Genomic DNA, 72089 nt, shown 5'->3' on the forward strand with positions numbered 1-72089 from the left:
TGATGAAATGCAGAGAAAAACACGCTGATAAAAGGCCTTCAAACAATGGAGAAGATAATAACCAAATGAATACATAGCAATTCACAATTCACAATTTTCAACAGCTAAAAAAAAATCAATTGGACAAACAACAAAACAAAAGAAAAGGGAAATTAATTTATAGACAGCAAGAGATAGTGAACAATTCAATGTCAGCAAAGATATCAATTTTGTAATATCAAAATAGACATTTTTGTATCATAAAATAATGGAGGAAAAAAAACCTTTGCAATGAGGATGATGTTTTAAACAGATTTAGACAACATATCAAAGGATAACAATGGTTGATTTTTGTTTAATTCAAGTGTTTTGTTTCAGGAGGTGAAGGTGTATTGTTTTGAGTAGACCATGACCTCTAGATGGAAGTGACCTAATTCCAGTTTTCAATCAATTAACAGGGCGATTGTTTGAGCAGGCGCTCCAGGACTATCTCCATAACCTTCATGACCATTTACTACACAATTACAAATATAACATAATTAAGGATTATAATTACTGATAGCTAGAAAACTGATTTTCTGAACAATAAGCAAAAACAATTACTGCAGCAAGGGGATTGTACATGTAGTATACCATAATCCATCCAGCCATGTTTGACATTGAATATATCAATGAACTCATTTAAGTTTACATCCAAATTAAAGGGTAACGACAGCAACATAAAACGCCAATCATCAATCATTGATTATGTACTCAATTTTCACAGAAAATAAGTAATTAGCACACTTAGACAACAGGCAACAGCAAGCTTTGGGAATACTTTGAGAAAAACAAGAATAAAATTCAGCTTACTGGCGACATAATGTTGTCCTTGTTGCGGCTGTAAGTAAAAGGGCAAACAATTGATCACTGAAGTATCTCCGTGTTTTTCTTTTTTCTCAACGACACAACGCCACTGTGCAGAGTTGGCGCAGTTAACTTTGCAGAGCAGTTAAAGACCGTAGTCCAAGCTAGAGCGAACGTCTACTATAATAGTACTCATGTGACCTTGCTGTGGTGTTTCATAGGCTTTGCATAAGAGTAGAGAGAGCGACAGAGCGAGGGAGGCAGACTTTACTCATGCAGGAGAGTCCTAGTAATCCAGAGTAGAGGGCCTGTGAAGGGTGGGCGGGGCTTTCATTGACCCAGGGAAGTCTGATGACATCATCACCTACCCAGCCAATCAGGGGGCGGTTGCCATCAGGGGGCGTGCAGTGACCTCAGCTTACTTAGCACCCATTGGCTGAGCCCTGCTGAGGATAACAACACTGCTGGCATGAGCGGACTAACCAGATTTGCCGCTTGACTGATTTGCATGTCATTTGCATGTGATTACCATCTACTTTGCATGTGGGCATACCCTGGGAAGCTGGCAGTCATTCAGTATTGACACCCACGCATGTTTATGAGCTGCTGCTCCGAGCTGGAGTAACCACCCAACTGCACTAGTCTCCAAACCAGTCTTTTCAACCATATGAGAGCTGTCTACTTGTAAAAGATACAGATAGGTGGGGAGAGGTCACAGCTCCTCATAAATGAAGAAAAGTTCATACATGGAACATACTGTAGATTATTTTGAGGCATCATTGCTACAGAATTGCTACAGAATAGCTTCACATTCAATAACCACTAAATAGCTAATAATAGATCATTCCTGCTTTCTTTATCCTTGTTATTACAAGAAAGTGTAAATAAATAACCCACCAGCAATACAAGGAAAATATGATATATAATCAGAAAAGTAGGACAAAATTGTACACACTGGTAAATTTAAATAAATTCTTGGACATTGATTCGGAAATATGGATATCTCCCTGAAAAATGATAAAAATATGCGGATTAGAGATCTGCAAATGCCTTTATAAATTGCAAACATCTCTGCATTTTACAACAAGCTTTTGTGATGCATTGGTAGTTACACATACGATGACGTTTGATAAAATCGTGCAGAGCTCCTGGACCGAACACAGCTCTCAAGTGATGATTGATGAAGAGTGTAGGAGGGTGTCTGAAGGAAAGAGCTCTGCAATGGCTCTAGCTAGGACCACAGGGTCAAGGAGTGAAGCATGTTCACACTGGATATCACTGGCACATTTTTAAGTCCAAATGTTAATTTCTTTATTTGATGGCTCTTGGTATACAGGGTAAAGGGGTGAAGCATGTTCATACTGCAGTTCTAGAATATTTGAGGTCCTAATAACTTTATTTCATGGCTCTTGGACTACATGGTATGAAAGGAGTGAAGCGTGTTCACACTAAAAGTTCTAGCATATTTTTGAGTCCTAATATTCTTAAACTTCTTTATTTCATGGCTCTGTGACTACAGGGTCAAAGAGTGAAGTGTGTTCACAATGGAGCTCTAGCATATTTTTAGTCCCAATTTTAATTTCTTTATTTCATGACTGTGGGACTACATGGTAAAGAGGTGAAGCATGTTCACACTGGAGTTATAGCATACATGTACATGTATGTAAGTCCCAATATTAACTTCTTTATTCCATGGCTCTGGGACTACAGGATAAAAAGAATGAAACATGTTCATGCTGGAGTAGTACTGCCACATGTTTGCATAGTGTAAAACAGGCTTAATAATCAATGGTTGTTCAATACCGGTAACTGCAATTGATTTCATTATTTTAAAGCAGTATAAGTACTGTATACAATGTACATGTACATGTACATTATAAGGAAATATAGTTTTAAGATTTGATGAATGTTGATTAATCTGTAGTCTGTTCACTATTAAAGGTAATACAAAGTGTTGGGAATTTTGAAAATTGGGTGGATAGCGATTCTTTACCATTTTGAAATATTTGGATGCCCCTGTGGATGTATTAGAAGCACTAGAAAATTTATCCCCTAAAACACTTCTGCTTTTGAGAAAATTTGAATATAAAAATTTACCGGTGCTCCCGTTAAATTTTGATAAAATTTCGAATAGCAACTACGGACGTACAATAGTAGCTGTGACCATGAAAATCTCATAACATGTAGTTGTGATAGATAATTTCCAAACAGGAATAGCTAATTGTTCGATTTCAGTCAAGAAACATTGTTTTATAGCTTAATTTATATCTTGACCTTGAGAGGGAGCTACACAACATAAAGAGTTTCATTATCTAAAATTTCACAACTTTAGACTCGATTTCAACTGCGCCAACGATAACTGAATATTGTAGGATCGCATATGCTTCCAATATGTTCATTTGACCCCATGACCCCATACCAAAACTTTGTATTACCTTTAAGTTTCTTAAAATGCATTTTGAATAAATTCCCAATAGTCTGAGGTGGCTATAATATGTCAAGCTCAGCCTGTTTAGGCTAATTATTAAAAGTGCATCTAATATCAGCGTAAACCCTATTTTGAAGGACAGCTAATATATTTTTGTTCAACCTGTCTATAGATACAAACAAGAGGGAGAGACTGGTAGCAAGTCTATTTACTGAGAGAGGCCTGGTTGGGTTGCATCATCAAGCCCGTTTGCAGGCATAAACCCTGGTTTCTACTGGTGTCTGATCTGTATAGACTATACAGACTGCCCATTCCACCGCACACCATAGGCTCTGCATTCTAGCTGTTCTGACACAGCAGCAAAAACTAAGTTGTACAGTAAGGCTTGTCTCAAGGCTTTATGGAATTGTATTTACTTGTCACATTAGAGTCTGTTCCTGCAGACTATCATGAAGCTAGTCAGCACACCAAGTGGTCAAAATCATCCTACAAGTACAAGTAGCCTTCATAGCAAGCTTCTCAAATATTTTATACAAGAATGCCACATAGCAAGAAGGACAAAATCATCCTACAAGTACATGTAGCCTTCATAGCAAGCTTCTCAAATATTTTATTTAAGAATGACACGTTAAAGTTTACCATTGTGATAGCAAGAAAGACAAAATCATCATACAAATAGCCTTTCTAGCAGGCTTCTCACATATTTGATTCAAGAATGACACGTTAAAATTTAGCATAGTGATAGCAAGTTGCATATACCGGTAAATATCTATCACCATCTTATTTTAGTAGTAATTTGAGATATTGCATGTTTAGAGCCAAAGGGGTGTTAAATGATATACAGAGTTAACACCGCTCTTGCTCTCAACAGACAATATTTGCCCCTACATGTACAGTATGTACCATTTAGGCCATTTAAAAAATATATACATGTTTAGCGTCCCCGCCCGCTTCCTTTTTGGGGGCCGCCTCCTATTTTTTTTTGGGGGGGGGAATTGTTTAATTTTTATTTTTTTTATTTTATTTTTTTTTAATTTTTTTATTTGAAAGAAAAAAACACATGAAAAACACTGCTAAAATGGCTCTTTTTCTGATAATTTTTTTTTTTTAATTGTTGACGGCCATCTTGAAAAAAAATAGCCCCGACTGTCAGGGGAAATGTACCTAGCGGCCATTTTGAAACAAAAAATAAAAAATAAAAAGGGCTTCCTCCTTCCTATTTTTCAAAAAAACAGGACGCTTAACATTTTTTTTTTTTTTTTTTTTGCCTTATGAATTGAAATCTCAAATTTGGAAGTCCCCTACTCAAAGCCAGTTTGTAGGCGAAGGGAGATGTGTGTGTGTTTTTACAGACGTTTATCAATCAGATATGATAATTTACGTCTGGGGACCGTCCTTTAACGTCACCATCCGAAAGACGTGACTCAGTTTCGAACCTGCGTCCTCGGCTGAATCAGTTTGTAACTTCCATTTTTAGCTGGATTACAGGCGCACGCCAGAACGCCTAGAGAACTGATATACATGTACATATATTAGCCTGGTATCCAGGCAAAACAAGTTTGTTTTCTCCCATGAATGCTTTCAATGATGGCTGGATGGTTTAGACTAGATGCAATCTAGGAACTATCTGTTGGAGTTGAGAAGGGTAGAGTAAAGTGTGCCAGTCAATACATTTGTTAGTATAGAGACCGGGTCAATACCCAATTCTGCCCGAGAATTAGGTTACTGGTACCCACATCCTTTATTCCATTATGTACATTCACAATGAAATACCTCATTCAACATTTCTTTCTCTGTCTCTTGTCTGTCTGGTTCTAACAGTCTGGCAATCTTTAATTGGTGCACCCTCTCTTGCTCTCTCTCTCTCTCTCTCTTTCTCTTTGCTTTCTCTCTCTCTCTCTCTCATTAGGGGCTTTTAGATTTGCACGTCGACATAGTGGACTGCTAAGTGTGACGTATTTGCATGTCGACACAGTGGACTGCTACGTGTGACGTCACACGTAGCAGTCCACTATGTCGACGTGCAAATCTAAAAGTCCCCTCTCTCTCTCTCTCACATTCTGTCCTCCTCCTTCTCCTTACCCTTCCCCTTCCCCTTCCCCTTCCCCTTCTTCTTCTCCTTCTCCTTCTCCTTCTCCTGGTCCCAAGTCTTTTCCATATCAAAAGGACTCTTGCTCATTCAAATTGTCTGTTCAGGCTGTTCAGAGCCAAAAGAGCATTAATAATCATACAAGTTTAAATAATAAAGCCCTTCTGGAACTCAGCAGATGACATCACACACACAGAATTGAAGTCAAATATGGGTTGGGATATGTACATGTATATCAACACAGCATAGGGATTTGAGTTCGCACTACCTTGCTCTCTTAGCAGGTGATATTATGCACATGGCCTTTAAGTCCAATATGGGTTGGGGTAAATTAAAGAGCAGCACCTGGAAGGGAGAATAAATTACATTTGGCTGTCAATTCTGACCTTTGCTGCTGGATTGGAGTAGTCTCAGCAAACAGATCCTATCCATGTTGAAAAGACCAGACAGAACATTCTCTATGTTTTGATATTAAGGGGTTTAAAGAAGAAAATTGACTTTTTAAATCTGTTACAATCTCCCTTACATGGAATTTCATCTCTCAGGAACTCTTTGGATAATTGAAAAAATACAAAAGTTTGCATGCCTTTCAGAGTTTCAGCACACCTCTGCTTAAATTCATGATAGTCTACGATTTCAGACCCTTTGCAGGACTTTATCTCCTAAAAAAAAAAGAGACTGATCAAAAGGTAAAGTAAAAACTGAGTAAAACAATACCGGTATAAAGTGGGGGTATCATACCGATCTGAATCTGCATGAATGAGAATGTGACAATGTTTCAGGCAAACATGAATGAACTTATAAATGTGTACCTTGGATCTTTCGGCAGATTAGCCCTGTGCTAAATAAGTTATCCAATAAAGTCTACTACTACTACTACTAGCAGTAGAAATGATAAGAGGTAAAGGCCGAACAATGTGATCACTTCAGAGTTGACCCTCCAGGCCTCCACTCTGCAGTTCTGGGAAATTATAAGAATGAAAATACAGTTGATGTATAGGAACAGAAAATGTAGACCCTAGTTATTGATTTTCGATTTTAGGAGAGGTCTTTAAATATGCACGGCAGTCAAAATAAGCTAAAAGGCTATGAATAAATAATGTCACTTCTTCGTGGACCAGTAGTGGTAGAGTAATGCTAGTTTGCAGACACAAACCTTGTCAGTCATTGCGCGTAACAGTGTCTGCACTACAAGACTACAGCAGGCTCTGTTGACACAGTCGGAAAGTGACAATTCTAGGGTCTGCTCAAGGCTCTAGAAATTGTGATAAAGTGTCAAATTATAGTCTGAGCTGGTAGACTACAGTAATGGTACAGTGCAAAGCTTCAATCAATTATCTGTATTGGACTAGTCTTACTTCATGGCAGAATATCATTTTCTCCTCTAGCTGAAATATCAGTGTCTAAAAAGGAAAAAAATAGTTACCTATTGGGCAAAAGTTTTTAAAAAAAACATGTTTAGCGTCCTCACCCTTTGAGGCCCTTTTTAGGCCCTTTTTTAGGCCCTTTTTTAGGCCCCTTTTTTAGGTCTTTTTTTTAATTGAAAAAACATGAAAAAATATACGGCTTACAGTAAATGATCTTTTTCAGAAAAAATTGCTGAGGTTGGCAAAAAGCTAAACATAGATGACAAAAGTTATTGCAAAATGTAGTTGTGGGGAAGTCCCTTAACTACCAGTGTGCAATTTCCAAATGTTGCAATTTTCCATTCACTCTTGGGTTATGCTAGCTTGCAGACACAAACCCTTGCCAGGTTATGTGCATAACAGGGTCTGCTACATGAGACCAGGGAGATTGGTGGGATCTCCCTGATGAGACTACAATAGGCACTAATTAAGCCAGTTCATATATGAAATAAATGTGTTTTAAGGGCAGACTTTAAATAATAAACTTATCTATTTCAGAACAAAAGTAAACAATATCCCGATTTAATATTCTCTGTCTCTCTCCCTCCTTCTTTCTCCTGCCCTCTCTCTCTCTCTCTCTCTTTCTCTGTTTTTCTCTCTCCTCCCTCTTGTTTTCGCATACCATATAATTATGAAATCAGTTATTTGTCTAGTGAGAAGTGAGCTCGCCCTGACCCCGCCCACCCCTATTGTTATGCAGCTTCATCTTCAGCTGGTTCAGTGTACACAGTAGTCTCACCGTTCAAACTTTGCATTCGAATCTGCCCAGCCAATAAAAGTACAAATGATACAATGATAAAGCTACAATGTACACTGTACAATGTAGGCTGACATCTTGTTCTATAATAAAAAACAAAGTCTACATTTCTAGAAAAATGAGACAACTATTCATGTACCCAATAGCACACAAGTGTACACATACATGTACATGTAGTTAGCAGGCATACAGTAAACCATTCCCAGTCATGAAAAGCTTATTTGTTGCTTACTTATTTTTTGCATTATATTTGTGGAAGACTAAAAGTGCATTATATTGAATCACACAGTATTATTCTATTTGACCCTTGCACAAAAAAGGACTGAGTTCCCAGACTGCTAGTAACAGGTACTTCCAGGTACTGTAGGCTTGTATGACTAGTGCTTGTAGTTTTGGAAGAAAAAATTGAATGGATGCTACTTGGCAAAATATTCCATATTTTTTATTGGGCCGTCGTAATCAGACATTAAAGAAACTGCTATGTTTAATATTATACTCAGCTGTAGAAAGATTGCCAATCAATTTTACACTCATCCCCTACGGGCTCCCGTGCCTCGGCAAGCTACAAAGATCACGAAGCAACTAGTATGCAGGCACGAACCATTGTGAGTCATTGTGCATATTAAAACAGTGTCTGCAATATGAGACTACAAATCGACACACCCAGAAACTGACAGATTTAGGCTCTGCTCAAGGCCTTAGGAATTATAAAAGAAAAGTGTCAAATTAGAGTCTGTGTTTGAAGACCATGAAGCCACTTGCATTATCATTATCAGCTCAAATTTAATCAATTATTTTAATTCTGCGAAGGCTGCTAAATGAATCGACGAATGTATTATCAATTAATTTCCTAAGAATCTTTATTGAAATTGATCAATGTAATAAAGGCTGGACCAAACAATAACGAGACTACATAGACCCCAGTCGATAGACCATGTACTCCTGGCACTGCAGCAGACTAATAGATTTAGCCTCAGCTCAAGACTTCATGGTATCATGTTTAAAATGTCAAATTAAAGTCTGTGGTTGCAGACTACACATTGTGCCTGTCTGAAGTCCAAAACAACACACCTACACACAAGGTACAATGTATACTGCATGGGTGCATACAATGACAGATAGAAGGACTCGCCCATTATTGAGAATCCGTCAATGGATTTCAGGCTATTGTTATGGGAGACTAAAAGCTACTGGTAGTCTGCTCCTCAGACAAAAACAATTAATTGGTAATTATGCAAGGAGGAACAAATTATGTATTGTTAATTATCCACCTACACATGTATCCTGCATGATGGCAATGTAAAAGACACAAAACAGTGAAATCTTCATGTAGTACCGGTAGTTCAGACTGCTTGGATTTACAATGTATAGAACGCACACACAAAATGTATGTGAACATGGGCCGAGGGCAAGTTGCCCCGAAAGTCTACAAAGGACCGAACAAATGAAACAGTCTGAAAGCCAAAAGGGCGTTGCATCATATTTTGCATAAAACTAATGCCTTTCTTGGTCTCAGCCGATGAATTTCAAATTTCCAAATTCCAGATGAGAAGAGCAGTTTTACATTAAATTGAGCCCTAAAAGCTCAATTGTATTTCAAAGCTAAATGCTGACCATTGTCGGCAAGTACACGGCAATACATGCAGATTAGTAATTAGATTTGGCCAAGTCTCACAAACTGTATGTCAAAGTATGAAGATGGACTGAAATAAAGTCTGTAATACAGACTATAACTCTTGCCCCTATTAAAGGTGCGTAGCCTACCTCTTGTGTACCCCATAAGGTCAGAAATTTGGGAGGGGCTCTAGTATACACCTTGGTTCCAAATCAAAAATCTTCTAAGACAGGGATTTATCTTCAGGGCCATTAAAATTGATCACTTGTTCTTCAAATTGGCAACACTTTCTTTTCCTTTACTGCTACACATTGTTAAATAAAATGTAATGTTTCTGAAAACAAGACAAAATGTAATGTCTCTGAAAACAAGACAAAATGTAATGTCTCTCTGAAAACAATACAAGAGTGAGAAAGTTGTCAAAAGTTGAAAAATTATTGCACATTTTTTATTAAAAAAAGTATTTAAAAAATTAAGTCTTTCAACATGTTACCAATTTTAGGATTTTTTAAGCTAATTTTTCCCAATAAAAATTACTGGCATCAAACGCAATGAAACAATAATGGATGCAGTGTGTGTGTAGAAATGTTTGCCTGTTTTTCTCATGCATGTGGCATATTTTTTAGGGCTTTGATTCAAAATGTATTGAGCCTGAAAACGAAATGTCGTGAAAGTGGTGGCATGCATGAGATTGATGTTTAGTAATATTCATTTTTGGTGAAATCAATAGAAATTATATCACACAATACACTGAGATGTTCATCCTGTAGGGCATAGACTTGTCCACCAAATTTCCATGTATTTTATCAGAAATTATGAATCTCTTTCCAAGTATTACCAATTGATGATCAAGATGGATCTCTGAAAGCGCTTCACGATTCTCCAGGTAAAATTTTCATTCATTATTGTTAGTAATGTAGGATAGAGAATGTGGTGAAAATGTCCGACTGATACAAAATAAATTGCCCAAACGCAGACAGACGTTCTGTTTATACACATATCGTCATATCCAAACCGAGTCTGAGAGATATCATACTGCGATCATCAGAGATGGGCTGTGACTAATATTCTTCTTCTTCCTCAAAGTTCTTTGCTCCTACCCTCCCTTCAGACTATCAGAATTAATCGTATAGCTATACAAAAAGAAAATTACCTTTTTCCTCGTAACGACATATAGAAAAATGTTGTGTAACAAAACGGATAGGGAAACGCCGGTATGAGCATCATTTCAAGCAAAAACTCATTCAAGAACGAGGGTCCTGTTTCACAAAACTTCTAAAAGTTTATACAATAATTGTAGCTACTGAAATCCTTGCATTTGATTGGCTGTGAGCAGATTTATTGTAGATGTGTGGCAGTTGTTATTGATAAAAAAAGCTTTGTGAAACAGGGGCCTGGTTCTCGCCCTACTAGTCTGTACAACGTATCATACAACAAATATTGTATTACTGGGCGGGTCTTATTGTGCAACCTAATGAATGGCCAGCTGACATGACGACTGACCAACAGCCTTTTCACACACAGCTAAAATTCATCGTTTTCAGAGATGACTAGAATCACTCAACAGTTTTAAACATGTTTATAGAAAAATTTTCCCAGTGTGAACATCGTTTATATGATGTTGGGATAGATACGAAGTCGCGATGCATACGCCCCTAAAAGCAGGCTGCCGATACGAAGTTCGTATCTAAAGAGCTTGATATTTTGTGTGTGAAAGGTTTTTCGTGTTTAAACGTGTTTAAACTGGATGGAGCGACCGCTCTGTTTGATATGACCTGACCTTCAATGCGCAATGGCACTACTGCGCATTTTACGAGCAGTAGTTAATCACGAAACGATTAACGATCGCAACAAAATTTCTGTGTGTGAAAGGCTTGTGATTAGTTTAAACACGTTTCAAACACGTTTATAATACTAATCATGTTTATAGAATTTTAGCTGTGTGTGAAAAGGCTGCTTGTCAAAGTTAGTTTCTTTAAACAACGTTTCATTATAAAAAGTATTTTCTAGTCTGCATGCTCCTTTTGTCTTACAATGATCCTTAATACGTTTCTTTTTAAAAGTTTCGTATTAATTTCATTTGTCGGAACACACTTTTATTCATTCTTATACCGCACTATTTTTTCGGAACCATGGAGGGAAATAGCAACACCTGAAGGAAATTCAAGTCCAAACATGTGGGCATGTTTAGACCGCACGAAGAACACACTTTTATTCATTCTTATACCGCACTATTTTTTCGGAACCATGGAGGGAAATGGCAACACTTGAAGGAAATTCAAGTCCAAACATGTGGGCATGTTTAGACCGCACGAAGACCCTCAATACAATAGGTTTATAGTTGTAAGCAGTATAGTTGTAAGCAGAATAACAATGCCACACACACAATGCCTCACCATACAAGGGTTGTTTACTGGAAAAGGACTAGTTATTACTAGCCTCCAGACGAAAAAAACTTCAGCTTAATACTCAAAAGGGTACCTATTTACAGTACTTCCAATTCCCTATCAATTTTCAATAATGGAGTATAAATATAATATGCACATGTATGTAAATGTACACACTGAAGTAATGAATACTCAATCATTCATGTCAAATTCACAGTAGATCCAAGTATATAATCTACATAATGAGTATACATGTACCATGCATTTAATTTTCATAACAATGCAGTATTTGAATTGTTCCGATTGTCCTGAATTGCAATTGGGCAATACTGTAATATTGTACCATTCTTTACAGACCACAATACTGACTACCCCTTCATATTAAAACCTTGCCACATACTGTAGTATGTAAGGGGTTGGGAAATCTAGTGTAAGTTGATTTCAGGGTATGATTTTGAAGACTAAAGTGTAGAGCAAAGTTCTCTCTTCCATTCTGTGCGATATGTATTTCTCTAGCCCTTGAACTCTTACAAAGTTTTCTGGAAACCAACGAAATGTCAAAATCCGGTTTGACAGGGACATGGCAGTAGCCTCATTCAAGGAGTATAAGGTCTTTTCCGGGACTTGACATTTGAAAGGCTCAAATTTCCACATTCTGAAATATTAAAGTCCCCCTGCTGCAAGTTCAATCTCATCCTCTCTCAATTTATACCATTAAATTGGTACTTAATTTTTTGTTCTCTTCTTTCTCTCTCCTTTATTTTATGCGAGAAAAAAAAACATTTGAGACTGGACTGAGGCCAAGTGTAAGTAGGTCGTCAGCTGTATCATTCAATAGCATATCAAATACGCTCCAATGTCATCTCTTCCTACACATTATATGGGTACTGAAGGGTTATCAGATAAATGGAAATGTTTCTCCGAAGTGGAAATTACATGCAAATTACATGTATAATGAAGGGGTAGCCAGTTTTGTGGTTTGGAAATCCTGCCAATCTTGATATAAGATTTTTCTCCATCATGCAGACTAATTTCGCCAGGGAAATGAATAAATCAGACATGTAATTAGGATTCAGATCTGTTTTTAAATCCTTTCTCAGAACTAGCATTGCTCTCTTCCTACGCTCCTTCCTTTTAATTATTTAATTTTCCTATATCAAAATTTACTTCTTTCCATCTTAATTACATTATTTTCCCTTTCTGTTCTTTCCCCCTCCTTCCTTCTCTCTCCAATGCACTTCTCGCCCAAACTCTCCCTTCCTGAAAATTTAATCATCCAATCCTCCTTCCCCTCCTCTCCTTCTCCCCCTCCCCATTTAACTCAATGTCTCTCTCTTGCTATCTACACATACAGTGTACATGTACATGTATCTCTCTTTCTCTTTCTTTCTCTCATTCTCTCCCTTTCTCTCTCTCTCTCTCTCTCTCTCTCTCTCTCTCTCTCGCTATCTACACTGTACATTACATATCTTTCTCTTTCTATCTCTCTTTCTCTCTCTTTCTCTCTCTTTCTCTCTCTCTCTCTCTCTCTCTCTCTCTCCCACTCCCCCATTCAACTCACTCTCTCTATCTCTCTCCCCCTCTCCTATTCTCTTCCAACTCTACATCCTCCATCCTCCTGTCAATGGAAGCAAACATTCATTTCCTCTTACGCACGGCTATTGCCAAAAAGCAGACAAATTTTAGAGCTTGGCCCATGCAAAGTCGACTGTTTGTTGTGAAATGTGATTATAAAATGATGACATCAATGCTGGTGGGTGTGAATGAACTTGGCTGAGTAATTTTTTTCCCATATTTCACAATTTAAGGGACAGGTACTGTACATGTTCATACTGTACATATTATTTGGAATGGTTAATGCAATATTAGCTACAAATGGAAAACATATGTAAATTGGTGTACACTGTACAATTACTGTATATACACTTACCTTTTTATATAATCAATGAAAATGTATTTCTACATTAAAAAGTTATTATCAATTTGCTACCATAAGGAAGAAAAATTTATGTTCATTTACTACAGATTTTATAATTACTGTTGCTACACGTAAAGATGCACAATTGCACACCGGTGTGTTTTTTCTCACTAATCTTCACAAGCCTACCAGTATTTAATTTCTTCTAGGTTTGCGATCTAAAACCTTCCTGTATAAACTAATGTTTTAGATTGGGGGGGGGGGGGGCATTATAAAGAACACATTTTCAGTCTTTGCTTGAGGATTTTAAAGGTAAAGACCAGTTATGGTCATGAGATTGCATTGTGAAAGAAACGTTTTGGAATCGATCAGAAAAGGTTGATCATCTAGCATCTAGCTTCGGCAAGGTACTGGAATCGTCTAAATGATAATATATTTGGCCCATTCTTCGTAAAGTTACAAGCACTATACACAGAAAGATGTATATGGGACTACCCTATATCTCTCACAGACCATGAGAGAAACAAATTTACCAAATATATGAATTAGTAGGCGGTTTCCCGGCAAATTTTTTATCATCATGTATTAGTCAAAACATATTCTTTCACATGATTGGTAATGAGAGCTTCCATTTCATTTTTTGAAATTGGGGCGTTTCCAATACTGGTCTTTACCTTTAACAAAGTAAGAGTGCAGTACGTTACTTGTTTTTTAACCACACCCCTTGTTGTTTTTCAGAGCTTTGAATGGCTCACTACTCCTACAGTGTACGTACATGTATTCTTTTGTTGGTACTATTACAGTATATCCCAGACGTGACAGGGTTATGACTGACTTGTTATCATTGAAGCTTTTCACAAAGCTGTGATGTACATTGTACTATTTGTAGATGGCCATGTTGCAATCGCAATCACAAGGACCACAAATGTGAATGAAGTCATGTTTAGCTTTCATTCAAGCCTTTCATACATTTGTACCAATTCATGTTTCTTGAGAATGCGACATACATGAATTAAACCTTACATCTGAAAGCATTCCACAAGTCCGCCTTTCATTTTTGAGTTACGAGAAACACAAACAAAATCTAATTTCCAAGGGGTATGAATAATTTAATTGTTAATTACACATGTACACTGTAGGATGTTAAACCCTAAAATTGGATGAGTGAGTGAGAGGTTTAAATTGGCTAACCACTCTTCCATCCAAATTCAACTGGCTGGATCAAAAAGTAATATTGCTGTTTTTAAAAATACAATAAACTACATTCAATTTGTACAGTACATACAGAGAAGACATTAAATACACAGAATGCATAAACTTACTATTTGTACATGTACATTGCATGCAATGAGGGTTGGCTTTAATTAATTATGCAATGAGGGTTGGTTTTAATAGATTATTTAATTCTCTATTCTTTAAAGAAACATCTAATAATGTACAAAGCCAAATAATAAATGGTCTGGTGCTAGAGGGAAACGCGGAACTAAGCCAAGAGTTTGGTCATCCTAAACCGCGAGCCACGTCGACGAAATATGATCGGAATGAATGAGTAATACACACTGTAAGAAGGGAATCCCCTTTTTCTCATGAGCTAGCTGTATGTAGTGTACATACACGGACAATCTTCCAATAGTCCGAAATGTACTGTACAATGTATGTATTATAAAGGCATGCTGCCCAGTACCTGGATCACCAAAGGCCTGTTCAGACTATTGCAACTTTATATACAAAACTCATAGAAAAATATTGTACAAAGAATCATTGTGTTAACATGTACATGTAGCTGTAGACTAATTTTCGCACCCTGCGATGCAGCCTTCTACAACGTTAATCTTCGCAAGGGGTCGCACTCAGAGCGAAAATATCGCGTAGTGTCCAAACCTAGGACGGTATTTAGCTGTATTAGCATCGGGAGTCGAGCTCGTCCGGGGTGGCGAGCTCATTTAAATACACCATGGTCAGCACTTGCGTCGCCGTGCAAAAACTCACTAGTAACAACACCATCAACATCTGCCATTAACTAGAACTTTACTTGCTAAATCCATATTCACTTACGCAGGCCTGAAGGCTGAAGCTATGGACCATTCTTGATGTTAGCATCAAGAAGTTTAAATTCTTTTAAATTCAAATTAAAAAAAATCTTTTTTGCGTAATTGTCAAGCGTTAGCTCTCCCTCTTTAAATTTATTTAACTCAATAAAATACATTTGGATATTTTGATTCATTTTGTACTGGCCATCCCTATTCCAGTCGGCCCGTGTTGTGTTGTGTGTGTTATATACAGGTGTAGGTAAGAGCCCTGCCCTCTCTCGTTGTCTCCCTTCTTTCCCTGCCCCTTTCACTCCTTCCATGTTATGTTTAATTGGTTTATGTATTTGTGCGTTCCTTTATTATTGATATACTATTTTTGCAACTATAAGTTAGAGGGGGCTGCAATCTACAAGCCCAGCTTTTCAGCAGTCCCCTCCATGACCAACCTGTTTTATATGCCTGTTGTACACTTTGGACCAATTACAAATATATTGTTAAGTTTCATTGTTTTACTATGTACAATGCAATCCCATGTACTTTATTTATTTTGTTGGAAATGGAAATAAACGAAATCAAATCAACAGAAACGTCCTCTGAAGAAACCCGTTTTGATGACGTCAGTTGACATGACAGACAGCCAAGTTTTCATTGCATACAGTACATTACATTGTTTGTCACATGCATGACTACATTTTACAACGTTCCCAACATGTAGTTTTAATAGGGTCTAGTTTTGGAGACTTTGAAACACTATTCACAGCCATGTGTATTGTACTTGAGCAATTACATAATCAATGATATCCTGTCAACAAAGGGAAGAGAGACGGAGAGAAGCTATCATTTACATTGTGAGTATATGGGCAAGTGCTTCTCACCCCCCCCCCCCCTTCTTTTCTTTTCTCTCTCTCTCTCTCTCTCTCTCTTTCTCTTTCTCTTTCTCTCTCTCGTTTTCTATCTCTTGTTTTCTCTCTCTGTCTCTCTGTCTCAGTGTCACTTTCCCTATCCTTGCCTGATGTGTGTGTGTGTGTGTGTGTGTGTGTCTCTCTCTCTCTCTCTCTCTCTCTCTCTCTCTCTCAATCCCTCTCCCTCACTCTCCACTCTCTCTCCTTCCCTTTCTCACTGACAAGCTATTGTCTGCTTGTGATTTTCTACAAAACTTATATATTAATAATACAATCCTTTTTCAAGCCAATATTATCCCGAAACGAATGATATAGTGTACACGTAGTATTAGTGTAGAGGGGGAGGAAGTCTTCAGTCCGCAAGCTTCCTTTTTCAAACAAAAACCGGTCTTTCAATTGAAGTTTTTAAAAGTTACAAGCAAACTAACGGAAAAGACGGGGAGGCGAGTGTATGGCTATGTATTTGCATTCCAGGAAGGTGGACACAATTTTAAACTACATGTTTATTGAGGATAAATCATAACTTTCTGGATAGTTCAGTTTGCATTGATACATTATTATAGCTTGTACACTTGCAACCAACATTTTCTACCTCTCTCTCTCTCTCTCACACCAATCACTTGCACAATGTCTGCCGAGGACCTGAAGAGTGCTAACTTTACGTCTTTCTGACAACCCGCATATACAAGTATTTTGATATATTCCGGGAATTTCTATGAAGATAAAAAGAATCTGTCATCTTAACCTTGGTTAAATCAAGCTGTCCCTGAATTGGGCACAGGATTTGATCTGAATAGAAATAACAGCCATCTTACCTGTACGGACCGTCCTAGCACTTGAGCACCTTGAGTCACTATCCCAGTCCTGCTCCTGGCCAGAGGATGCTTCCCCAGTCATGTCCTTGCCCTGCATGGACAGATGCCTGGAGCAGTAGCCGCGCCTCTGGGACTCCTTATTGCACCCTTCCCTGGAGCAAAGGCGTCGCCACTGCTTCCCGTTGAACTTCTTGCGGACTCCATTGGCATTGCAGATGACCTCGCCCTTCTTGTACTTGGGAGGTGGTGTCAGGGAGTGGGCGCTACCCATGGAGATGGTTGACGCATTGCTGGCACTACTGATGTGTCTTTTGCGATTGGAGTAGTTGTTAGGTAACCGAGCCAGGTTGCCCTCGAAAGGAGAGTAGAGGGAGCCGGGGGTGGACGTGCCGGTTGTTCCTGGAGTAAGAGTTGGGCGACCGCGAAATTCCAGAGGCCTGTCAAAATTCTTGAGCTCATCATCCGAGCCAATGTCCTCCAGAGGCAACTGAACTCTCCTGTCACCGCTCAGGTGCCTGTCGCGAATGAAGACAGCCCTGTCTTGGACAAGCCGATCTGAGAGTGTTTTCTGTTCTGGAGGTGTCACCTTCTGCATGTCAAGATGCATGCTAGGCAGTGGAATTGTGTGTGATTCACGTTTAGGTTCAAAAGGACTGTACGTCAGCTGCCTGGCAATTGCTCCAGGTGTCTGCACAGGCCCAGAGGGAGGAATCTGCCAAGGAGGCCGTAACATCCTCAGCTTCCAAAGAGGGACTGTCATATCCTCCGTGCTGCTACTAGACCCTTCTCGTGTCGGTGAGGCTATGATGATCTGATACAAAGAATTTGGTCTCATCTCCCTAACGAAGGCCTCATAATACTGTCCTTTGCCATCTCTCTGGACACAGACTTTGGAGCCTGCGCTTAGAGTGTTCACAGGAGGCACTTTATCGCCAACGATGGAAATCTGGTCCGAGTCAATAACATCATTAAACATAGTGATCTCCTTGTCCCCTTCAAACAACACCCCAACACTTTTCTTCTTTACATGTTTGATTATTCCCAGGGAGAATCCTTCGCCCCTCAGAGCCAACACCCTCTGGCCCTTCAATTCTTTGGAATCAACAGCTATCTTCTTCTGGGGTGTAGCAGACTCCGGGAACTCTCCCGGCCTCTTCACACCAGTTCTAACAGGAGTCAATGCTGGTACTGGCTCATTCAACGACTCTCCTTGTATCGCTTCATCGTCCCCAGAGAGGGCACTGTCCGTTTCCTCATCATCTTCACTGTCCTGGATGACCTCTGCTGCTGCACTCTTTGCTTCACCAACCGCTGCTGTCATACAGCCTGATTCTGTAGTCCTAGCATTGATTGTATCACTCAATACCAACCTCTTTGGCTCTGACTGTTCTCTCGCTTGCTGTAGTTCTGCGACACCTTCTGCAGGAGATGATCCTGTACTCGTTTCCCTCATTGGGATTTCGAGCGACCCCGGCCTTGGAGTGCTTGCCCCAGATGACGAAGGCTCACTTGTCCCAGAGTCACTAGAAACTGCCATTTTGTTTCCATTTCTGTTGGCATTCCGCAACTTTTTATGCCTCACCAAGTCATCCGCTGTATCCTCCTCTTTAGGGAGTTTAGTTCTTCGAGTTCTTCCAGAGTTAGAGTCTGGTGTAGCCGGAGACTCTGATTTCTTGTTACGTCTGCTACGTTCTTTCTTGCTATTCATTTTGTGACCTGCAAGAAACAATGAGAAAAGAGGAGGTTAGAGATTATTTGAGCTTCTTTTAGTCCTGTAAGAAAATTTAAGCTATGGTAATACCAGGGCTCGATACCAAAAGGTGCCCGGGACACAAGGGCGCCCAAAGTCTATGTCTGGACCCCCAAAATGTCAGAATTTCTACATACCGGTACTGTACATGTGATGTATGCTCAATGCATACCAGTACACTGTATACACCTAAAAAATAAGTCCAGACCCCTATTTAACAACAAAAAATTTGTGTCCTTTTTTAACCATGGTTCAAATTAACCCCCCTTCATGAATTCAAACCATAAATGATGGCCAATGAATGTCAGCTTCTTTTCAGATGTGTATACTGCACATACAAAAACCACAACCCAGTACTTTCCCCTAGATTAACAAATGCACTCTCTCTCTCTCTGTACCTCTAATTCATTTCAGTCTTTTGGTCTATATCAGTATCATTTTGCTCTCTCTCTCTCTCTCTTTCCCATCATCTCCCTCTCTTTTTCCCCATCATCTCTCTCTCTCTATCACTCTCTCTTATCCCTACCCCCCCCCCCTCCTTTCTCTCTCTCTCTCTTCTCCATTTCTCTATTTCTCTCTCTCTCTCTCTCTTTCTTATCCCTTTCTCTCTATCACTCTCTTATCCCTACCCCTCTCTCTCTCTCTCTCTCTCTCTCTCCCTTTCTCCCTTGATCAGAATGTGGTCAACTGGTGGTGGGTGTACATGTTTGTGACTCACTTCCATCGGCTTAACTGAGAAGCCTGGCCTATTAAATCCATTCAAAATTGCTATACAATGTATATCCACACAACCACAATACCGTCAAGAAAGCAAGAATGAAATAGTTTGTTAATAGTTAGCTAGCAAACGTAACAAATTTTCAAGCAATTATTAACAAAAAGAGGTATTATGACTCCTTTTATTTACTTATTTTCCTTTTTATAATACCCATCAAAATAGAACAATACCAGCCACATGAATATTAAATATTGTGTGTGTATCCCTCCAAAAGGACGATCAAGGCGCATACAAAGTCATGTTATTACTCTAGCGGACCCAGCTGCCTTCAGGCGCTAAAAGTGATCAAGGAGTATATTCCTTCCAGTACCAATTTCCCATTGACTACACCTGTGTGGAGAGTGGCAAATGGAGTTTAATGCCTTGCCAAAGAAAATTAGTGCCACGGTGGAACTTGAACTGAGCCCATTGACTACACCTGGGTGGTGAGAGGCAAATGTAGTTCAATGTGTTGCCAAAGGAAATTAGTGCCACGGTGGAACTTGAACCATGTGCTCCATAGTCCAGTGACATATCCACTAGACCATGACACCTCTGTATAAACAATAAAAAACAAGGAAGTGTTTACTATTGCTGGTACTATGAACTTTCAATCTTTGGTCAAATGTTGAATCTACATTGTATTGACTCAATGTGAAGGGAAAAAATGTAGTCATTAATTACTTCCCAACTCTTTCATCAGACGGTGTATAATCAAAGAGACAACAAAATATATATTGTATGTTTCTTTATAGAATGATGTCACCATGAGGTTTCTTAACCTTTGTTTTAGCTACACCTGTAGTTGTCAACATAACATGGCAGGTACTACTGTCTCAAGTGTTCCCTGCATGTTTGTAAACAGTCTTTGGTTCAATCTTAGTGCAGGGGCACTGCACATGAGATGAGTTGATGTTGAATATTATGCATATTTTTTAATCAAAGACTTCATTGAAGACAAAAATATTTTTTTACTGAATGTAATCTTTAATGCCTCACCTACTGTACAGTACCTCTTTCTCTCCCCAATCTTTCCATCACTCTCTCTCTCTGACACATAAAGAGGCTTCCTTCCCTCTCCTTCTCATCCCCCTCTCTCTCTCTCTCTCTCTCTCTCTCACACACACACACACACACACACACACACACACACAGACTTCCTTCCCTCTCCTTCTCATCCCTCTTCTCATCGGCCCCCCCCCCCCTCTCTCTCTCTCTCTCTCTCACACTCAAACCCACACATACACTTCCTTCCCTCTCCTTCTCATCCCTTCCCCCCCCCCCCCACCTCTCCCTCTCCCCCCCCCCCCCCCCCCTCCCTCCCTCTCTCTCTCTCTCTCTCTCTCTCCCTCTCTCTCTTTACTCCTTCCTCCATGGCAAAAAACAGCATTTCTGAGGTAAAAGTGACCCGATGAGGACACATCCTTTGTTTGTGTATGAATTATCAGACTCAAAATCATGTTTACCCTAGTATCCACGATGCCCCACTCACACTAGAAATTCAAGGACTCATTCTCATTTGACACTACTGTACATGTACGTATAAACCACTGCAAAAAACACTGCTTTATTAAACATGTAAATGAATGCTACTCGACTTAGAGCGATATTATTTCACCAGTGTGGACACACCCTATCGTGACCTGGCACTGACCCGCACTGTTTTATTATCAGCAAATCCTCTTGGAGATAGTTGCCCAAAACAAAGAAATAACACTTCCCAAAATACAACCACGTATGACTGCATGACAAGGCTTAATAAGACCGACATTGTGGTTTTTTGGAAGCAAACTATGGACCCTTTCATTTATATTTTAATAATAATAATATTGTTTAATAATAGTATTGTTTTATAAAGAGCGATTCAAATCAGAATGGGTTTTTTATGATATGATATGATTTTAGGATAAATGGGTATGGACACAAAATGTCTATCATTTCAGTTATTCATGAGGTCCAACAAGTATAAAGTTGTAATAATTATTTTGTCCTGATTACCACTTTTCTTTTAATATGGAATGACTTGTTTCATATATATTCGTAAAGAAATTTCAGCTTGCAACCAGTAAATTTCCTTTCCAAATTGAAAGTACTTTCAGGAAGCCTAATAATCTTTCGGAAAACAAATACGGTAAATGAAATGATGAAATCTGATAGCCAAGGGCCAGTTTCTCAAAACCGACTTGAGTCTACATTCGTAGACAACCCATAGAAATGGGTTTCATTGGGATGTCCAAGAAGTTATACTTGTGACGGTTTCATGAAACAGCCCCTTGAACACTGTTAATGTGTATATAACACAGGATGTCTTGTAAGTAATATTGCCAATCCACAACTGTGTTCATGTACTTTCTGAATGAGATTACTTTATAGGCCCAGCGTTCGTGCGGAGCAGCAAGTCCCAACGTGTTCTCAGATGATCTAAAGGCCTATACATACATACTCAAAGAACAAATAAAAATGAGTGGGCACCGAGCAGTGACACTCTAGTGAATCAATCCAATCAAGTGGGTTAAAGGACAATCCAAATTTTATAATGAGTTCTTTAATTTGTATAGAAGCAAACAAAATAAGAGAAACAAAACATACGGCTAATGTTTCAAATAATTGGATGAATTATAGGAAAGTTTTTAGCGTTTGAAAAACGAAATCACTCAATCTACGAGAATCTCTAATAGGCAATTTGGTCGGTGGATTGTGACGTAGGCACAGAAAACTCTCCCTTTTGTCATACATGAATTGATAGCATAAAGGTCCTTTAAAATTAAAAGGCCCTCCCGAGTACAGAGTAGTACATTTTTGTTAAAATGACATTCTAGTCATTTGTGTGCTGGAACAAATGGGAAATTTGTCCGGTTCTAATGTACGTCACAGTGATATTACCGATTCAGTCAGTGAATTAGAAATTCCCATCCATATCTAGTGATTACACTTTTCACAAATTCACTTCCGTTTTCGTTCAAACTTTACACAAGTCTGCTTCTCTGACATTTCTTCTATTATTAGAATAATTTGCTATTAATTTAAGGTTGACATTTCCATTAAATCCAGACAAAAACCCATCAGATTCAGCAAGCCTCTACACATGCAGACAAGCTACTTTTGTATTATTTTAACCGCACATCACTATAGATCTACAATGTACCTGTACATATCTGCGTACTATTGACTGTGCGCGCATCAACCCGCATAGACCGAAAACTTCAGTCTCTCTAATCGTCGGTTGTTCCGCTGAGACTACGTCTGGCTCCACTAGACCTCCGATTATAGAGACTGAAGGATGGGGACCTCTTACTGTGAGGGACTGTACAGAACAAATGGTTCGGTTCGACCGGACCGCGATGAATGAGATATGCAACGAGATTTTCACTCTTTACATCCTCATAACTGCTGCAATTATAATACAAATTAAAAATAACATATATATAGCTTATTTGACTTACGATAGCTTTGCTCATTTAGATCCTAAATTAATGATTAATCCGAGAAAGTCTCGTCGTCAACATTATCCGTCTTGGTTTTAGTTGATGAATATTCATTTTTTCTTTTCGAACGTCCAATAGCTACCGTAGCTACGTACGAGTCGGCCCAGCTTGACCAACGAACTCCCACGAAACGAGTGCTCTGATTGGCCATTGGCGTAGGTTGACCCGGAAATATACCGGCCGCCGGGTCATATAGCTCTATTTTCGAGTGCATGAACGTACTGTTTCACAGGACTAAGATACAAATTGGATAATTCATATAAGTAAGTCCGTAAATTATACATTTAATATTGAGTTATCAATTTTGATAACTGTAATTAGGACAAATGACATATCGACCTAATTTACATCTGATTTAGAAATCAGGAAATTAGATCTAAATAAAGAAAATCGGGGGAGAAATGTCGGTAACGAAAAGCTGTTACGCTGTGGCTCTAATTTACCCCCACGGTACGAGATCTCTGGGTTGCCATCTGTATTGGGGAATGACAACAAATGTCAGTTTTATTAAAGAAATGACCCAAATCAGATGGTTATTGCTGTCTACAACCCGCATTGCGTTAATCTTCATTTCATGAAGCCTGCACTTTTCAGGAAGAAGAAGAAGAAGTGATACGTTGACGGAGGACGGAGGATTAATTGAACAAAGGCTGACGTTTACTCTCTTTTTAATTAATGACAAAGTAGACCTATTCTTTTTTAGTTTAAACGGCATTCACTTGCGACTAGAACATGTTTCATTTTGTAGCGGAAAAAAATAAAACACTGACAAAACAACAACATGAACTTGACAACATATCAAATCAAGTTGGAAAAAACTGCAGTCTAGATCTAGTATCCTCTCCACTTGTATTAATTGTAACTTTTCTCATCAGTGTAGGTATAACTTGAACTTGAAGATGTAGGACTAGGACTAGAATCTAGACAATTAAAGCCAAAACAACACATATTTCACCTCGTCATTCTCATACCACTAAATTCAGCATAACCTCAATAGGATCGTGTACACATTAGCTACAGTTGTCCAGCATCGATTGGCAACGTACTCTTTGCAATGCAATATCACTAGGCTAGCTAGGGTTGTGTGCTACATCAGCTAGCCGACCTATCAGCTGGGCGGCGAATTGTACACGCTAGCTCTACGTGTGTACTAGAGAGTAGAGGACCGGCGTAGTAACATTCGAACACTATACTACACCGACATACTCGCAATCAAACAGCTTAAACTTCATCTTAATAAAACTAACTTTGAATTCTACCAACATTTTATAAATCTTGATATATTAATCTTACAGTACGTTACCTTTATGAAAGAATATGGGCTTGGAAAATGAAGAAAATCCAACGTAATCTGTGATCCAATATTGTAGCTTCTACACAGACCCCGCACTCTAAAAATGGTGAATGAGAGCGAAGGTTTCGGCGAACAGGGTTCTGATTGGTCAAAATATTTTAATGAATATTCATCATCTACGCCATTGGATCGCTCTTGATGTATTACCTCATGATTATTCATATTTACTTGCGACACAAACATGATTTGCATAATTACTTATTATTGTGACCTTTAAATCCCACCGCCATGAATATTTTACTCCCGCGCTGGACAATCTCCCATTCACTCGTATACACTTTTCCAGTGGCATTATGTTGCATCTTACCAGTAAATCGTTGGGACATACATTTTTGCCTATAACACCTCACTTTAAAATACACGCTCTGTATTTTTTATTCCGTATTCTACGGTTTTTACCAAAACCGATACAAAGAGAAGATATATGTACACGTAAAACCGAGCGGTAAAGGTACATTGGTCGAGTAAAAATAGAATTTGTTGCCTAGTGTCTGCGCGCGCCGATATCCTCGTAGGTAATTTTACTACAATGAGCAAAGTAACCAATGGGAGAAGCGGTATTCTGATTAGCCACGTCCAGTCTCCGCCTCTTTCGCATACTAATGAGTTCGACTGTCCAATCACGGCGGACTTGTGTGACATCACAAGCATCGTGCCATGTTGTTTTGCAATGGCAAGCGAAAGAGTTCACCCGGGGACCTTTGTGTTGTGAAGCTAACTCTCGTAATGAATGGTGATTATATCGCGCCTATTTTTTCTTTCTTGAGCAGAAGTAGGTAGATAGAAACACTGTATAGTGTATGGGACACATTATGATGGAAATTAGACAAATAAAAAGAGAAAGCGTCGGTGGAAGCTGGTCGATTAGTTATCCATCAATTACCGACTGGTTCGCCATGCAGGTGTGGTCAACTAGTTTTCAGCTGAATCCAGGGTTGCGTTTTATCTGTTGTGACGTAGCGCTCAGGTCAGTCAGTCTACACACGCTAATATAATCTCCTATCTTCGTAAATATAATAAGCCCAACTGTTTCTACGAAAAGCAGAGTTGTGAGATAACACTTTTTCATGGCTTCAGAAAAAAAAAGCACGGTAATCATAAAAAAAGGGCTTATAAGAGGCAAAGTTATCAAGCATTTATTAAAAAAAAGGTACGACTAAATTGTTTTTCATTTGGCCAACAAACCGTGTGTAGTAATGCCTTGTAACGAGGGTGATTTATCGTGGTCTGATAGTAGAAGACTACTCGGTGAGGGCAGATGTCTACTATTAGCAGCAGCAGGTTCGCGATATTTTATGCGTCCCTGGGTAAATATAGTTCAACTGTAATGATCCTTCCCTCCCATCTCCGCTCGTCTCTCTCTCCCTCTCTCTCTCTCTCTCTCTCTCTCTCTCTCCCTCTTCTGACTCTTTCTCTCTCTCTCCCTCTCTCTCTCTTCTGACTCTTTCTCTCACTCTCTCTTTCTCTCTCTCTCTCTTTCTCTCTCTTTCTTTCTCTCTCTCTCTCTCTCTCTCTTTTCTCTCTCTTTCTTCTGACTCTTTCTCTCTCTCTCTCTCTCTCTCTCTCTCTCTCTTCTGACTCTTTCTCTCTCTCTCTCTCTCTCTCTCTCTCTCTCTCTTCTGACTCTTTCTTTCTCTCTCTTTCTTTCTCTCTCTTTCTCTCTCTTTCTTTCTCTATATTTTCTCACTCTTGTATCTCTCTTTCTCAGTCTCACTCAATGTTGTAGTCCTCAAAGCTGGAGAAAAGTCATGACAAAAAATGTTATCTAAATCAATTTTAGAAGAGAGGAGGGGGGGGACCGGGGGTGCCCGAAGTCCGGTGGGTGGTTAACACAACACCCCCACACCGGACCACCATGGACCCTACCGTGGTACCGTGGTAGCAGGGGCGGCGATTTCTTTCATGACACGGCGGACGAAATGCGAGGGGAAATTCCTCTGGTATCACGGTCAGGCGCGTAGCCAGGGGGGGGGGGGGGGGGGGGGGGGGGGCGGTGGGGGCGGTCGCCCCCCCCCCCCCAAAACGCCGGCCAAAAAAAAAAGAGAGAGAAAGAGAAGAAAAAAAAAGAAAGAGGACGTAGGAAGAAAAAGGGAAAAGGAGTCGAGAAAGGTACAACGAATCATCTTCTTTCAAAGCTTCCGCGCTTCGCGCGGGAAGGGGGAAACTGAGTTCAAATTAAGAAATATGAGTCGGGAAAGGTACAACGAATTGTCTTCTTTCTCTAATAATTTAATGAAACGTCAAGAGAGGGGGGGGAACAGAATTCAGACAAGGATTAAGAGTCGAGAAAGGTACAACGAATCGTCTTCTTTCTCTAATAATTAAATGAACGTCAAAGCTTCGCGCGAGAGAGGGGAGGGACCGAATTCAGACAAGGATTATGAGTCGAGAAAGGTACAACGAATCGTCTTCTTTCAAAGCTTCCGCGCTTCGCGCGGGAGGGGGGAAACTCCCCCCTCCCTGCACCCACCCCCCTAGGGAGCGCACTTCGCGCTCTTTAAGTGATTCGCACGCTTCGCGTGCTCACTACCGCCCCCCCCCCCCCTAAAATGAAATCCTGGCTACGCGCTTGATCACGGTAATACCAACGGAGTACAGATTTTCTACAATATTTACTTGTACATTTTGAAGGATATTATTCGGGGGGGGGGGGTACTCACATATCAAGACAAACGGGGGGTGCCACTCTATTGGGTCACTTTTTCACACAAAAATCCCTAAACATTGGTCCCATTTTTAACAAAAATACCATTAAAAATGGGTCTTTTTTCAAATTTCCAAAATCCCCCCCCCCCCAAACAACAACAAAAAATTGTGAAAGATGGGCCTTATTTCAAAAAATCCTCCAAAATGACCCTTCAAAATGGGTAGGGGTTTCGAGGCTTGAGCGGCAAACCCCCGTCCAAACCAAATCTGAGTATTCCTCCCCCTTGCCGGGATATTATTCAAAGGAGCGTAGGCCTATAGCGACAGAGCATGATTTGTGCATCTTATTTTTTAGTCTAAACGCTGCACTTTTGGGCCCTCCGAGCCTGAAAGTGTGTTGCAGTCTTCAGTCATTATTTGCTATACATTTTTTGTGTGCACTTTTTCAAAATTTCCGGAACGGATGATCCCCCCCCCTCTAGAAAAATTGAGGGGGACATGTCCCACTTGATACCCAACCCCAATCCCCCTCCCCCCCCCCCCCCCCCCCTGGATCGCCGCCCCTGCGTGGAAGGTTCGTGGCACAAGAAATCGTCCATTCATTAGATATTTGATGACATTACCGGAGTGTTGGCTCAGTCAGTAGAGCGTCCGCCGCACAACCGGAGGTCGTGGGTTCGAACCCCGGCCGCGTCATACCAAAAGACGTTAAAAGATGGGAGTTGTTGCTACCTTGTTAGGCGTTCAACAGTAAGGGATAGAGCAACGTCGATCTGGCGCTGCTCAGTGGCTGCCGGGCTCACGATCAATTGGGCAAAAAGAATTTCCGTTTCGGTTTAATAAAATTTGGAGTGGACTATTAGGCTATCATTATTATCATCATTATTAATTTTGATCCGTGAGTAAGTGTACAGACAGGCCCGGACGCCCCCTCCCCCTTTCCCCTCCCCAAGCCACAGCACGAAATATCTGACGACGTAATTTTCCAATTTTCCAACAAACAAAAAAAAAATGTGCTCTTACCCCCCCCCCCCCCCCCCCCCCCCCATGATTAACTCTAACAATAATGTAATACGAGATAAAAGAATCAAACAATTTAATGTTAAACTTTTGCATATGTTTTTACCGTCGAAATATAACTTATATAAATGGAAAATTAAAATTGATTATGTTTGTGACGATTGACATTTCTTTGCATATTTGCTAGAGTGTAAAAAGATAATTGTATTTTGGAAAATTGTAACACGTTGGATATATAAACAAAAAATTTGGATTAGATATTAACATAAATGAAAAGACTTTAGTAGTTGGATATAATGTAGGCAAGTTAGAAAATTACTTGGTAAACATTTTGATTAATTTTGCTGAATATGTTATTTATAAGAACTACGTTAAACATTTGAGAACATAGAGCAAAATGAATGGTAGAAATCTTTTAACTGAAGTATGAATTGATGTCACACCTAAATTCTAAATCATTTGGGGGAGAAATCTTTGCAGAAGTGTGTCTTAAATGACATTCTCTTTCACATCATGATACAATGTAAGTGAAAATTTTGCGAATTCGGGGTTCCCAACACTTTTGAGGGGCTTTAACAAGAAGTGACTCTGAAGACAAAGAGCTGACCGTACCACCGACATTACCCCCCCCCCCCCCCCGGGGGGGGGATGGGGGGTGGGGGGAGGGCGGGGCGGGGGGGGGCGGGGGTACTCAGGTTTGTTTTGGACGGGGTAGTGCCGCTCAAGCTCTGAAACCCCTATTTTAAGGGTCATTTGGTGGAATTTTTCTCGAAATAAGGCCCATTTTTTTTTACAATATTCGGGACCCATTTTAATGGTATTTTTTTTTTAATGAGACCCATTTTAGGAGTTTTTTTGCGAAAAAGTTACCAATTAGAGCGGCACACCCCATATGACTTGATATGTGAGTACCCCTCCCCCCCCCCCCCTCCCCCTCCCGGGTGGGGCTAAACCAGCTCTCATTATCTCTAATTAATTGATTTTTAGTTAACCTAAAAGTTTGATGTGCTTTCAGTTTAACTAAAAAATAAACATATTTTGAAGGGAGAGAGTGACTTGCTCTCAGTTGGTTTGAGACCAAAAACCGAAAATTAGTTCATCATATTTGAAAAGTATTATTGTAATTAGGAATGTGAAAGAGGGAAGTTCACTTTTTTTGAGAGAAAGGAAATGTCATTCACCTACCGTCCCTTTTGTACAGGGCTGAATTGGCTGCCATCATTCTTGCTCTCAGATGGGTAGAAGAATTAGATATTTATGTGGAAGTTGTTATTTGATTCACTGAGTGCTCTTATTGCATTATACCAACAAAAGGACGAATCTTTTATTCTGGAAATGCTCACCATGACTACTCACTTAAAGAGTAAAGGAGTTGATGTATACGTGGAGTGGATACCTGGACATTGTGGAATAAAAGGGAACGAGATGGCGGGTTTCCACGCAAAGGCCGCATAACTAAGAAAATAGAAGTCAATAATAATCTAAATTATGTCAGAAATGAAAAGCTTACAAGTTCCAAACTCCTTTGGCAAGAAAGGTGGAATAAAACCAACTCGTATTTGAAAACATTTCAAAAAGATGTTAATAAACAATCATTATAGAGAGACAGCATCATTCATCGACTCCGCTGGAGTCATTGGACTAGATCAGGATCTCCTCAGATTGAAAATTCATGCTACTGGTTTTTGTAATAGATGCCATGAAATAGAGACAGTAAAACACTTTTTAGTACATTGCCCTAACTATATTATAGAAAGGGCTATGTTTTAACAGATATAAACGAATCTAAACCGGGAAAAATTATGGAATACTTAAACAAGATCGAGTCTAGTATACAAAAAGCTGTTGTACGGTTCGTTCTCAGAACGAAACGGTTTCCTATCAGGAAGTACATACATACATACATATTGGTATTTATTTAGCGCCTTTATATACATGAACATGCTCAAGGCGCTTTACATTTTAAAATACAAACATAATAGTAATAGTAATAGTAATAGTAATACCTCCCTATAGAGAATAATAAATACTAAGTACATTAAAACATAACAACATAATGTAATAAGAAAAATAAAATAAGAAAAAGCAACTACAATGATGAATAGTAATAATAATGGTAGTAATGACGAGTATAACAATAATAACAATAATAATAATGAATAAAATATATAAAAGTAAGTAATGTAACAATAGTCACAGCTGACTAATCGCCATTGCCAAACCTGAAGAAGAAGGTGTTGTTGTTGTTGTTGTTGTTGTTGTTGTTGTTGTTGTTGAGTTCGTTGGCGCTATCCATCGATTCCGATGATTTCCGCCAGGCTGTGTGTGAGGGCGTCTTGCTCTCACTTCTGCTGCTCTACGTTTCTGTGATTCTGATACTTGCCCGGTGTGTGAGATAAAGATTTACCTTGACCTTTGTTTGGCGAAGTGCAAGGTTATGGAGTTCTTGGAGGATTAATGTGCTCGTTAGTCATTTAATGTTAGAGCTGGTTGGAATTAATATCACGAAGTTTTGGTGTCAATTTATAGAGTTAAAGGTAATACAAAGTTTTGGTATGGGGTCAAGAATGTGGTTCAAATCAACATATTGGAAGCATATGCGTTCCTACAATATTCATTGATCGTTGTCCCGGTTGAAATCGAGTCTAAAGTTATGAAATTATAAATAATAAACTCTTTATGTTGTATAGCTCCCTCTCAAGGTCAATATATCAATTTAGCTATGAAACAATGTTTCTTGACTAAAATCGACCGTTTAGCTATTCCCGTTTGAAAATTATATATCACAACTACATATTCTGAGATTTTCATGGTCGCAGCTACCATTATACGGCCGTAGTCGCTATTTGAAATTTATCAAAATTTACCGGGAGCACCGGTAATTTTTTATATTCAATTTTTCTCAAAAACAGAAGTGTTTTAGGGGTTAATTTTTTAGTGCTTATAATACATCCACAGTGGCATCCAAATATATCAAAATTGTAAAGATTTACTATCCACCCAATTTTCAAAATTTCCCAAAACTTTGTATTACCTTAATGATAAATAATGTGTCTTATATTTAATAAGTATGCGCATTTAATAATCGGCTGCCATCATTTATTCAGGCTTCTCCGTCACTCTGTTACTTTTATGCCTTAAGGCATGAAAAGCACAAGAATGCATGATAACAACACAATGCTATAATACACTTTACAATTATCTATATCTTCCAGTACCTTTTATAAAGGCTAAAATGATTGAGCAGTTTTCTGCTTTTCCAAGTAGGTTTTTTAGGTTTGGATTCGTCACATGGATTCGTCACATGAAGTCTGCGATATACGATTCCTCTGTCTTTCACATTTAGGGCATAATAACATAAAAATTAATGTTCGATAGTTTCGAAAATGTGACAATCGTCGCAAAGGCCGGTATCATGCCTGTCTATTGATATTGTAATAATTAAATCTACACTTACCAAGACGGAATTGGTGTAAAATTCTTTCATCCTTACGACAAAACCTTTAATCATACACGTAATTTTATATTTTACATCTCGTTGTATAGAGATTATCTGCCTTTCTCGGCAGTTTCCCATAAGAAGAAGTTGACTGTTCCTTTTATATATAAATTGCATTTTACTAGCGTCTTCTACGTTTTCAGTAGAACGCCCCCATGGAGGATCAATTATAGATCGATGACGCCTGTACAAATGGGTGTTAAAACTGATTTTGATATTCAAGTAAATTAAAGTTTTGATGAGTTGCTCATTTGGCGCCTTTTGAATGTATTATTATTATTATTAAACAATTGAAGGCACCAAATTTCTGGATGCTCTGGCAATTAAAAATAGAATTCTTCCTTATTAATAATCACAGTGTGTTTTGGCAGAAAATGGTTGGGATAAAGGATTTGTATGGGGGAGAGGGCTTAGAATTTTGTTATTTTCCCTTGCGTCCCTCGCTGGAATTGATTAATAAGCAAGAAAAATGGGGCGCTTGAGTATCCCCCCCCCCCCTTCTAGAGCTGATACTGCTGTATTTTCGATGTCAAGGAGAAGTACCCACTGTTGTATTGCAATAAAGCATGCCTTTCAAAAAGACTTTTCAGCAGTAGACTCCAGTCTCCACGACAGATGTATAGGGGGTAGAAAATGTATTACTATATCGTCTCGATCAAAAAAAAAAAATCAGCTGCATTAGAGGGCGCTGTTGCAGATATTGCAAAGCTTGTACAGAAAACATGTCTCAGATTTGACGTTTCATTAAATTATGAGAAAAGCAGACGGTTCGGTGTACTGTTCTCGACTCTTAATCCTAGTTTGTCTCAATGAAGTTCCCCCCCCCCTCCCGCGCGAAGCGCAGAAGTTTTGACGTTTCATTAAATTATTAGAGAAAGAAGACGATTCGTTGAACAGTTTTCGACTCTTACTCCTTGTAGCTTAGACGTTTGATTTTAATATTATAGAAAGAAGATTCGTAGTACCGTTTTCGACTCTTTATCTGAATTCAGTCTCCCCCCCCCCCTCTCGCGCGAAACGCGGAAGCTTTGACGTTTCCTTAAATTATTAGAGAAAGTAGACGATGCATTGTACCGTTTTCGACTCTTAATAAGCCCTATTTATCTAAATTCAATTTCCCCCTCTCGCGCGAAGCGCGGAAGCTTTGACGTTTCCTTAAATTATTAGAGAAAGTAGACGATTCATTGTACCGTTTTCGACTCTTAATAAACCCTATTAATCTGAAATCAAATCCACCTCTCTCGCGAAGCGTGGAAGCTTTGACGTTTCCTTAAATTATCAGAGAAAGCAGACGATTCGTTGTACCGTTCACGACATTTAATCCTTGTCTGAATTCAGTTTTTCCCCTCTCGCGCAAAGCGCGGAAGTTAGACGTTTCCTTAAATTATTAGAGAAAGTATAGACGATTCATTGTACCGTTTTTTACTCTTAATAAGCCCTATTTATCTGTATTCAATTTCTCCCTCTCGCGCGAAGCGCGGAAGCTTTGACGTTTCCTTAAATTATTAGAGAAAGCAGACGATTCGTTGTACCGTTCGCGACAATTAATCCTTGTCTGAATTCAGTTTTCCCCCTCTCGCGCAAAGCGCGGAAGCTTTCTCTGTGCTATAATAATACCTTGCAAAATAACGAAAAATTATTCTGAAGTTTATGAAGAGCTTGTTCGCGCACGTCGCGCAACTACTCCTAATGATCGTGACAAACTGTATACGTGTAGGCTATACAGTTATAAACACATCTTCTTCTTCTTCTTCCTTTTTTTTCCTCTCTTTTTTTTTGTAATCTCAGAGGGGGATATTTGTACAGGCCACCCCCCCCCCCCTCCTTCAAGCGAGGGGGGGGGGGGGAGATGCATCCCCCATCCCCCCCCCCCCCCGGGATTTACGCCCCTGTGTATATAACAATATACTCACCATTCCATTTTAATGGAAATTATATGTTCCTTTACCCATTCGAGGTCGACTGCGACTTAGCAATGAAAAGGTTGTGATAAAGAATTGCGTTTTAAAATCGCCAATGTTGATCAAAGTTTATCTCATTCATGCAACCGCTCTATCTCTTCATATAGAAGGGACCATTTTAGACCCATTGTAAACAATACTGTTTTTATTTTAGTAGCATTTTTTTTAGTTAGTATTGTCCTCTTTTAATGAAATCATTACAAAATATATGACAATCTATCCCTCTATATCTCAATAGCATTATGATTATTGAGACTATCCAGAATAAAAAGATTTGTTTTGACCGACATAATTAATCATAATTAAAAAATTAAAGATATTTTGTACACCAATTAATACTTTTCAACGCTCAATATTGATGTGTAAAAAGGCGTGTGCGCAGGGAGTCAGCGAACTCCGTGCATGCGCCTAGCCTTCCAATGTAGAAGGGGGAATTCCCGTTTTCGCCACTATAGATCTAGATTGTATTCATTGCCGCCGCCATATTTGTAAACGCGATGCGATGTGTAGCACATGCTGTAGGACTAGGAGCCTAGGTCTAGACGACTGTTCATCTTGGCTTGGTCTTCTGATTTATTGAGTCTGTGGCAGTAAGATTCGAGTCAACTTAAGGTGAGGTCTGTGTTTACGTTCAATCTTTACGGAAAATGAAAGCAGATAGAATCATAGACCGAATTTTCCGTCTCTTTTGTTCGTTAGCCTCTTATTGGGGTAGGGTCGGCTCTCTCTTTTAATAGAGACAGAACAGTCAGAAGCCGACTAGACCTATACGCATTCCCTTGCTAACACCATGGCCATTTATGGCCATATTTTTATGCCCCGAAAATCCCCCCAAATGTCATTTTACCTCGTGCATGTTAATATTGTAAATTAGGCCTAGGCTATAATAAATCGGTTCCACTTACCAACTGGACTGAAATAATCAGTTTAATGGTCCCTGTTTAGGAAATTATGGGTCAAAATCGAAATCCATGTTAAAAATCTTGCAAGACGTATTATAGTGCTGTGCTATAGGTCAATACACATTAGCATTGACTCTCTATGTTTTGCTGGAGTGGATTTGCATGCACCTACTGTAAGCATGAAGAACTTTGCGCATTGATCGCTGTACACTACAGTGGGTTTGCAAGCTCTCATTGGCCCATCCGCTCTAGTAGTGGCTTCGAATTTAAAGGGAACCAAGTCCTTCATTCTAAGTTACTTTTATTGTAAAGTTTAAGATATTTGAATAAAATCAGTGAAATTTTTTTAACAAAATCGGGCAAGGAATAAGAAAGTTAAAGCTTTTTGAAATGACTAGTCAGTAGAGGGCGATATTCAATTTGATGCGTCATTTACATGTATGGACAACTCTCCTTGCCTTTTGTACATCAAATTTCATGTTTTTCCTTCTTTCTTGTGATTGAGATAATCTACTCCCCTGAAAGCAAGGTAGTGCTGTAGCTAAACCGCCGAACCAAACGGAAGTTTGCCGAACATGGCACTTCCGAATTGAACCGAACCGAACCGAACCGAACGCAAAGGCCTGGTTCGGTTGTTCGGCAGAAAAATGTAAACGTTTTTGCAAGCTACTAAACTTGTCATTTTTACCTAATTTTCATTTCACGGTTGCTCATTTTATATTTACTTTTTTCCCATTTTCCACCTTTGTGATTTATGCCTATCCAGTGGTGGGCGCAACTTCACTGGCGCCATTTAAATCCCAAATCCTGACCACGCTACGTCGCGATCGCAAGCCATATAAACGAGAATACATGTGCGTGATCAAAACAGGTTCAGCTCAAACCCACTCTAAAATAATATTTTAATTGTAACAATATCGGACAAATTTTATAATATAAATAATAAAATAAATATATATTCTAGTATGGTATTTATTTATCTAGGAAATATAGGGATTTTATATTTTTCCTATTGAAAATAAAAACTTATAAAAAAGCAGTTATTGACGAGCCTGAGTCTCTGTTCAAGATAGCAGCTTTCATGACTCTTACATTAGACAAAAACCGTCTCTGAAAATCTTTATAAAATATAATTTATCAACAAATTGAAAACATGATTCTTTTAAAATTGAAAATAAAACACGATTCAAGACGGAAATATGAATGTAAATAGTATTTTTCTTCGCAAATAATTACGTTTAGAGCAGTTTTTTAATGTGAAATTCTTGCTGGTGGGAAGCAGTGTGCAGAAGTCCTCCGTGCTGGTCGGGCACGGCAGGGCGGGCGGCCCGCCCAGTGCCGACCGCCGTGGCTATAATGCTGATTGCTATTATATTATCGAACCCCGAACCGAACCAAGTTCGGGTGAAAAATTGCCGAACTCTGCCGAACCGAACCGAACACGAACATAGCGTCCGACTTACAGCACTAAAGCAAGGTGCAGAATGCAAAATGATATTCTACTTCACATGTTATGAAGTCGAATCAACAACACAAATAAATACAAAGAAAACGAAAGAATTGTGAAATTTGCCTCCCCTCCCCCCCCCCCCCCCTTCGTTTAGGGTTTAATAACAGCTTATAACATATCTAACTTGTAAGTTTCATTCCTATGACGTTTGGCTTATAAAACTTTGATGTAATTTACGAGAATTCAAAAAGTATTTGCCGGAAAACTGCAATTTTGAAATGATAAGCCTTTACATTATGATGATGTTATCATACATAATGTCAATATGAACATAGGCCTACAATAATTTCTGATATACATGTTATATAATGCCAATATGTGTTTGATCAATGGCAACTCTGAAACCCAGAACATTGTTAAGAAGTGAGTACATTTTTTTTGATTTTTCTCAAAATGGATGTCACAGACCTGCTTCTCTTATTTTAAATACATTGCATGCTTCTGTTTAAGTCAACTTGATTCCAAAGTTGATTCGAAAGTGGAATTTCCCTTTAAAGATACTAGACTATGTCCCTTTTGCAGCCAACATCAAATGAAAATGAATATGTCATGTAGACCTACCCCGGTATGTCCTATCTGTGATATTTAAACGTTAGCAGTGTCCTAGTATTTAAATTTTGCAAGGAAACCGTTTACTAGCTAGACTTTACTGTCAGACATATCATTAAGTGACTGATTGGCTTATTTGTTAATAACATATATAAAATGAGCTGTAAAGGGTACATGAGCATTTGTCTACATCAATAACCCACTTCTTGTAATAGCCAAAATTAAACTGGTTGAATCTTTGCGCAGCACAAAATGTACGACCATTCGGTACAATGGTCTGAAAATCAGACTATTACTTAATACTGACTTGGTAGCACTTAAGTCGATTCAACAACTAATAGTCATTCTTATTCCACTTCAAGAATTTACAAGCTCTAAATTAATATTACCGGGTATCTTTCAAATTGCTGTTGAAATTTAACCTTTTCATAATTTGGCCTGCAAATGGGACATAGTACCTGTAAACTAATCGAATCAGACAAAAATAAGATTAGGACATTCTCTGCATCTTCTTGCTTGACAAGTGCTCTTCCTGGCAGAAACAATAGTCCAAGATTTTACCACTCTCTGTCGACCTGATTTCTATTTCTATCCTCCATGCAGGTTATCTGGTAGATATCAAAGATGGCTGACGATTCAGCTATGAAGCCTATAGAGCAGGCCAAGGTATGTGAATGGAACCAGATATTACACCAACTGTTTTATCTCAACTCTCTTGGTTTGGGTCATAGAAGTAACCCAGGAGTGATTATACAACTTTTCAAGTTTGAAAGGCATCTGAAAATATCCATTACCATGTAGTGCAAATCGAATTAAATTCATGGACTTTGGAGGGGCCTGAAGTTCTGAACATTATAATTTGTGAGGCAATGAACTTTTATGCTGAGCGTTCTGTTTTTTATCTGTACTTTTCTGAGATTATGACAAGCTAATTTTTGACCTCTACCAATAGACATCGACATGCTTAAACTCTCATTCGTACATATAAATAAAGTTGGAAGGAAGCTACATTTTAATATAAATATGCTTTAATTTCTTTTCAGTTGATAGAGCATAAAGTAGGAGAAAGGTCTGATGATTCAACTTCAAAACTGGCTGGCCCATCCAAGGTTGTTTGCTTGAGACTTTCAATTCTATTTCTTACTTCGGGTCAAAGTTTATACCCAACATGACCTTTTACTATATAAACAGGCAAGGTCTTTCATTGCCATAATTGTTGTGTTAAAAAATGCCTTCATTTTAAAGCTGTGAAAGCTATTTAATTAGAAGGCTAAAACCTTTTGTAATCTGCCTTGTCAGAAATATCAGTCTTTCCCATGGAAAACAATGATCTCTTTCAGTACTTAGATACCAGGCCCAATGTTTAGATATATCATATAGTGGTTGTCTTTTCAACGGTTTTTTTTTCTGAAGGTTCATATATTCTAAAACAGATTTCCCATACCTTTAATTTCCCCTTAGGGAAACTACTCCAAAACAATCCTCTTATGGGACATAATGTCCTGTTGGGATCACATGCTTTATAAATGCTCTTAAATTCTTCCTCAACTCTTTTCAGATAATTAAGACAGCCGACCAAGATTCATCTGGTTACGCAACTACAAAATGCGAGGTTTGTATGCACAAATTAATTGTAGCCATCTATCATTGTCTTCCTAATCCATGTATTTGATTGTTATGCTTGTGTAGTCTGCCTTGTCAGAAAAATCAGTCTTCCCCATGGAAAACAATGATCTCTTTTGGTACCTAGATACACGGCACAATGTTTAGATATATGATCGTATGGGGGTTACTTCCAAAATTATATTCTTCTGAAGGTTCATAATTCCAAAACACTAATTTCCCATACCTTCAATATCCCATGATCACATGCTTTATAAATGCCTTTAAATCCGTCCTCAACTTTTTTCATATGATCAAGCTTCACAGATCTTGAAAAGAAACATTACGATCACTCAAGGGTTGTATGCATAACTTGTAGTCATCGATCATTATTGCCCAAGTCCATTTATTCTGTTGGTATGCTAAAGAAGATTTGATTCTTTGTATCTTCCTATGTCCATATGTAGGCATATCAAAACACCTCCAAAGAAGAGCAAATAATTTTGAGGGGTGGGTGTAATTGTCCTAGGGAAAAAGTTCCGGGGGGGGGGGGGGGGGGGTATTTTCCAGGGGGTGATTGTCCTGCTACTCACAAAAATAGAAGGCCGCTTGAAACTAATTTTTGAGGTAATGGGAGCACAGAAAATATCTGTTTCCATATCAAAATGCAATGGCACATTGTAGTTATGAGGTCGTGATGGCGAAATATGTCTCAGGTACCCATAATTTGATTGTAAAGGCCCAAATTTAACATAAAATTTTAAGAGCATCAGAATATAGTGAGATGATTTTATTTCTTAGGACATTTAGAAGTGTGCTATACTAAACATACTTTTCAAGTCAACCAATATTAAATCATTTAGGGGGCACCGGAAGCCCCCTCCCTCCCCCAGGAGCCATGAGGTTAATCACAGCAGCCCAATCGGAAATAGAAAACGCATTTGTGTGAAAAATCATGTATTTATTTATTTACGGTACTTTAAATGGTTTATTTCATTTAAAAAAAATTGTGGCCCGAGAGCCGAATTGCAGTTTCTTTTACAAAGTATACATCGGTGACAAAGTAAAATTATATGTAAAACATAATTTATGCATGATAACATTGTGGTAGTGAGATTGCAATTCTTTTTGTACATATAATATATAAATGTATTTTAACGACACCTGCTCCCGGCTGCGTAATTTTTTTTCCACTTGAGTTTGGGACCCCCAGCATGAACTCATTTGCATACAACCAATCAGAGCTCATCTTGTCAATAACAAGCTTTACGCGTGCTAAAGAGAAATTCAAAACTGTGCGAAGCTCTGGGCTTCACACACGTACGTACACGCAGCGCCTTGCCTATATCAGCATGCATGGTGTGCGTGCATAGGCATAGGCTTGCAAATGTTTCATTTCAGCTCTATTCGATGCAACGGCAGGCAGCCAGTAAAAACGAACCCGTTTGATCAAATTATGGAAATGCAAGCATTTTTTTAAACAAACATAACTTTGTTATTCCTGGCTCATTTTTCCTGATTGAGGTGTCATATGAAAGGGCGGAAATTGAACCTTCTAGAAATGTGATTTTCTCCTTGAAATTCAGATACCGCCTGCCAAACAACTTTTTGGTTTCCTCTCTTCAAATTGCTTTTAATCACTCATGCGTGAAATATGCATCATATGAGTTGCATCAAATGAAAGAGGAGGATCTAAGCTTTCCAAATATGTGTCATTTATTAATTATAATTGTGATTAAGTTATGATAAAACATCGATAGTTCTCGGTTTCGTTTTTTCTGGGACGCACGGTATATTAATAGAAATAAATTTGTTTGAAATTCGAAGGAATTAAATGTTATGGTTGGAAAATGCATTGCCAGATGGGTATGGTATGGTTATGGTCTTTTCTTCAATAACAGAAACAGAGACAACAACAGAAACCAAATCAAGGAATTATAAAATCACATACATGTACATGTAGATGCTACAATAATTTAAACATATATTATACATTGTAGGTAAAATGCTGAAAACTTTGTATTTGGACCAATTTAGTAAAATGTAGAGTATTGCATAAAAATGATTTTCGCATACTAAAACAATATGCTATATGACGTAATGAACCCATCAAGGAAAGTCATGGATAATAAATTATACACGACGGGCATCTAGATCTATGCCTTCCATTAAAATGTTTGAGGTCCTATTTCTTCATTTTGCTTCTTTTTTGGAGTTGTTCTAGCCATCTTGCTTTGGAATAATCAAAGAGAAAGTTGACAAAATAATGTTGTTTGTTATTAAAATATAAATTTACATCAATTCTGGGTGTAGGCTCTTTGTAGAGAAATATGTTGTCAGACCTTTTCATGTTTTCCAATTACATTTCATAGTCAAAGGAGTTGGAAGGAGTTCTACTTCACACTCAAAGACTGACTGTCCGAGATACATCTTTCAGGCCGAGAAGAGAAGGTATGTGAACAAATATCAGATAACATTCAAAATCATTACGCGAAAACAACGGTGTTGAAACCTTTAAAAAAAGCTTTAAATGTACCATGTATTGCATTGTTATTGCTTTAAAATCATCTGATAAAAGTTTTGGGATGTCAAGCTTACCAAATGAATACATAAACCTTTATTAAACAGAGGTACTGTATGTCCATGTAAGTATTTTCCCCTTTTCTCCAAATTAGGTTTACAAAATGTTCTAAAAATAAGAAATACAATAAGAATTAATCTGCAACATTCAGTAATTCAGTATGATTATATCTGTATAGCTTTTAGTCTTTTAATTTACAACATGTGCTTGATGGAGCCATATTTGAGATCAGGATGAAAAGAAAAATGATATAATTTGAGGGATCTTTGAACTCTTACAGTGCTGATCTACACCCCCCCCCCCCCATTTTAAATTAAATTTATCATAGTGCTTGTTGAAAAAGTCTTTCCAATTTACCTTTAATAATGAAGGCCACCAGTCTTGTAAACATTTTATGTGGAATGAAGGGCGTTTATCAACTAGAAGGATATGCTAGATAGATTATATGATTATGTTATTCATTTTTATATCAATACCTCACCACAAGATTTTTATTAGTTATTATATAATGATGTCTAGTGTACTTTCCTGTGAATAGGAAGGCCACACAAATGGGTTGTTTAATTATCTTTTTTAATTCAGGTGAGAAATCTGGGCAGACCACTATTATGAGGGGTGATGCTGGACTGGAGCTATATGTAGTCAAGTGGAAGAGCACCGATGATGAGACTCATCTTGTACTATGGGATCATGCCAATCACTTCCAAGAAGTCATGTCCATACTGGCTCCATTGTGTCCGACAGTGAAGCATTTTTCCATTGATTTCCATGTGATACGTTCACTTCAATCTATCCACATTCCTACGCCTATGCTTATGAGATCTGTCATCACAGTTTGCATTAAGTCCCGGATGTGTTATGAAACACTCCATGAGGCACTATTGGCTGTCAGTAATTTTTTTCCAAATGCAGAGAGTGTAGATGTGCAAATAGATATGCTACATTTTCCATCCGAACAAGCATACTTTCATGAGGTCAATTCATCATCATCTTTAAGGGAGCTTAAATTAAGATGTGAGGGCAGTATTTCATCATATCAAGACACTACGGACAGCCTGTTGATGGATATTTCTACGTCCTGTCCAAATATCGTATCACTGGTGTTATCAGGCTTTGGAGGATGGCGATGGAACAAGTCAGGCAAAAACATTATATCATGCAAGATGCCACATCTGACCAACATTCAACTTGAACCATTTTGGACGGATGATTGCTACAGATTTGTAACATTAATGAATGTATTACATGTAGGTCATGTGATAAGTCCATGTTTGAGGTTTGTTGAGGCAAAGAAGGTGCAGCTAGGAGATGCAGAACTTACCTCTGTTAAGTGGTCCCGAACATCTTCAGGTTGTGAGCTACAACTTGAAGGTGCATCAGCAGCTGTACCAATGGCTGACCTAATGCATCTTGTCTCGAATGAACTCAAAGGAGTAACTGCCCTGACATTTGACAGGTGCAAGGTTGACTTTCCTCAGAGTATCAGTCATCCACCACAGAGCACAGGGGAAGAGATTTCACTTAGAGACCTCAAGTTCTTAAATGTGGATTGCCCGTTGCCTCAAACTGACATCCACAAACTTTCGAAGATGTATCCTAATGTAAAGGTCACAGTTGAACATGAAAGTCAGGCATCGCATGGAGACTCTGAGCAGGGTACGGTGATGCCTTTCAGGCCGGTGAAGAAGACCTCCCCATCCTCTCCACCCTCCCCATCCTCTCCACCCTCCCCAACTTCTTCAATAGGTGAGTTTTAATATATTATACATGTTTATGTTTGTACTGACAGAAAGACTTGTTCATTATACCGGGGTATACTGCAGTGATTTACCATATTTTTGTTTCTCTTATCTGCACTTTACAGTTTTGTGCCTGGAAAACATACTATAAATCATTTTGCACAAGCTATTGTTCCGCATCCACACTCGCCATAATCAGTAGGATTTGGGAGCAGATGTTCAGATACTTATAAAGGGCAATCCGGTCCTTGTAATAATTTTGTTGTTGTATGGAAGCGGGAAAATGAAATAAACAGAAGGCGAAAGTTAGAAAAAATTTGGACAATTAATAAGAAAATTATGAATCATTGACATATGAGTTAACTAAGTCTATGTAAATTTTAAATTGGCAGTTCGGTCAGTTGATTGTGAGAAAGGGTGAATATATGCTCTAATATTCATTTAACCCTATCTAGCCCGGGGGGGGGGGGGCTTTTTTCACGATAACTTTTTAACGCAAAAAATCTTGTACTGAAATTTTTTGACTTTTTTCTTTCGAGTCTTGCGCATCTTTTAAAAGAAATTTTTCGAAAATCGGACCTACCATGTAAAAGTCACTTGTCCTTTTGTCTGTGCATGTCAGCCCGAAAATCGCTCATGTTTGTGATTTGTGTACAAAACATATGGAAATCTCATTTTTCAAATAAAGAGATAAAACATTGGTTATTTGGTCTTGTTTATAGTTTAGGTATTTATTTTGGGGTCAAAATAGTTGAATTATAATTGGAAATGAAATAAAACAACAAAAACAATAAAATACATGAGTTAAAAAAACAAAGAAATACATAAGAAATTATCAAAACAATAAATAACCAAAGGAATTACCTGGCTCTTTCAATTTGTTTGGCTGTAGTATCCCAAATAGTTTAAATAATATATGTAGTGAATATTAATGTTTAAATATTCAAATGTGAATATTATTACCATATTTGCATATATCACCATAAATATGCAAATGAATGAATTTTTCCAAAAAAAATAAATTACCATAGTATTCTAAACACTTCACTTGACATGCATGCACATTTTTGCGGCATTTGGTTGTTTCACGGCCGAGATCATGGGGGGGGGGGGGGGCTAGCCCCCCCCCCCCTCCGGGCTATGCAGTTTCAAAATAGCCCGGGCTATATAGGGTTAATCATAAATAATTATAATCATCAAATGATTATAGACATTATGGATAGTAGAAGAAATCGGCATTAGACAAACTTGGAATTAGACTAAATGAGCAATAGACCAAATGGGTTGCAGACTTATTTGAGATTAGACCAATTAACTATTGGTCTAAATGTTCATTACATTCAATGATTATGAGACCATGTGGATAGTAGACGGGCTAGGTTTAGGACCAAACGGCAATAAACCATGATGTAGTCGCAGATAACACTTTATGGGTGGTTGTCCGCCACTACATCACATAGATTTTACTGATGCAGCAAAATTTAAAGAGCCTTAAACTTAAACAAATTACAATTTTCTTATTTTTTGTCCAATTTCGTTAGTTTATTTTTTTGATTCGTCTGCTTTCATTTAGAGTTGTTTGCTTATTTTAAGGTTGGATGTCCAGATAACCAACCTGTCTGGACACTCAGCTGGTGGGTACCCAATAAAAAAAAGCCACCGCAATCGACCTTGGCATATGTAAATGAGCCTTTAGTTGGGATATACAGGCAGACAATATTTGGGGACAATATTTGTACAAAAGAATATTGAAATAGTAGTAGTAAATACCATGATTCATTCATAAACTTTGAAGATGTATGTCACACATCAAAATTTGAAATACAGATCTCACATCCCTATATAAATTACATGATTACATACAAATTACAAATGCATTGTGTGTACTTTTAAGTTGCTCTTTGTTTTATAAGAAAATAGAATTTGTAATCATTATAGTAGTAGCCTAAATGAAAGGGATCTATATTCTGAGTCTGTTATTGACTGATTGTATCTGACAGATGAGCTTGTTGGAGGCACATCAAGGGTCCAAGTGCATGAAGAACAGACGGAAACCCAGAACACTGAGGAAGAAGGAAAGGAGGAGGAAGAAGAGGATCACATGGCCATGGAAAGCCTGCTCCATGAACCAGGTCAATGTTGTGCCTTGGCCATTATCAGCAGAAATTGATTTGGAGAATAAGGAAATAAAATCAATGTCTCCCAAGCGTTATCTGTTGTTTCATGTCCATTGCATTGACAGGCATGACAGAGACACAAAACAAAGAATAAAGTATTTGAATACTTTTTACCGGTTAATGCTTTAAAATGTATTCATGATTCGACGACTTGAGAGCGAGAGTAGTACAAGCTCACATATACATATTTAAGACTGTGGATGCTGGATGGCATAATCTCTGTAAAAAAAAATATACAACACTATCCAACAGAGATGTTTCTTAGTGAAAATGGGCCTACCATATAATGATATAAGGCGTGATTCTAGCAAGTAGAAAGTTTTGTAATGTTTGGCAAAAGATAGAAAAACTGTGGAGATTACAATATTTTTCTATTATCAGTATCTCATTATTTCATTGTATTATAACAATATATTCATGACAGATTGGTAAAAGGTAGTTGTTCTAAATCCTAAGTTGAAAATAACATCATTCATGTAAATTGCTAAATCTCAAAGATTTTATATCAAAATTCATATATCTTTTCCACAATGTAGAATCTTAAAGCAACAATTGAAAAAAAAACGCCTTTAAAAGATAAAAATGGGTAAGAATATACTTCTTTTACACTTATTCCTGACATGAAAAGGATAGTTCAGAGTGACATTGCTCTTTAGTGCTCTATAACCTATATCTAGTATTTTGCTAGAATGTTGAAGTACAATTACATGTATGTGTTTTATTGTTTGCAGAAAGGATTTAATGAAAATGTCTCTTGTGATTTTCATACTAGATGAAGTACATGTCAGACCAATCAAGATGAAATGTTGTAAGAGAGTTGGAGTTGAAGGTGGTACACTTCAGCTAGATTCCTTTGGAATTGAACTTGAGATCCCTCCCGGTGCAATTGACAGCGAAGCGCCGCAGGACATTTCTCTTCGTGTCCTGACAGATACTCCTAATCTTTGCAACAGCAAAGAAGAGATGTCAGTCTGCTTTGGTGTACAGTGTTTAGCCCCTGATGACTTAGTCCTGAAATTACCGGTGACTTACACAATACCACACTGTGCTGTGATTACACGATACTCCAGTGTGGAGGCAGTCTTGTACACGGGAGAGGGAGAATAGTCACCCGGTAAGTACATCTTAACATGTCTAATTATGCACACTATTTCTTACGCCAGTTTTGAATTTGTGCTACAGTAAAAAAAAAAAAAAAAAAAAAAAAAAAAAAAAAATTGTCATCTAAAGATACATGTATACTAGCCAGGGAATATTTAAGTTTGGTTTTAAAAATGAAGAAAACAAAAATAGTAAGTCATAAAAGTATCTTCCTGCACAGTTGCAAATATGTCAACTTAAGCTGTTTAACCTATATCAATTCATAGATTTCTTATTTTCTAAATTCATATTTTTCCCTTCTCAAATCGGCAACACTAACGAAACAAATTCCAATTCTTCACAGTTTGAAAAAATATGAAAATGTATATATAATGAGCCATTGTGAAATAAATAAAAAGAAAACACTAGCCAATTTAGAGACTTTAATGATTAGTTACATTTAAATCGCTTCTATAAAAAAAACACTGAACAATGTACTGCATGGAAAATATACTTTAAAATTTCTGTTATTTTTGCTCTTTCTGCTCTTGTGTAATTTGTAATTATTGTGGTTCAAAAGAGGAAAATAAAACATCACTAAAATGACACTTCACTGCTATATGTGTTAACCATAAAATTGTAAATCTTTCAAGTTTTCTAAATAAAGGGTTATCTTCCCAAAGTAAATCACAGCATTTCGATGATAGCTTTTATTACCTTTACTTTTGCAAAAAGTTATATGTTCTGGTTCGTCTTTAGCTTGCTTAGTTATACTGACATACATGTACTGAATTAAGGATGACATGGGAAGGCATATATATCTTAGATTAAACCCATGTAATAATTTGATTGCAGGGTCTTTCAGGGAGAACAGGATGATGAGACTACCCTGCGTTAAATGATGGTTTTTCATGCACCCTGTTATTTTGTTTACAATATTGATTAATTGCATGAATTACATAGCCTTTCTTGTACCTCTCATATGAATGTAAGGAAATTGTATAATAGCCAAACAATTACTGTAGGTTCTAATATCAACATTATGCATACAATAGATAGCTCAATTTAAATGATGGCATTATTCTTGGTACGTGCATATAAATAAATAAACTGAGTTACTTACATATATGTTCATATTAGATGCAGAGGTAAAGGAACAAAATCCATTAACACAGTCTGGAATACCTAACTGCAACATAGAGAGAGATACACTTAGATTGCAGATGAATCACTTCTCTTGGGCGTTCATCAGATTCAAGTTGACTGTCTTCTTTGGAGGGAAGCGAATGCGTTGCCTGCCATTTGCAGAAAAGCCACTACCAGAGGAAAAAAATCCTGTCGTCTTACGTGCACATCTGTATGATGACATCAAAGGGATCTATATGAAGGCAAGAATATTATCTAAATGTCTTTGGCAGAGTAAAAATAATAATTAGTTAACTGTTCTATGTTGATGCAAATACATTTTGTTGATGCCAACAAATCTAATACATGTATGCAAGTTGTGCAATTTCAACAAAAAAGAGAAAAAAGAAACTCCCTACCATGTGGGAGACACCATTGTATTATTCATAGAAGTATGAGACAAATACAAATCCTACAATTATTTTTCACCTATGTCAGGACTAACATTCTCTTGAAAACTATTATTAAAACCTAACGATGATGTGTGTAAACTTTAAGGTGTTTCAAACCCCATCACAAAGTCACCACCCAGTTTGCTGATGAATAGTTTGGCACATGCACTCGTGCTCGGTGTTTGATAACCTGTGGAATAGACCACTTGTACATTTACTCTTGATGATTAGAAAGCTTTGACAGATGGTTGCCTGACATAGGAACAGTGAATATATGTAGGTGGAATCAACCCGTATAGAATTGTTTATATTTGATAGGTGAATCAAATAGTACTTTGCTATGGGGTCTTGGAGGAAATGAATATGAAAAGTCAGTTAACTGTATATTTGCATGCATTTATACCAGTTTCTGATCAAAAGATAACAGAACATAGAAACTTTGCAAATGAAAACTAGGTAGTGTCCCCTTTAATTTTAATTAGCTATTTTTGTATTTTGTTGAATCATTTTGTGACAGATAGTGTCCCAGGAGGAAGGCATAGGTTTAGCTTGTATTCATCCTGAAGCAGAGGTTCTTATCAGAGCGGCAGAAGTGGACGTCAGAATGACTTGTTTCATAAAGCATGATCCAATTCTCGCTACCCCAAATAGCGATTCTGCCGAGATCCGGGGAAAATCCTGAAAACGCGCATTGCATTATGGGATAGCTTTTCGACATTACAGCTTCCTGTGCAGGCGTTCGTGATCACAACCCTCTCTTTCACGGTAGAGTTTAACGGCCTTTTGTGCTTAAGTCACTAATTCTGCCCGAAGCTTTCCATTGCATATTATAATCTGTACAAATTACACTGATTGGCATCGATTTTAGCGTGCGTGAAAACTCTGCACAGCGAACACAGGCGCTAGCGCCAGCGGGATGGGACTCTATACCGGAAGTTGTAGTGACGACCCGAGAGAGTGAAAATTACCTCGTCTCGCGAATTTCGAGATTTTCGTACCTATTTAGGGTAGCGAGAATTGGAGATATCGTACATGTAAGTTCTCCTTTATGATAATGATAGTGAAAACAAAAATAATATTAATAATAGTGATAGCAATAGTTAAAAAAGTAAATAGTAATAACAATATGATAATAATAAAATAAGATTAGTAAGGCACCAAAGTCACTTTAAATCAAATGCTCAAGGGGCACTAGTGCATAAGATAAACCAACGTTCATATTTCTTCACAAAATCACCAATGAGTAGCGAACAACATATTGCAAATAAATGCAACAAATGTACCTTTTTATACAATTTTTATATATGTATATAAAAGAAAAATATTTGTGGTAATTCTTTGCTCTTTATTTTGTAGACTGTCAAGTATGACGAATTGCAGATAGGACACCAGTGGACAAAGTCCTTTAACCTGGATCTGAGCAGCCAGCCGGATGAAAAAATAATAGTGATCCTGCAAGTAGGTCAGACAGGACAATCACTGGTAGACATGCATTTTATATTCAACTTTGCAATGTAAGTTTGCAATCGAATACAAAACTTCAATAAATGAAGAGAAGGGGAAACTGGGCTCAAATATCTTATAATTAAATCCCAATAGAGATAATTGAATGATGTCAGTATGCTATAAATTAAAACCATTCTGAGGCTCGCTCGCAAATAAATAATTGAATTTCACTGTTGCTAATGGTGCATGTGATATCATATCAAAAATCTAAATCATAAAATGACATATTATTAAGACTTTGGGGAAAAGAATGTAACAATTATAATAATCTGTTTATATGTAGTGCTTAATCAACAACAACAAAAATTATAATAGCGCTTTAGAGATATTACTCCGGTTATCGGATTCATTCACGCACAATGTGCACCCTCTCTACTCCCTGGGGAGTATTCCATATCTGTTGCATTAACCCCTCCAAGCAAATTAGGGTCCGGGAACGATCTTTTGCTTAAGTATACACGCAGCCATTGACTACGATTTATTTTTCTGCAACGCCGCCTCCCCCTGTTGTCAGTACATGTAATTAGATATATACTAAAATTCCCTTTTTATGATTCATTTAAGGAACCGTTCAGGTAAACAGGACGACTTTGAAAAAAGGCTGACCACTGTTGCTCGAAAAGTTGCCACGCGTGTTGATATAGATAATCTCGGGAAGGCTCTTGACCTTCAACCAGGAGACATCCAACATTATGTCAACGATAATAAAGATTCGTCATACATGGTTACACTATCAATGCTCCGAGACTGGAGACAAAAGCAACCCAAAGGCAAAGTGTGTGAAGCCTTGAAGGATGTTCTACAGGAAGCTGGTCAAATTTATCTCGCTGATGACCTATTTGGTACGTCATGAGATGCAATTTATATGCTTCTCAATTGTGGACTGCATTGTTCAAATGATATGCATGAGATATATATGAGAGTGCAATGGTTGCATAGCCAAAGTTCCCCATTGCTGGAGCCTTGATGTACATAGTAACATTTCTAGGATGGCACTTTGAACTTTAAATACCCTTATAATTTACTTGCCGCTGTTAAAGTGCTATGTTGGACTTTGATGTATGTCTACTATGAGTTTGCACTATATTCAGCACATTCTTTCAAGCCTATGCATTAACCCATTGACTTCTGGTTTTCACTAAAGTTCACTCGTTCCCATAAGCATAACACAGGAACCACATGGTTTCAGTAGACAATGAGTCAAATGATGTTTATGAAGTAAAATATTTGCTATTCCTATTGCTATTGTAATGATGCTTTGTTTTGCATAATTTTCTATGTAATGTACTATCTGTAGGAAAGTATTTTTAACATGATGTTTTATAGGTATTTGTATGTATATTTTTTTCTTCTTCTGAAATATGAATGGAGTATTAAACATTGCTGCACTTTGAAGTGAAGTAATCAGTAATTGCATTGGCTTCACAAGTATCATGCATGATTCTGTACATAAGCCTGATCTAAGATGATATAATTCACTTTTTAGTACTTAAAATATCATCACAAAGATTTTGGACAAATCAACTCATGAGAATTTCAACATTCCTTCTATAGCCCATATAAACCATGTTCATATCATGTAATATGTCATTGTAATGTTCACATATTCAATTGTGATGATGGACAAGACTAATGAAATTGCCTTATGTTATTTTTTGAAAGTCTCTGTGATCATTAAGTACTATAATTGAATGTGCCTTAAAAAAATGGGGGCCCAAGTTTGCATTCATGGTAATAGATAGACGGGTAGTCATGTTGAATTGCCTATGTAATGGTATCTGCACAGGTACATCTATAATTTGTAATTTCAAATCCGTTTGTGATTGCTTCTTCTATAAGGAATGCTGTATTTGCTGCAAATTTTTGATTTTGAAGATCATAGCTTACTCTTTTTCGAAAAGCCTTTTTTGAGAATGCCTCGCGAAATGTTTTATTGTACATCACAATACTTACCACTCAATATTTGTTTTATCAATATTTTTTTGTATTTATTTTTATACCATCAGATTTATATACGTTATATTTTATACAATGTTTTTATCATGGTTTGTTAAATAAAGACAAAGTAAAATGAAATGAAATGAAATAAGTGAATTGTATATAGATGTACATGCTCGCTAATCTGATACATTTATACTCATCCCTTTAATCCAATCCATAAGGATTTAAAAGAAATACAAAGTTTATATTACGATGAAAGTAGATTATATTGGAAATTGCTAGCAAAATACAAAAAATGCAAATGAAACTATGAAAGACATGGAATTCAAGGCGTTATCCAAAGGAATGTGTGTTATATTTACCATGTAGATACTCCTGATACTCGCACCATTCATTAATTGGAGGAGTAAGGAAAAGTACTATTACAACAAGAATTCACCAAGTATTCTATGATGCTATACGTTAGGGAAAAGAGACTGATTATTATAAGTCCCTCCATTTTGGGAATTTTGTTTTATAAAGCTGAATCCCAAACATGTCATTAATTTTTAATCGTGAGGATATCACAACAAAATATCGACCTGAGATGAAGAGCAAAGGCCCAAAGTAGTTATTCTTCTTTGTACATGAAATACTGTAATATATATATGTCAAGTGTGAAATATGATTGCGAATTGTTACAGAATACTCTGCAGTGATGAAATTATCTACCTAAAAGCTCTTTCATTGTTATTAATAGTTCTACGTATTGCCTATCTAAATGTGCCAAATGTTGATTACCCTCTTCTGTACTTAGCATGATTACAATCAGGCATTATCAATAAGGTACTGAAATTGCCACCACATAAATCATCAAAATGCAATGTTTGCAGATATGATGTTGAGTTTTCAGATATAAATGAATGCAAGAACAAGCTTTGTTTTATTTTGAAATATTCCAAAGTGTTTTCTATTTTGTAGATTATGATCTGTGTATTTCAAACGTGTAAATTAAAATGTCCTATTATCCATATATCATGTACAACAGTGAAATGTATACATTTTGACATATTCCATGAAGAAATTTCTTGTTTTTACATGTAATTACAAGGAGAAATATCCCAAAGTATTTTTTATTTTGTATATTATGATCTGTGTATTTCAAACGTGTAAATTACAATGTCATATTATCCATATATCATGTCAAACAGTCAAATGAATATATTTATATAATACTAATAGCTAATTCTTATATAGCGCTTTTCAGGACCGAAGGCCCTCTCATATGTGTTATTGATACTTGTGAGAATTCCTTCAAAGATTATTGTGCCGAAAGACTTTAATTTTGTAAATAACGACCTTCCATTTTCATTTCCTTTGATATATTTCAGTCTTTCAAAAGTGTGTGTGCTGAAATTATTTCATCCTCTTCATAGTGTACTCTTCTGTCCGTCATAAATACTATCTGTATACATGTATGCCAATTTATATACCTCATTTTAAGATTCTTTACTAATCCTGTCTTCTGATTGGTTGAAAATGCAGTCATGTTCTTAACCATGCCCGCTAATTGAAATTCATAGTCATTTTTCCCGGCTCTACCGGTTTATATCCATTTTTCATAGCACTTTTTCCATGGCTGTGAAACGTGACGTCATTTTGCTGCGATCCCCATTTTGGTTTACGTGTTACCGTATAAGTTTCTTTTGTGCGATGACCGATGCGCAATACCGTTAACGGTGTTTGAGTGCAATTCGATTTTGGTCGCTGCATTCAGGCGACGAATCATCAGCAACATCCACTGGTGCCACGACTGCAAGTGCAAGTGAGCGAAGTGAAAGCCAGGAACTCCGTGACTTATATTAAATCTAATGATGAATGAGATCACAGATAATCCAGAGATCTTCCCACGTGTATGTAACATCACTGCTAGTAGTCATGCCCATGTTTCAAGCCAGCAAGTCCAAGCCCCAACATTTAACATACAAAACTGTGTTGTAAACATCTACAACAAGTAGACTAGACGCACATCTGTGTAAATATGTTGCGAATTTGTGAATTTATAAAGTTACTGTTCATGTTCTACTGTTCTACTGTTCTACTGGAGCACAGCTTGTTGGTGATATCATCCTGTACAAAAGTTACTGTTCGTGTAAACGTGTTTGGTATTCCCTGTTCTACTGGAGCACAGCTTGTTGGATTTCATACTGTACACAAGTTATTGTTGGTGTTAATATTCATGACTTCAAAGAGATGGAAACCTAAATGGGTGAGTCAACATTTTCCTTTTTTTCGGTATATAAAATATATATTGACTGCTTTTAATATTCGAGGCATAGTTGTTTCTATAGGGTCTCGGGAAACTCACAACCTGCTATGACCCCGCGGCGCAAGCGCCTGGGGGTCATAGCAGGTTGTGAGTTTCCCTTGACCCTATAGAAACCACTATGCCTCTCAAAGCAGTCAATATATCCTTAATATAAAATGTTGGATGCATGTGCATTCCAACTATTTAACAGGTAAAGGCTTGTTCTTTGAGCCAGGCGCAAATCCAGGATTTGTAAATGGGGGGGGGGGGGGGGGGGGGGGGGCCAAATTTGAAATCAATTTGAAATTTAGTGTGATGTAATTTGAAAATCGTGCCGGCCAAAATTTCGCTCAGTACGGGGAGGGGGGGGGGGGGGGGGGGTAGTGAGCACTAATTTTTTGGGGGCCCTCGAAAATTTGAAAAATCGCTGCCCCCCTCCCTCCACCTGGATCCGCCACTGTATTGAGCTCTTTGCTAAACAATACAGAAATGGAAAGCGTATTGACACTTTCCGTCACCATCATAAGAATATTATTTTAAACACGATTTTGCTGCGATATATCTGACGGAGCCTTTTTAATGCTAGCAAGTATAATTGCACACGATAATGATATTTCTGGAGCTCTTTCAATAATCCTCATTGAGTCATTCACTTTACCAAGTGAATTTTATTTTCATGTAAACGCAAAATAAGCTTTATATCTTGCACAATGTCTATAAGTTTGATAAAACTGAATCCAAAACATGTCATTGATTGTTAATCGTCAGGATATCTGAACAAAATATCGTACCTGAGATGAAAAACATAAAGGCCCTAAGTATAGTAGGTTCTTCTTTAAACATACTGAAGTATATATATGTGAAATGTGATTGCAAATTTCTAAAAGATATCTATAAGTAGACGACAATTATAACATATTTTGTTTGTCTTCTAAAGGTACTGTATTAGAGGTTTATATGCATTTGTATTTTGATACTCCCGAGATGAATTGTAAGAATTTTCATCAGTACTTCATGTATTTCTTTTCTCAAGATATGATGTAAATGTATTTGTATTTTACTATTTTGTATAGACCTATTCCTGAAATACATCAAAGTAGTACTGTTATTAAGTTTTGTATAAATTAAATATGAGATGAATACCTGTCAAAAGTAAATAGGCCTATTGTTAAGTGTCATCATTATCAGTGCCCTTATTAGTGATGTGAGTTGGTAATGTCTGTGTTCTCTGACTTCGTCTACGTACTGTCTCTAATAGGAACCGGGTTTGCGAAACTGAGTCACGTCTTTCGGATGGTGACGTTAAAGGTCCGTTCCACACCCGGGTTATTTCATAATATGGAAACATGTTTGAAAAAAAGAAAATTAACACACACACACGCACATACTTTTTCCCCGTAATTATTTATTTAGATTACATTCAATATCAAAACAATACAACAAATTCTTCAAAAAACAATTCTTTCTCATCGTAATAACAATTTGATTAACTTAATACATTACGACAAAAACATAACCAAAATTGACTGAAATCGGTTAAAATATACAACAAATCATAACCTCATCCTTACTACCCAAACCCAACTAAGCAATCCACTCGTCCTCACACGTACACATGCACACCCACATACGTAAACCCACCACAATAACATACGAAAGAACACCCTCACCTATATCCCTCACATTTTATTTTTTGTTAATATAATTTATTGTGCTTCTATTCAACGAATTCATGGAAAGCAAAATTACATTTTATAAATAATACAAAAGAGCTCATACATTTCGAATAATATAACAAATAATGACAGAACGGAAACAATATAACTTAAAATACATCAAACTCCCTCTCCGCCTAAAACACCGCCCCTCCTCTAACCCCCCCCCCCCCCCCCATGTTGTACACGAGAGAAAGAAAGCAGTATGGCATAACCAAATTGGTCGAGAGATTGGTATGTCATAGAGGGAGAGAGAGAGAGGGGGTGAGAGAGAAGGTAGTAATAGAAGAAAGAGAGAGGACGGGGAGCGAATTTTTTTTCCGTACTCGAGAGGGCAAATACCCCATGTGCGCATGCGCGTGGACTTGTGATTTCTCTGCTACTTCCCATACGAAATGTACATGTATTCGCATGTACTGTGCACGATTCGCGTTCTACGAGTAAACGATGGCATAGTAGTCTTCAAACACAGACTCTGATTTGCCAGTTTGACAAAACAATTACGCATATATCGTGCGTAGCAATAGTACTAGTATTCAAGTCTGAGTAGTTGTATGATTCAGACATTTTAGTGCTTACAGAAATGCATCCCAAATTGAATAGCATGGTATAGTAGTCTGCAAGCACAGACGCTAATCGGACAGTTTGACAACATAGTGTCTTGAGTAGTGCTTTATATTCAAATATGTGTAGTTTTATGATTCAGACCCTACTGGTGCGTGTATTGGAAAGGCATCTCAACTTGCAGAGTGGCATAGTAGTCTGCAAGCACAGACGCTAATCTGACAGTTTGACAAAATAGTGTTATTCAAGTCTGAGTAGTTTTATGATTCAGACCCTACTGGTGCGTGTATTGGAAATGCACCTCAACTTATAGAGTGGCATAGTAGTATGCAAGCACAGACTCTCCTTTGACAGTTTGACAGAATAATATAGGCTTATTGTGTATTGAGTAGTGCTTTTATTCAAGTTTTCGTAGTTTTCTGTGTTGTGCCACTGCTCTCTCACTCTCTCTCTCTCTCTCTCGTCAAACTGGCAAATCAGAGTCTGTGTTTGAAGACTACTATGCCATCGTTTACTCGTAGAACGCGAATCGTGCACAGTACATGCGAATACATGTACATTTCGTATGGGAAGTAGCAGAGAAATCATAAGTCCACGCGCATGCGCACATGGGATTTTTGCTCTCTCGAGTACGGAAAAAAAATTCGCGGACGGGGAGGGGCGAAATGAATAGAGCAATTGTGATGTTTTGAGCTATAAATCGGCTACGAAGTAGAGTTATAATTGGGAAATTGATCTAGATTAACTAAGCGACAGCAATTAAACAGGTAGAAAGAGGTGAAAACATAGAGAGAGAGAGAGAGAGAGAGAGAGGATAAGAGAGTAGGCAAGTATTGAAAAAGAACAGTAGGAAAGTGGGAATGAGCAAGCTGAATATTGTAATTATCTTCTGACCTATAAAGTGCAGTAATAGAATGAAAAGGGAACTAGAATTAGAAACATAAACCGACAATTACCAGGCTCCTCCCTTGCTGTAAGATTGAGGTTGATCAGAACTATAAAAAGAATGTAATTAAAATATTAAAGAAAATACTAATATATATAATATATATTATATATATATATATATATTAACACTCACCATGAATTTGTTCGGGGAATCTAATTTAAATATTATTTGGGGAATCCAACCCACTCTATGTAAACTAAAGCTCTCTCTCTCCCTCTCTCTCTCTCTCACAAATTCTCTCTCTCTCTCTCTCTCTCTCTTGCGCGCGCTCTCTCTCTCTCTCACTCTCTCTTACTTTCTGAGCAATAAAGGTGGACAAACCGTTGGATGCGTGAGAAGAAAGAAACAGTGGTGATAAGGAGGTAAAAAGGTAAACCTAAAAAGCAACCTTTCATACAGACATCAGACAGTGTTTATTTAGTACACATCCTGTTTTCTGGGAATACATGTATTCCTTACATGCATCAGAATGCCCTTTTTTGGTGTAATGTAAGCAAAAAGGTATAAAAGAGCGCTTAAATCTAATACATCATTTCGTTCCTGTTTTCACGAAGTGACGGTAGTGAGGAAAATATGCACGCAAATTGAATGCGATTTCCATTCACTACCGTCACTTCGTGAAAATAGGGACGATTTGACTCTTCATATTAGCAAAATCATGTGCATTTAAACGTCCATTGTTCTGTAAACAGTTTCAGAGGCTCAAAAAAGGTGTTCTCATGTAGTAGTCATGATGACATCAGATCTGTATTTCTCTTCCTTTCTATTTGTGCACTCATATGGAGTAGGCCTACGCAAAGGTGGAAAACCCGTTCATATGATATGCCATTGTGTGCCTACCTGAAAGCGAGCAATGACACATTCTTATATGCATAAATTATCAGATTGAGTAGAATATGATCACCTTTGACCTCCATATCATAAAGCATGACATGATTCCACACTCTGTTGGAATGTTGTAATACTCGGTTAAGCTATGAAGGTATGACGCAGTGGTTAGGGGGTGTGCTGTAGTACTGGGTAGTTAGAAAGGCATGGAGCATAATGACATGGCTTAGGTTTAACACTATGTACGAGAGTGTATGTGACAGATAAGAAGTTTAAAGTTTAAATTCTTTACTAGGATTTCCACTCGCACTGCACACTATACTTCGAAGTCGCGTGTTAATTCAATTTTTGCGTGTTAAAAAGAAGGAAAGAAAGATTAAATGTCGCTCTTATTATTTATCTCATGAACTCTCTACATGTCCTTTCCGTCCTCACAATTTCTATCATTTTCATACTAATGTTTCTCAATTCCATCTCTCTACTTACACACACACAAAAGCAAACACAAATAACTTCCATGGTCATATCATAGCATTTATTTATCTCTTTCATTTTGCATCATTCTATTGGATTTAAAATACAAACTGTTATATTTAAACTTCTTTTTCTCTTGGCCATTAACTATTTGATTTATTTTGTGTACAGACTGCTACGCATCCTATCTGCTCCTGAATATCTGTTTATATCATTTTAATATACATATACAGCGTGTCCACACACACATTTTGTTATCCCGAAACTCTATAACGAAACGTCGTAGGTGCGTAGTTTGCTACTGCGCAGTGTAAACCCCAGCTCGACGAAGGAAGTGCTTACTCTCGGAAACACGTCTCTGTTGCGGTGGGTCCCCGCAAATAATTGTGTTCATGTCGTGCAACCCTCTGGCGAGTTTATAAGTCGTCAAGAGAAAAAAATTGGAAAAAAAACTTATGCATAAAATGTGTTAATACGTACACGAAAAGCAAGATCTTTCGCACCCCATGACTAATGCTAATCTTTTTAGGCTCTGTTTTCATTAAAATTAAATGGCAAGATTCTAGTAGCATATATCAAATACAGAGAACCTATAAATTAGAAACACTGGTGACATAAATGTATATCAGGGGTGATGGAGCATCTTTAAAAGGGAGGGGCACCATCATAAAGGACACTTCGAAAAAACAGGAGGGAAAACCAACAAAGTGTGAACACAAAGCAGGAAAAACTACATTTTGAGACATTGACCGCCCCCCCCCCCCCCATTCTAGATAATACGTTATCAAGGATCATCTTCGTCTTTGTTTCTATTGTTACATGAATCTGGATGGAGGTACTGCTTCCACATCATACTTTGCCGTTGTGTGTTTGACGTTTCATTTTCATGTCGGGATACCCTCTGGCGAGCTTTTTAGTCGTCAAAAGATCCTATTGTTTACAAAAGCATGCATACAATCTGTTAACATGTCCATTGAAAAGCAAGATCATTCGCATCCTATGACTAACGCTAAAATGTTTTTTAGGCCCAATCTTCAGTAGACTTGTTAACAATTACAAGTGCCAAACTGCTGTAACAAAATTGTTCACAGCCAATTGACAAATGCAAGGATTTCAGTAGCATATAATATTATCAGATTTCTACCTTGTCACTGATATGGGCGATTGGTGAATCAGGGTCCCAAATAGAAGCCTGCTATTATTCATATTCATATCATTTTATTTACAAAGTGCAACGGTGCCTATCAATTGTCATATTCGTTTCGTCTTACTTGCCATTTCGTTTGCATTGTATGCATGCGTATATTGTGAGTTGCTCTTGACACTGTACATGCATATCACTGCCAAATGCGCATTAGTTTGAAGTTCGACGCTATGCAACCCGGTGCCATTTTGATTGCGTCTGAAGCACAAATTAGGAGTAGGTATTGATGAATTCTTCTTCTTCCAACAAAGTTGTCATTATCGAAGGTTAGACTAGCAGCTGACGTCTAGCTTGGGTGAGATTATATCGTGTGTTGCTTTGATTGAGTATGAACAAATTGGGATTTTAAACACGGAAGTGAGATAAAAATGTAAAAGAGAAGAATGAATTGTATGTGGGTAGACTATATAGTATGGGGTGTATTTATAAGTTTGTGGAGGAAGTGTTAGAGGCAAACAGGAGGAGAAAAAGAAGGTGATATAATTTTCTGATGATTGAAGCGGAATTGGAGCAGTATATTTTTCTTCTATTTTCTTCTGTATAAACTGAGGTGCTATATATGTATGTATTAGATACCCCCGCCGTCTTTCTTATTCTCCCTTTGCTTTCTGTATCTCTTTATTGCTCTTTCTCTCTCCCTCTCTCTCTCTCTCTCTCTCTCTCCCTCTCTCTCTCCCCTCTCTCTCTCTCTCTCTCTCTTCCGCCACGTGTGTACATGTATCTCTTCCGCCACGTGTGTACATGTATTTCTGATTGTCTAGATTTCAATGCTCTTACATATTCATGGCGTAGCAAGCTTAATGTTTGTAGGTCGAATATTTTTCTATAAACCATAAGAAAACCCAAAACTATTGAAACACTGGTAAAATACCTGTATCTCGGAGTGGTTGAACATCTTTAGCGGGGGGCACAAACAAAAATGACACTTCCAGAAAACAGGAAAACCAGAAAGTGTGAAAAAAATTCAGACAGTGAAAGGATCGTCTTCGACATTTGTTTTTATATTACATGAATTTGGATGTAGGCACTGCTTTAACATCATACTTTGTCGTTGCGTGTAATGTTCTGAGGATTCATTTACAAGCAAGCGAAGTGGGCGAGAAAATTGATCTTTTGTAAACTGAAGGCCTCCAAATGAGTAATATTCATAGCCATATAATATATACAGACAACCGCGAATTTATACTAGGGTCATATTTGAAGAAAAAACATTTACCCAGTTGTTTTTCATAACAGTTTTGTCTCTGGAATACTTTTCCTTGAATGTGTGATTTCGCATTGCACCAGTTGATGGGGGTGTTAAGCACCATCTCATGAATGTTACAGCCATGTTAAACTTCTTGATGCAATCCGCTTGATTTTATTATACAAGTATCTATAAACTGTAAGTTCGAGCGAGCATAGTGAGCACAATGTGGGGACATTTTTTTTTAGAGATATTGCCCTCATTTTCTTTGAATTAGAAGCACATGCGAACGGTCAGAATGGAAACAAATGCTTGGGGGGGGGGGGGGGGGCAATATTGGCAAATGTTCCGTAATAGCACCTGTTGTAAGCAGAGGTGGTGCTCCTGGGGTAGCCTTAAATTGCCGAATTTTTAATTGGAAAAAGTACCCCTTTTCTTTATGATAAGTGCCCCCTCCCCTTAATGCCCCTATCAAAGTCTGATAAGTGGCCATTTTTCATTGCAATAACTGTTTTGTTTTCTCCCTTTCTCATACGTGCCCTTTTTCATCTCTGGCGGTGCCCCCTTTTAGGTTCGAGAAGTGCCCCTTACCACCTCTAATAGGTGTCTCCCTCACTCCAGATTATTACCTCTTTTAAAATCTGAGAGTTACACGATTTACTTTGACAAGTGCCCCTTTTCCTTTGTTTTAACAATTACCCTTTCCCCTTCTGATAAGAGTGCCCTCATTTTACCTATAAGTGTCCCCTTCCCCCCCCCCCTTACTCTGGGAACGGATAGACCGCATTCATGTTCCCAAAATGTTCGGTAAAGGATGTCTGGTAAGGTGCATACTGAGTGGGGGGCGGGCCCCTTTTACTTTGACACTTACCCCTTTACCTATCTAATAAGTGCCCCTTTCCCTTCTTATTAATGTCCCCCTTTTCAATCCTGATAAATACCCATATCAAAATCCGATAGTTACCCCTTTTCCGTTATAATAAGTGTCCCTTTTCCATTTTCACAAAGTTTCCCTTTCCTTCTTTGGTACAGACCTCTTTCAGGTCCAAGGATGGCCCTTTTCATCAATGTCCCATACCACCTCTGATAAATAACCCTATTCGAATATGATAGGTACCGTTTTCCCTTCGACAAAATGCCTCTTTTCCATTCACTTAAGTGCCTCTTTTCATCTCTGGTGATTGTCCCTTTTCAGGTTCGAGAAGTGCCCCATATTTTCACCTCTGATAACTGCCCTTTTTACTTTGACACGCGCTCACTTTACTTTTTCTGTACTATATGATCCTAATTTAAAAGGACCTAGAGCCCCTTTTTTTTTAGTTCTACCAAAGCTCGCTCGCTTAGCTCGCTCAGATTTATAGTTGATATAATTCGATTAGTTGTAAAAAGGTTTTTTCAGTCTTTCAGGATTACCTTGTACACAAAACTCATAAGGATTTGTTTTGTATTCTCTTTATAAGATGTAATTTTTCGCACTGCGACCTCACCAATCTTTAGATTCTTGCTCGCTTGATTCGCTAGCTCGCAAATGAATATACAGACCACCACACCTAACTGCAAAGTATGATTCTTAAGCAGCTGTATCTTTAAACAGATAAGAGAGATTCATGACAATGTAGAGGTATACACACCAATGTCGAAAATTGTGAATGTTCGCTGTGAGGTTTTCCTTTGAAGGTTTCCCCTTATTTTTTTCCAACGAAGTACCATCTTTTGTTGGTGCCTCCCCCCCCCCCCCCCCACTCGTTCCGTAGCCCCTGTTTGAAAGAATGCCTCTTCTCAAAAAGGACAAGGGAACATGCATGCATGGTAGGGTTAACTAGTGCACTGTTTGGTACTCAAACGAGACAGGCGCGATGGCTCAGTGGTACTAGAGCAGTGATCTCGTAATCGGGAGGTCCCGGGTTCAAAACCAAGTCGATGCGTTAGTGCCCTTTGGTAGGCAATACTCCTAACTACCAAGTCCCTCGGAGAGGACTTCAAGCCATCGGTCCCCCGGTACCTTACTTGGAAGCATACACATGCTTTCTTATAAAAAGCGGTCAGTTAAGAATAAATGAAGAAAGCAAACATTTTCATTTCATAGAGTGCATTGTCTAGACCCAAGGGCCCATAATAAAAAAACTTTACTATAAAAGCCTATAGTTGGCAACTAAAATGCATTCTAATTGGAAAATTTTGTTATAAGCAATACAACGTTACTATGTTTCGGTCGCAACTAGGCCGTTATGTCAACTAAATCTACGTTAGTTGTCAACTATATACAAATAATATTTATAACAACTTTTTAAGGTTAATGCGTTTGCCAGGGGCAGGTTTAAGGGAAGCTTAATTCTTTCACGAAAAAAACTGTCCGAACTTCACTAATTTTTCGCAGGCACTTTGGGATTTTTTTTAGGAGAGAACGGGGTAAGTTGCATTGATCATAAAATCATTATCTGTCATTAATATCATACGTTTTAATTATTCACATGAAATAGACCTATGTTTTTCAAAGTGAGGTGCACCAACAAGAAAGGGCACTTTCTGGGGGAAAAGGGGCACCTGCATAGGATAATTGCAAAGCGAAAATTGCAATCTTTAAATCGACATACCGCTTCATTATAATCAATACATTATCAGGAATGATCTCCAAGAATGTTCTCTTTTCGTGGTCCAAGCTGCTGCTTCATCATCGTTTTTTGCTAACGTATGTGATGGTCTCTATTTAATTGCGAGGGCAAGGAGCGAGCGGTATTGTAAAAGTTGTTGATTAATTATAATCATAAGATGCAATTACCGATCCTGATGAGGCTTGAAGCACAATTCCATTATGAAAGAATAAATAAGACCATCGTTTAATATATTACTGAGGAGAGAAACTATGCTAGCAAGCTAATTATGGGGGCAATTTGAGAGAAAAATGGTATCAGTCGCTTTAACGTAGAGACACATATTAGGAAGTCGATGATAAACTATTGTTTCGGGGGAGATGAGAGGTGATACAAACATATTTTCGTATAGCACATAATTGTGTCTCTGTCTGTTTTGCTTGAATGACATTTGGTAATGTAAATGCAGTTGCCTTTAGTTTGAAAACTATTACATTGTCTAAACCTTTAGACAGTGCATTCCTGAACAAAGAGAATTCGATTACTTTGGCATTCTAGTTTAAAGGGGCAAACAATTTATTGTAAAAAGAGCACACTTGTTATACATATCTAGAGAAGGGATAACTTTAAAAACGAGCACGATTATATGTTTAAAGGGGCACAGTTCGTTCTTAGGAAACTTAGGGCATCGTTCCTGTGGTGATGCGTCTTTGGGTATCCTATCCATAATGGTTTATGACATCATAATTTAAGAAATTTGTCAACCAGAAGATATTTATATTTGCATTAGCACCCCCTGTTTGAATGTTTTTAAATATTCAGCTCAATATACTGCAATCAAAATCACACTGTAGACCTGTGCTCCTAACATGTTTGTTTTTATTTAAAAGATTTAACTATCTCTTCTCTGTACGGGTGCACCATCCCTATTAATAATTATTACATTTATAGGGCGCTTTATCCATTGATTCTCAGCGCACAGGTGTTGCTTTCTAACTTAGTATAATTATTTAACATGTTCAATAGCTTAAAAGCAACAATATGAAATAAAATATTACTAATACAATACAATTCAGTTGAATGGAATTAACTACTTGTGTGCGCCTCCAGGATTAAAAAGGTGGGTTTTGAGAAGGGTTTTGAATGATTCAATGGACGGGTCATTAAGAATGTGGGGTGGGAGTATGTTCCAGAGGGCGGGGGCTATCAATGAAAAGATACGGTCACCATAACGTGTTTTTGTTCGTGGGCCGTCAATTAGTTGCATGGAGGAAGAAGAACGGATGGATCTGGCAGAAGAGGAGGATCAAAGAGAGACCAGGAGGCTGTTCACACGGTTTGGAAGGTACAACGTCGTTTCGGTCCGCCCAACAGCGAGCCACGGCGAGCCAAAACGGCGTGCCACTGGAGCACCTCTTGGGGGTGGTCCACGAAAGATAGCGCGGTCTAGCGCGCTAGAAAAAGGTGGTGCTACGATACGATAGACCGCGCTATCTCCTTGCGGTGTGAACAGCCTCTAGGTCAAGAAGATATATAGGGGCAAGGTTATGTGTTATTTTGTATGAAAGAAATAAGGTTTTGAAAGTAATGCGACAATGGACAGGTAGCCAATGAAGTGAGCAAAGAACAGGTGATATGTGGTTATATTTCCTACTTAACAATCTAGCTGCTGAATTTTGGATTCGCTGGATAGGAGATATATGAGAAATTGGGAGGCCGTAAGGCTGAATGCTGAATGTTCCACTGGATATGTTTTTCTCTGGATTTTCTTTTATTTATTCATTGTCACATTGTCATGACACTTTTCCAGTATGGATAGGGTTATATAGGTCTTATTATTCTGTTTGTATATCAATGAAAACCCATACCTAAAAAATACATTTAATTTTCTCAACTACATACTATTAAAAAAATCTACAAAAAAACACACACCCAAATCCTGTTATAAAAGTTATTTATTAACTATTTTGGACACCATCATGGATTTGGCAGGTGGTGGTCATATCACAATTTATTTTCAGTATATGAATTTGTCGACCCCTGAAGCCTAGGTATAGACACCAAAGTTACATCACGAGTTATGGCTAATTTCAGTTTCCAGCGGCCATTTTGGATTACAAAAACGGTGGCCATCTTTTGTATTGATTTGAGTATAAGGCTACGTCCGACCTAATTTTTGTTTAAACCATTGTTGTATCCTGACATCTAAAACAAATTTGTAAACTTGCTAATTATAGCTTTACTGTAAATATTTCAGAGACTGGCGGCCATTTTGGATGCCGTCTTGGATTTCCAGGTTTCCTGGTGGTCTTAATCCATTGTAAGTAGTATAAATGGATTCTTTGTCCCCCAAATCTTAAGAATAGACACCAAAATCACATCTCCTAGATGGATATATCATGATTTATGGTTATAATAAATACCTTATTGGCGGCCATCTTGGATGCCATTTTGAAAATAACCACTTTCCAGGGGGCCAATTTTCTCACATTTTTAGTATGTTTTCCCTGATTTCAAACACTACCGGAAACCGTTGAAAAACCTTTTTGTTGCAATTAATGTTGTCAAACCCTATTTTAACCGACTTAACAAGGTTGTATTATCAGTAGATGTGCACGGCTGATATGGGAAACTATCTCTATAGTGTCAGAGACGTTTTTCCAATTTGTGATACCAATTTGCTTGATTTACATTTGCTATAAATTACCTAAGCTCAAAATGACAATATGATTAACAGATTACTCATGAAACATTACTGTCTAGTTGTGTCTTCATAATAATTTCTGCTATGATCCACACACAGAACCAATGGGCTCCTTACCTAAGAAAGGTACAAATTTGGCAGGGAAAATTGTTTGTTGTTGACGTTGTTTCTTTTCTTCTTTCGGGGTATGAAAGACGGGCTCTTAAATGGGAGAACGTCTCCTAAATCGGCCCTGTGCTTATACCGATTATAGCCTTGGACAAGAGGCCTGTTTATACTACACATACACACACACAAACAGGCGCGCCGGAAGCAGTTTGGGATTGGGGGGGCAAACATTCCAGGGGGCTCACATTCCAGGGGCAGTGACGTAATGAGAAAAAAAAGTTGGGAAGGGGGGGGGGCAGACGAAAAATCTGCATCACCACCAGTCTTACACGTTACATGCAGGTCCCGCGGAACGTTTTTCAAAGTGGAGTATTATCGATCAGGTAGAGCGTAAATTGGCGTTGGGTCCAGGGAATGAGCCTCGGCAGGGGATCAAAGGGCTGAGCCCCCGGAAGCTCAGGGGTTTTAGGTATTTAATTATGGTTAGATGAGCATCCAAGGGCCCTCTGTAAGGCAATTGACATGTTACAAGGGGGGAGAGCCCCCAGAAGCTCAGAGGTTTTTAATATTTAACTACGGTCAGATGAGCATCCAGGGCCGTCTTAGGGCCCTTGGTGTGGTCCAGAGGCAGAGCCCCCGGAAGCTCAGGGGTTTCAGGTATTTAATTACGGTCAGATGAGCATCCAGGGGCCCGCCTTAGGGCCCTTGGTGGGGTCCAGGGGTAGAGCCCCCGGAAGCTTAGGGTTTTAGGTATTTAATTACAGTCAGAAAAGCATCCAGGGGCCCGCTTTAGGGCACTTGGTGGGGTCCAGGGGGCAGAGCCCCGGAAGCTCAGGGGTTTTAGGTATTTAATTACGGTCAGATGAGCATCCAGGGGCCCATCTTAGGGCCTTTTGTGGGGTCCAGGGGGCAGAGCCCCGGAAGCTCGGGGGTTTTAGGTATTTAATTACAGTCAGATGAGCATCCAGGGGCCCGCCTTAGGTCCCTTGGTGGGGTCCGGGGGCGAAGTCCCCGTAAGCTCTGCGGTTTTAAGCATTTAATTACGGTCAGATGAGCATTTGTTATACCTTATTTGTGACATTGGCAGGTCACTTATTTTTTTCTCCGTCTTTCTTTCTTTTTCTCTTTAACCTACTTTTTTCAAAAAGGAGGGGGGGGGGCTCGAGCCCAGCCACTTTGCAGACCATGAAATAAAGGCTTCTAAATAATAAATATTTAGCCTGACTGTAATTTGGGAATTTCTTATTTTCCAACAAACGCATAAAAAGGTATGACTTATAAAACAAATGGAGAAAAAATGCCGGAAAATCATGTCACAACATCAACATTTGTAAACCACTTGTTCGAATAAGAAATACATCAACCCCCTCCCCCCCCCCCATCAGTACAACAGCGTTCAGGGGCTCATGTCTTCTCACCCCTAAAACAAAGAAAACGGACACGCTTTCCTATTCTCGCACAATATGTCCACGATATGCGCGTATCGCTATTACAGAGACCTCCATTGATAAATACCGTATAGGTGGCATGCGCAATGTTTATGAAATTTAATTCCTGTGAACTTTCCTTTTTCTTTGAATGGAATGGTATATGTGATTTAATTCAGGTTTTTATCATTGTTACTTTCTTTTGGATTAAAAATACAAATCATGTTTACTCCTTTACTGTTTGTTTTTTGTTTTTTGGAGGGGGGGCGTTTTGGGGGGGGGGCAAAAATGCGTTTTGCCCCCCCCCCCCCCCACTTTTTTGACTGGGGGGGGGGGCAACTGCCCCCCCCCCCCCACTTCCGGCGCCTATGCACACAAACACACACAAACACCCACACCGAGTTTAAAACACAGGGGAACATGAATATCTTTTCTTATTAAGAAAAACACCTTAACAGCTTATAACATCCTAACTTGTAAGTTTCATTCCTGCTACAGTCATGACTGTAGCCTACACAAGAACTCTGATGTAATTTACTATCATAAAGAAATTATTTGCATGAAAACTGCAATTAAGAAATTATAAGCCTTTACATTATGATGATGATAATATCATACATAACACCAATATGAACATACAGTAATGTATGATATATATAAAGCAAACTAAACTGGTCTGTCACGGAGTTGCCAATTCATAACATTGTTCATATTAATGGATTCTTTGATTTTTCTCAAACTGGACGGCACTGAGCTGCTTCTCTCGTTTGTTATACACTAGATTAAGACAGTCACTGCATCTTCTTTTTTGTCAAGAGCTCTTCCTGGCAGAAACGATAGTCCAAGATTTTACCACCATCTGTCGACTTGAATTCTATTTTTATCGTCCATGCAGGTCATCTGGTAGACATCAAAGATGTCTGACGAGCCATATAGGAGGCATACATGGCATGGAGAGGTATGCAAATGAAACCTAATAATACCTACCATTTTATCTCAACTCCCTTGGTTTGATTCATAGAATAAAAGCTTGTTTAAAAGTTGCAAAAGCATCTGAAAATATCCATACCCATGTAGTGCGAAATTAATTCAATTTATAGATTTAGGAGGTGTCTGAAGTTCTTAACATTATAATTTGAGAGGCAATAAACGCTAATAGGTACCCATTGTTTCACTTTCCATGTACTCCGAATTGCCAATTGATAGTCAATTGGGATTCAATTGGATTTTTGTCTTGGGACTACAGTCATGACAGTAGGCCGAGATAAAAATTAAAAAAACAAGAAATCTGATGTTATTTACGAGAATTAAGAAAGTATTTGCAGGAAAACTGCAATTTTGAAATGATAAACCTTTACGTTATGCTGATGTTGTCATACATAACATCAATATGAACATACAATAATTGCTGAAATGTATATACCGCAAACTAAACTAGTATGTCATGGAGCTGCCAATATGTGTGTGATCAGTGACAATGGCAACTTTGAAACCCATAACATTGTTAATAAGTAAATCAATTTTAGGATTTTCCTCAAACTGGATGTCACTAACCTGCTTTTCTTGTTTGTTATACATTGCATGCTTATGCTTATCTATTATGCAGTTACGTCATCTAGTAGGTTTTTCATCAAAGATGGCTGACGATCCAGCTACGAAGCCTAAAGAGCAGGCCAAGGTATGTGAATGGAACCAGATAATACCAACTGTTTTATCTCAACTCTCTACGTTTGGTTCGTAGAAGAAAGGCTTGATTGATTATACAACTTTTCAAGTTAGAAAAGCAGCTGAAGATATTCATACCCATGTAGTGCCAATTTAATTAAATTTGCAGATTTGAAAGGTGTCTGAAGTTCTGAACATTATATTTGTGAGGCAGTGAACTTTATTTTATACTGAACCTACAGTTGTCATCTGTATCATTATGAGACTATGAGAAGTAAAGTTATGACCTCTACCAATGGACGTAGATGCTTAAAATCTTCTACGTACTTTAATTTTTAATAAACTTGGAAGGACATAACATTATGATGTAAATGCTTTAATTTATTTTCAGTTGATAAAACAGAAAGAAGGAAGGGGATCGGATGATTCACCTACAGATTTAGCAATTGCTATCACATCCGAGGTTTGTTCTTTCCTTTTTTTCTATATGAGAATGGTGAAGTGTGACGCCATCAAAAATCTCTTTTTAGAATTTCTCAATTTTTTCTTCATTTTCCGAAAGAGCATCACAAATAATGTCCAAATGTCGAAAACCAATTGAATGGTTAGGAGCCAGAGCAAATAACACTGAGTTCCTATAGGAAATATATTCATTCAGATGGTCATATCTCAGAAAAATACTTAACAAATTCAATTGGTTTTCAATGGGGACATTCAATGGGGATTCAATTGGATTTTTGTCTTGGGACTACAGTCATGACAGTAGGCAAGATAAAACAAGAAATCTGATGTTATTTACGAGAATTAAGAAAGTATTTGCAGGAAAACTGCAATTTTGAAATGATAAACCTTAACATTATGCTGATGTTGTTATACATAACATCAATATGAACATGCAATAATTGCTGATATGTATATACCGCAAACTAAACTAGTATGTCATGGAGCTGCCAATGTGTGTTTGATCACTGACAATGGCAACTTTGAAACCCATAACATTGTTAATAAGTAAATCAATTTTAGATTTTCCTCAAACTGGATGTCATTAACCTGCTTCTCTTGTTTGCTATACATTGCATGCTTATGTTTAAGTCAACTTGATGCCAAAGCGGAATTTTCCAGGGCGTGATTGTCCTGATACGGCTACTCACAAAAGTAGAGGACTGCTTGAAACAAATTTATGAGGTAATGGGAGCACAGAAAATCTATGTTTCCATATCAAAATGCAATGGCACAAATTTCCTATTCCTGTAATATCCCCTTAGGGGATTAAACAAATCCAAAACAACCCTCTTTTGGTTCAACATGTCATATTTGGACCACATGCTTTAAAATACTCTTAAATCCTCTCTCACTCTTTTAGATGATCGAGCATTTCTTAGCGCAAGGGTCGTCTGAGTCTGATAACGGAAGTATACACGACGAGGTTTGTATGCATAACTTGTAGCCATTGAATACTGTTGATTTTGATTTTTTTTCCTTCAACGTTTTGTCTATCTTTCCACATTTGTAGTCCTTTAAATCATGTAACAGTGTAATAGACAATAGTTAATAACCAAAGAAGGTGACAGCACTGTATCAATTTCATGCAACCCCACCACCACTTTGCAGCATTTTCAGATTTAAGCTCGATATCTTACTGTCATGTATAAGCGAACATATGTTACTTGTTAACACTCAAGCTCTTCAGCATTTCCAGACTTTATTCCAATTCCTTTAAGATCTTTATTCAATAATCTCATATAATATATTCATCAGGGCGCCGTCTTATATAGAGCTGATATTAATTGCAACCTAATTGTGATGGATATCAACACATGCAGGTATTACATGCATGCAAATGAGAAATAGGAGACTGCAAACTTGCGATTGATTATAGGATCAATCGCAACTGTTTATAAGACGGGCCCAGGGCCCTGTTTTGTAAAATAAAAACTGATTTTGAATAACAATTGCCATAGTGATATAACAAATCATGTCACAGCCAATCAAATGCACTGCTTTTAGTAGCGTACAAAATTATTTTGTAACTTGTTATTGAACTGAAATATGAAATTGTCTAGCCTTTGGGACAAGTAGCATAAAATATTCAGTTATACATGTAGGTATGTGAAAACGACATAAAATGTCTGGCTAAAAGACACCAGTGGCGTATCCAGGGGGGCCCAGCCCGCCCCCCCCCCCCCTTGGGAAAAAAAAAATATGTAAAAACACGGGATTTTTTACCTTTTTGGGGGATTGGGCCCCCCCCCCCCCTGGCGCCCAAGGGGGGGTGCAAATTTAAAAATTTCGAGGACCAAAACAAAAATCTGCTCACTACCCCCCCCCCCCCCTCCTCCTCCCCCTCCCCCCACCTGAGCGACTTATCAGCCGGCGCGATTTTCAAATTTTCGGGAGCAAAACAAAAAGGTGGGCCCCCTCCCCTAAGAAATCCTGGATCCGCGCCTGAAAGACACCCTCAAAGCCTGGAAATGAATGATTCGAAAATACTCTGGACTGAATAATTGAACCACAACCGATTGAAACTAATTTTTGAGGTAATGGGAGCACAGAAAATCTATGTTTCCATATCAAATGCAATGGCACAAATTTCCCATTCCTGTAATATCCCCTTAGGGGATTAAACAAATCCAAAACAACCCTCTTTTGGTTCAACATGTCATATTTGGACCAAATGCTTTAAAAATACTCTTAAATCCTCTCTCACTCTTTTAGATGATCGACCAATTCTTAGCGCAAGGGTCGTCTGAGTCTGAAAACGGAAGTATACACGACGAGGTTTGTATGCATAACTTGTAGCCATTGAATACTGTTGATTTTGATTTTTTTTTTCTTCTTTCAACGGTTTGTCTATCTTTTCACATTTGTAGTCCTTTAAATCATGTAACAGTGTAATAGACAATAGTTAATAACCAAAGAAGGTGACAGCACTGTATCAATTTCATGCAACCCCACCACCACTTTGCAGCAAATTGAGATTTAAGCTCGATTACTTACTGTCATGTATTAGCGAACATATGTTACTTGTTAACACTCAAGCTCTTCAGCATTTCCAGACTTTATTACAATTCCTTTATGATCTTTATTCAATAAATCTCATATAATATATTCATCAGGGCGCCGTCTTATATAGAGCTGATATTAATTGCAACCTAATTGTGATGGATATCAACACATGCATGTATTACATGTATGCAAATGAGAAATAGGAGACTGCAAACTTGCGATTGATTATAGGATCAATCGCAACTGTTTATAAGACGGGCCCAGGGCCCTGTTTTGTAAAAAAAAAACTGATTTTGAATAACAATTGCCATAGTGATATAACAAATCATGTCACAGCCATCAAATGCACTGCTTTTAGTAGCGTACACAATTATTTTGTAACTTGTTATTGAACTGAAAATATGAAATTGTCTAGCCTTTGGGACAAGTAGCATAAAATATTCAGTTATACATGTAGGTATGTGAAAACGACATAAATGTCTGGCTAAAAGACACCAGTGGCGTATCCAGGGGGCCCAGTCCGCCCCCCCCCCTCCCCTTGGGAAAAAAATATGTAAAAACACGTGATTTTTT

At 38.0% G+C, this 72089-nt stretch overlaps 2 protein-coding genes and 1 long non-coding RNA gene across 4 annotated transcripts; 2 read left to right on the forward strand and 1 right to left on the reverse strand.

The window, feature by feature from the left end:
- Positions 1-16950: 16950 nt before the first annotated feature.
- LOC115918419 (protein capicua homolog) lies at positions 16951-24731 on the reverse strand. 2 transcript variants are annotated; one of them, XM_030977800.1, is made up of 2 exons: positions 24468-24731; positions 16951-18888 (listed from the first exon to the last, which is right to left on the reverse strand). In XM_030977800.1, the coding sequence occupies exon 2, from the start codon at positions 18878-18880 to the stop codon at positions 17108-17110; it is 1773 nt and encodes a 590-aa protein (XP_030833660.1). In that variant the 5' UTR covers positions 18881-18888; positions 24468-24731; the 3' UTR covers positions 16951-17107. The 2 variants fall into 2 exon arrangements, with proteins under 2 accessions (XP_030833660.1, XP_030833661.1); XM_030977801.1 differs by lacking the exon at positions 24468-24731 and adding an exon at positions 24136-24247.
- A 12480-nt stretch (positions 24732-37211) lies between these two features.
- LOC115921473 lies at positions 37212-40640 on the forward strand. The gene is made up of 4 exons (XR_004062885.1): positions 37212-37271; positions 37649-37714; positions 38164-38217; positions 40580-40640. It is a non-coding gene; the product is annotated as an uncharacterized LOC115921473 (long non-coding RNA).
- A 738-nt stretch (positions 40641-41378) lies between these two features.
- Positions 41379-49720, forward strand: LOC105436914. The gene is made up of 6 exons (XM_030978596.1): positions 41379-42534; positions 44528-44659; positions 45477-45727; positions 47879-47959; positions 48718-48875; positions 49432-49720. The coding sequence occupies exons 1-6, from the start codon at positions 41397-41399 to the stop codon at positions 49718-49720; spliced, it is 2049 nt and encodes a 682-aa protein (XP_030834456.1). The 5' UTR covers positions 41379-41396.
- Positions 49721-72089: the final 22369 nt, after the last annotated feature.

Source organism: Strongylocentrotus purpuratus, unplaced genomic scaffold, assembly GCF_000002235.5.
Source record: "Strongylocentrotus purpuratus isolate Spur 01 unplaced genomic scaffold, Spur_5.0 spur5_scaffold_1, whole genome shotgun sequence".
In the NCBI taxonomy this organism is placed as follows: Eukaryota; Metazoa; Echinodermata; class Echinoidea; order Camarodonta; family Strongylocentrotidae; genus Strongylocentrotus; species Strongylocentrotus purpuratus.

Coding starts and splice junctions, on each gene's coding strand:
- LOC115918419 (XM_030977800.1), bottom strand. CDS start 18,880: ATGAATAGCAAGAAAGAACGTAGCAGACGTAACAAGAAATCAGAGTCT.
- LOC105436914 (XM_030978596.1), top strand. CDS start 41,397: ATGAGGGGTGATGCTGGACTGGAGCTATATGTAGTCAAGTGGAAGAGC. Junction 44,660..45,476: donor AAGCCTGCTCCATGAACCAG/GTCAATGTTGTG, acceptor TTTTCATACTAG/ATGAAGTACATGTCAGACCA. Junction 45,728..47,878: donor ACTTAGTCCTGAAATTACCG/GTGACTTACACA, acceptor ATTTTGTGACAG/ATAGTGTCCCAGGAGGAAGG.